The sequence below is a fragment of the Oncorhynchus nerka genome, linkage group LG13 (genome assembly GCF_034236695.1).
Source record: "Oncorhynchus nerka isolate Pitt River linkage group LG13, Oner_Uvic_2.0, whole genome shotgun sequence".
Classification (NCBI taxonomy): Eukaryota; Metazoa; Chordata; class Actinopteri; order Salmoniformes; family Salmonidae; genus Oncorhynchus; species Oncorhynchus nerka.
The window spans coordinates 70,270,017-70,342,105 of NC_088408.1; the positions used below are offsets into that span (position 1 = coordinate 70,270,017).

Here is a 72,089-nt window from a genome sequence, read left to right on the forward strand (position 1 = left end):
ACACAGGGGCCCATCAGGGGTGCATGCTTAGTCCCCTCCTGTGCTCCCTGTTCACCAATGACTGCGTGGTCATGCACGACTCCAACACCATCCTTAAGTTTGCCGAAGACACAACAGTGGTAGTCCGTCCCGATCACCTACAACAACGAGACAGCCTATAGGGAGGAGGTCAGAGACCTGGCAGTGTGGTGCCAGGACAACAACCTCTCCCTCAACTTGAGCAAGACAAAAGAGCTGATCATGGGCTATAAGAAAAGGAGGGCCGAACACGCCCCCATTCACATCAACGGGGTTGTAGTGGAGCAGGTTGAAAGCTTCAAGTTACTTGGTGTCGACATCACTAAGGACCTATCATTGCTATCAGTCCAAACACACCAACAGTCGTTAAGAGGGCATGACAATGCCTATTCCCCCTCAGGAGGCTGAAAAGATTTGGTATGGGACCTCAGGTCCTTAAAAAGTTATACAGCTGCACCATTGAGAGCATCCTGACCGGTTGAATCACCGCCTGGTATGGCAACTGCCCGGCATCTGACAGCAAGGAGCTACAGAGGGTAGTGCGCACGGCCCAATACATAACTGGGGCTTCCTGCAATCCAGGACCTCTACACCAGGCATCTAAAATTCTCAAAGACTCCAGCCACCCAAATCATAGACCATTCTCTCTGCTACCACACAGCAAACAGCACTAGAGCAACAGGTCTGGGACCAAAAGGCTCCATAGTGGTTTCTATACCCAAGCCATAAGACTGCTGAGCAGTTAATAAAATGGATACCCAGACTATTTGCATTGACCCTCATGTTTCTTATTTTTTTAACTGACTCTTGCACAGGCTTGATGTAATGTGCCAGTCAAAAGTTTGGACACACCTACTCATTAAAGGGTTTTTCTTTATTTTTTACAATTTTCTACATTGTAGAATAATAATGAAGATATCCAAACTATGAAATAACACATATCATGTAGCAACCAAAAAAGTGTTAAATCAAATCAAATGTATTTATATAGCCCTTCGTACATCAGCTGATATCTCAAAGTGCTGTACAGAAACCCAGCCTAAAACCCCAAACAGCAAGCAATGCAGGTGTAGAAACACGGTGGCTAGGAAAAACTCCCTAGAAAGGCCAAAACCTAGGAAGAAACCTAGAGAGGAACCAGGCTATGTGGGGTGGCCAGTCCTCTTCTGGCTGTGCCGGGTGGAGATTATAACAGAACATGGCCAAGATGTTCAAATGTTCATAAATGACCAGCAGGGTCGAATAATAATAAGGCAGAACAGTTGAAACTGGAGCAGCAGCACGGCCAGGTGGACTGGGGACAGCAAGGAGTCATCATGTCAGGTAGTCCTGGGGCATGGTCCTAGGGCTCAGGTCCTCCGAGAGAGAGAAAGAAAGAGAGAAAGAGAGAATTAGAAAATGCACACTTAAATTCACAGAGGACACCGAATAGGACAGGGGAAGTACTCCAGATATAACAAAATGACCCTAGCCCCCCGACACATAAACTACTGCAGCATAAATACTGGAGGCTGAGACAGGAGGGGTCAGGAGACAATGTGGCCCCATCCGAGGACACCCCCGGACAGGGCCAAACAGGAAGGATATAACCCCACCCACTTTGCCAAAGCACAGTCCCCACACCACTAGAGGGATATCTTCAACCACTAACTTACCATCCTGAGACAAGGCTGAGTATAGCCCACAAAGATCTCCGCCATGGCACAACCCAAGGGGGGGCGCCAACCCAGACAGGATTACCACATCAGTGAATCAACCCACTCAGGTGACGCACCCCTTCCAGGGACGGCATGAGAGAGCCCCAGTAAGCCAGTGACTCAGCCCCTGTAATAGGGTTAGAGGCAGAGATTCCCAGTGGAAAGAGGGGAACCGGCCAGGCAGAGACAGCAAGGGCGGTTCGTTGCTCCAGAGCCTTTCCGTTCACCTTCCCACTCCTGGGCCAGACTACACTCAATCATATGACCCACTGAAGAGATGAGTCCTCAGTAAAGACTTAAAGGTTGAGACCGAGTTTGCGTCTCTGATATGGGTAGGCAGACCGTTCCATAAAAATGGAGCTCTATAGGAGAAAGCCCTGCCTCCAGCTGTTTGCTTAGAAATTCTAGGGACAATTAGGAGGCCTGCGTCTTGTGACCATAGCGTACGTGTAGGTATGTACGGCAGGACCAAATCAGAGAGATAGGTAGGAGCAAGCCCATGTAATGCTTTGTAGGTTAGCAGTAAAACCTTGAAATCAGCCCTTGCTTTGACAGGAAGCCAGTGTAGGGAGGCTAGCACTGGAGTAATATGATCAAATTTTTTGGTTCTAGTCAGGATTCTAGCAGCCGTATTTAGCACTAACTGAAGTTTATTTAGTGCTTTATCTGGGTAGCCGGAAAGTAGAGCATTGCAGTAGTCTAACCTAGAAGTGACAAAAGCATGGATTAATTTTTCTGCATCATTTTTGGACAGAAAGTTTCTGATTTTTGCAATGTTACGTAGATGGAAAAAAGCTGTCCTTGAAATGGTCTTGATATGTTCTTCAAAAGAGAGATCAGGGTCCAGAGTAACACCGAGGTCCTTCACAGTTTTATTTGAGACGACTGTACAACCATTAAGATTAATTGTCAGATTCAACAGAAGATCTCTTTGTTTCTTGGGACCTAGAACAAGCATCTCTGTTTTGTCCGAATTTAAAAGTAGAAAGTTTGCAGCATATCAAAGTTTAAACATATCAACATTTATTTTATATTTGAGATTCTTCAAATTAGTCAGCCTTTTGCCTTGATGACAGCTTTACACACTCTTTTTATTCGCTCAACCAGCTTCATGACGTAGTCACCTGGAATGCATTTCAATTAACAGGTGTGCCTTGTTAAATGTTAATTTGTGGATTTTTTTTTCCTTCTTCATGTGTTTGAGCCAATCAGTTGTGTTGTGACAAGGTAGGGTGGTATACAGAAGATAGCCCTATTTGGTAAAAGACCAAGTCCATATTATGGCAAGAACAGCTCAAATAAGCAACGAGAACCGACAGTCCATCATTATTTTAAGACATGAAGGTCATTCAATACAGAACATTTCAAGAACTTTGAAAGTTTCTTCAAGTGCAGTCGCAAAAACCATCAAGCACTATGATGGAACTGGCTCTCATGAGGACCGCCACAAGAAAGGAAGACCCAGAGTTACCTCTGCTGCAGAGTATAAGTTAATTAGAGTTAACTGCACCTCAGATTGCAGCCCAAATAAATGCTTCACAGAGTTCAAGTAACAGACACACCTTGACATCAACTGTTCAGAGGAGACTTTGTGAATCAGGCCTTCATAGTTTAATTGCTCCAATGAAACCACTACTAAAGGACACCAATAAGAAGAAGAGACTTGCTTGGGCCAAGAAACACAAGCAATTGACATTAGACCAGTGGAAATCTGTCCAAATTGGAGATATTTAATTCCAACCGCTACGTCTTTGTGAGACACAGAGTAGGTAAACAGATGATCTTCGCATGTGAGGATTACACCGTAAAGCACAGAGGAGGAAGTGTGATGGTGTGGGGTGTGTTTTGCTGGTAACACTGTCTGTGATTTATTTCAAATTCAAGGCACACTTTACCAGCATGGCTACCACAGCATTCTGCAGCGATATGCCACTCCATCTGGTTTGCGCTTAGTGGGACAATCATTTGTTTTCAACAGGACAGTGACCCAAAACACACCCCCTGGCTGTGTAAGGGCTATTTGACCAAGACGGAGAATGATGGAGTGCTGCATCAGATTATCTGTTCTCCACAATCACCCGACCTCAACCCAATTGAGATGGTTTGGGAGGAGTTGGACTGTAGAGTGAAGGAAAAGCAGCCAACAAGTGCTCAGCATATGTGGGAACTCCTTCAAAACTGTTGGAAAAGTATTCCCCGTGAAGCTGGTTCAGAGAATGCCAAAAGTGTGCAAAACTGTCATCAAGGCAAAGGATGGCTATTTGAAGAATCTCAAATCTCAAATATATTTTGATTTGTTTAACACTTTTTTGGTTACTATGTGATTCCATATGTGTCATTTCATAGTTTTGATTTCTACACTATTATTCTACAATGTAGAACATAGTAAAAAATAAAGTCTCAAACCACAAACTTACAACCCCCCAACACACATACATGCATATTGACACCACCCACACCCATTCCCATTCCTTCACATTCTTCACATATGCAGCTGCTACTTTCTGTTTATTATCTATGCATAGTCACTTTACCCTTACCTACATGTACATATTACCTCAATTACCTTGGCTAAGCTACCACTGCACATTGACTCGGTACTGGTACCCCTTGTATATAGCCTAATTATTGTTATTTTAATGTGATACTATTTCTCCATTAGTTTAGCAAATTTTTCTTACTAACTTTTAAAAAACTCTGCATTGTTAGTTAAGGGCTCGTAAGTAAGCATTTAACATAAAAGTCTACACTTGTTGTATTTGGCACGTGACAAATGCACATGTATTTTATTTTATTTTAATTTGAGGTTTAAAAAGGCTTGATTTTCCCTTTCGAAAAATGTATCAACCCCCACCAAAATTTCCATAAATTATAATCCACATAATAATTCATATTTTCTGTTGCTGCAGCCTGCAGGATTATTTTCCTTCTGTAGCAAACTGGCTCAAAATAAATTCCTATATCTGTGACTTCCAAGCAACAGGTCTCAAATTTCAATCATACAGGCTTGTATGATTTGGGGTAGACACACTTCTACTAAAAAGGGTGAGGTTGAACATTGTCTGTTTCAGATTGCTCTACTACCATGTACTGAACAGATGGTGTGTGATAAGGGGACCACAACCCTGCTAATCTACACACCCACCCCTAGGCACCCACCCTCGGTGAGGAATACACCCTACTTTACTATTTGATGGGATTACAGCACTATGGCCCAGCCCAGTCAAAATATACATTTACTACCAAACACTGGTATTGAATAGCACCACAATCCACCAAAACAAATTATTTTTAAAAATCGAACAAACCAGAGTGGGATAAATCTGTTTACTTTCTTAATTCAGTTTACCTTATGCAATATGACATACAGTATGCAGTGCCATATGCATTTAACATCATATGTAGGACTACCATTGACAAATAAAGCTCATAGAAAAAAAGGCTTGGAAAAAGGCTACATCACTTTCATCATGACATACATAGTAGGAGTTTAATGTGCATCAGCCTAGCCTGTTTCCACTCCTTGTAGGCTTCTCCATGCTAGCAGCACTCAGCTCATGTTGATGATATTTTGAGTGATTCCTCATGCCACATGCTGTATTATATTGGCAATTTAGGTTGTTTTAATAAGGGTAAACATGTATTACTTTTGAAATAGACAGGAATCAATTACCTTTGTGACCCCTTTGTCCATATTATGGTTAATGAGGGAGTTATTTAAGCTGCCCAGGGTTGAACCAGTCAATGGCCCATCACTTCATTGGGTGAAAGGAGGGAGGAGCACCTTTCTCAAAATGAACAGTAATCGGCAGGGCTCGGTCATGTTGTCAAAAAGCAGTAGCATGATGCATCTTCCAGAAACATACAACTTTTCCATAAAACAATTGTAATAAGTTTCACTGGGAAGGCAGATAAATCGTTTTTTTTATAAAGCAATCACATTTGCATGGGAAAACACAGAATCCTACTAATCCCACGTGTTCAACTACGTCATTTTTGTTTTGAGCAGACTTCTCTGTTTGACAGAGCGGAGTACCTGACTCACGTCTGGGAGGTAGCCCGGTTCCAAATCGAATGCGAACAAATTTCCGCCGGTGCAACACGAGCGCCCGGATGAAATTAATCGAACCCCCTCATTGAAAAGCGCTGTCAATTCTGTAAACAGGCTAGCACTAGTGGGCTACTTTTCATTGGACAATTCCGGCTGTTGGTTCCGCCTCATTTTCGATTTTCTGGATGTTCATTGCTCAAACTAGACAGCTATCGTGTATTATTCTGACGTCATCTAGGCGCTGGAACTGGTTGATAATGTTGTGGTTGTCCATGCCGCCGATTCAGTGCTTGTTTGTAAAGATCTCCTTTTGATCAGTCTCCCCCGCATGGAGTTGCGTGCTGACCCGGTGGTGGCAACCTTGGACATGTCGGAGATTAAGGGTAAAGATGGGGAGCCTTCGGAAGGCGACGGTGACTACGAGAGTTTGCCAGCGCATGCCTCATTGACAATCCACATGACAGCAGGAGCCGTGGCTGGAATACTGGAGCACACGGTGATGTACCCCGTGGACTCTGTCAAGGTAGGCTTGCTAGCCCATCAACCAAGTGATGGGCTCAGTAACACTTTTCATTCGTATCATTATGCATTTCTGCTTTCCAACTCATCAGCACGCAGGGGAGGAAATAACCTTACCAGTTTAAATGTGTAAACGCTAGGTAGTTGGCTAGCTAGCTAGACGCTAGCGATAATTAGCCAGCTACTAGCCAGCCAACTTACGCGTTATGAGACATGCCTTAGCATAGCAAGACACTCGCTCGCATATGTGAAATTCTCCCGGTCTTCCTGAAAGTACTCACCCTGTTAATGAAACATCATGCAATTGAACGTTTCCAGTATTTAACCGCACGCTTAGCTACAGCTGCTAACCAGCTAAGTTAGCTAGCTTGTTTGCTAAAACTTTAACATCCAACTACCTTCAAGTTCATTGTGAAGCATGGACATGTAGACATAGCTATCTGACATTACACACTCAGTGCCCATTTGTTCTATACCATTCTTTATCTTACCCACATCTGAACTTATTAAACTGGTTGTCAGACAATTGAGGCAAACAGGTGAAGGTCACATGGCTGTGTGCCAGGTTACAGCTGTCAAATGTGCTCAAATTTAGGTAACATTGTGGTCAACTGTAGCTAGTGGTTATTGTAAAATATACTAAACCAAATCATTTATTTATGGACTAGTCAAAGTTTATAGGCTTCTAGGTAACCTATAGTATAAGAGGACATACAAGTAATGAGTAATTGGCTTTGAACTCTGTACCCCGCTATGCCCCCTCATTGCATACCAGTAGTTATTTCCCAGATCATTTCATGAAGTTCATTCATACATTTTTATTTAAGTACATTGCATGTACATTTGAAACATGTTTAACTTGACAAATCAATAGAGAACACTGACTACCTACAGAGAGTAAAGCTTGTGGCAAAAAAAGGCATAGGCTACATGGTCCAACATTTTTAATCAGTCAGACCATCAGAATGAGATGATCGGATATGGAGCCAAATTAGCCCATGTCTCTTCAACAGGGTTACACAAGCCATTGTCGCCACTTCCTCCTCTGTAACGGCAAGAATCTGTAGTTGGACCTTTCATGCTGCCCATCTTACAACGTAAGGTTTTAGAGCCAGACTTTACACATCTAGTCAACACAGCCAAACCTAGCCACAGTGTTTCATTAACTCCGCTGCTGGGCTGTTCCACCAATTAGGTGCCCTTGAGCACTAACTTGGTGAGAAAGTTATATTTCACCTAATTTTAACATTCTATCATAAAGAGCACATGTTCAATTAAAAAAAATGTTTTCCCCTTGAGACAAAAAAATAAGACTTAAGTGCGAAATAAAGTGACAGGGTTGACCTATCACGGGGGAATGGAAGCTTGTGTGAAACAGGGAGTGGCAATTGAATGCAAGCTTCACAAAACATTTTACACGGTTAAAACATTTGTAGCCTGTCTATGGGTAATAGGGTTGATGTGTTATGCTCGACCCGCTCAGTGTTCCACCACAAAACACCAGAAAATGTAGTAAAAGAGTAGAAGCAGCTCACCTGCTTTTACACTATTATTTGGCTATTCAATGTTTCTTTTAGAATTTCATTTTTCAAAAGAAATAGTTTCACCATGTTAAAATGTGTTCAGTTCACATAACAGGATTGACCTTCAAATAGAGTACAGTTTTTTTTTTTTTTACCTTAAAAGTAATATTCAGAAATCACTGTCAAAGCAACAATATTAACGAGGGCTTTACAATAATGTTGAAGTGCGTTAATCTTCTTAGAAGTCAGAGGATGCACAGAGGGACATGTCAGAATGCTGCATTTTGGCACTTTAGAAAGTCTTACTCCCCTTAAAATTAAATATTGGTGCACAATTTATACTTAACGTATGAAATGGATGCAAAAGGCACTCATTTTGTGGACGACCCTGCTATGAACTTATTTTTTTTATGGAGGAATGGTTTAGAGTTAAGTAGATATACTATAGGCCTACTTCTAGTAACTATACGTCCCTCTGTGCCACTACTAGAAGTGTTATCTTCATGTCCCAATGGGCGTAAGCATTTGGAATCAGTCAGAAAAAGGGTGTGTGCACCGTCTTTCTCTTATACAGCTGATTAGCAAACTGCCATACAGCCTCTGCAAGCCATGGGATTAACTCCTGAAATGCATTTACACTCATGCCATGCACACACATTTAATCATTACTTTTCGTTTAAAAGAAACACAGAACACACTGACGTCCACAGCCACCAGTAGGTTCTGGTCTCCCAGTTCTATCACAGTAGGGTGACTTTAACCCCTACAGTGTGTGATGTTTCTCAGGCTTCTGAAGTTAGCTTGCTACTGATGAGCCCCTCCCCGCTGAAGAGTTAAAGCAGTGGTGGCACACAGAAACAGAGATTCCCTGCCCCATGTCTACACTACAACCTCCATTCATTGTCATGGAAGAGTGGGGGGAAAAACAGTACTTCTTATGCTGGCCATAGAACCTTAATGAATTCTGCTGTTGCCAGCCCTGCTTTTCTCTCCAGCCCAAAACAAGCAGGATGAGCTGGTGCGATTTTTCCACTCCAGTACCCAATGGCTCCCCTTCCTCCTCGCCAGTTGGAAGGGTGCCATTAATGTTAAAACTGAAAGAGTTTTTGAACCAAAATCTTCTGTAAGAAATACAGTTACTGAAACGATTTATTTGAGTTGATCAGGTGGCTGTATTGGAGATGGGAGTTGGGGTATACTTGTGTTATAATGGCTTCAGAGTTATCCTAGCTCTAGATATTTACTCTATATATATACTAGATATTTACTCTATATATTTACTAATAGTTTTATTACTGTCATCACCAAAACGTCTTATTTTGAGAAATGTACTGCTTCCTCTCATGAAGTAGTTCTTAAAGGTCCAATGCAGCTGTTTTAAATATCAAATCATTTCTAGTAAAAAAAAAGGTACCTTACTGCGATTTGTTTTCAATTAAAATGTTAAAACCACATCGCTTCTTGGTGAAGAGAAATTCTCGCTTGAGAAATTGATCTAGGACTGAGTGAGGTGCCTCATTGGACGAGACTAATGGGAGGGATATGTAACCTGAAGTAGCTGTTATTGGCAGAGAGGTTTGGAACCCACTTTGTTATTGGTCTATTAACTTATATTGTCAGGCAGACCAAAACACCATCCCACCAAAGCAGGCTGAAATTTCCAGTAGCCTTTTCAAACCGCTCTTACACTAAAAGGCCATTGTCATTTTCACAATTTCAGTATTATTCCAACCTCAGTGTGGAAATGTATATAAAACACAGGAAAATCACATCTTTGACTGCTCTGTGCCTTTTAAGCCCATCAGGAATGCATTTCCTGGTAGTAAACTGAGATCAGTGGCAGTAGAATGCAAACAAATGACTCATTGTGTGCCATGCAGCAGATTTATTTATCCTAATTATTACGTTGTTGGAGATTTTACATTACTTAATTGTCGGACAAGGTGAGGAAATTAACCAAATGAAGTAAGGTCTACAAGTTTGTCTAATATTCAATCAATAGGTTTGTTTCCTGGTTCTTTGGCACGGCATGGCACAGCCAAAAAGAGTAGCCATTTGAATGGCCAGAGGCATTGTACCGTCACTGTGATAAACGCCAACTGGGATAAAGCTAGCTCTGTTTTGTCAAGTTGCCTAATGATTACAGACAGAGGCAGGCAAAGTCGCTCTCTCTGTAAGGCTGAGGCCAGAAGAACTTAATGAGCATAGAGTATCAAAAAATAGTAAGATGTTTGACAGCAGTCTCATTCTGTACTCTTTTCTTCTCATCTTTGCTCAATTTCTTTTTAGAAACATTTTGCTTCAGTGGTGCTTAAGGGGGACTCTTATCACTTAAAGTAGGATCTGACAGGGGGTGGCCAGAACCTGGGCAGAGGTCCAACATGTATCAGTATTACAGCTTTGAGCCCCCTTCCCACCTTCCGTCTGCAGGTGTATCTCATTCTCCACACATATCAACTGCTTGTGTATTGGTTTTTTCTTCTCCCCTTTAGAGCTCAACTACTGTAGCACTCCTGCAGGAATGTGATTATATTATTAAAGTAAATAGTATTAAATATAAATGTATAGACCTTCAAAATTGTATATTTGTCTGTAATACAGTACATCATGCACCCTAACTGATATCACGCAGAGATAATCCTGTGAAGCTGTCCTGTGTGGTGGTTTCTCTAGAGCAAAGCTGCTAAGTAGATGGAATTACTTGGATGTGGAGGCTGAGATAATAACATAATGGGGAGGTAAGCTACAGACATGCAGTCGGCTTGCTGCTGGTAACTAAGGGCTGAATCCTAACTCACTCAAGGATTAGGCCTACATTGTTAAATTGTGAGCCAGGTTTTCCTGAGTAGAGCCTTTTTTGTTTACAAAAGTACTCTCACTAGGCTAACTCATTTGTCCCCTTGTGACAATATCTCTCTGTTCTCCCAGGCGTCGATCAGATGTGGAAAAAAAGTTAATACAAAAACCTGAACAGTTGAGGACCAAAGCTGCTTGGAGTTGGAGTAGGATCAAAGTCCTAGTTCGGAATTGTTTGAGCAAATCGGCACGTACGCGTGTTTGATAAATGAAGGAAGGTCGTTGTTTCCAATTCAATTGTCTAATCTTGTCTCTGGCTAGTTGGTGTGCCTTGTTATGGTGGGTATACATTATTGCCATACATTTTGCCTAAGTAATAACAGTACTATATATATATATATATAGTACTATCTCAAACATTAGAAACACCTTCCTAATATTGAGTAGCGCCCCCTTTTGCCCTCTGAACAGCCTCAATTTGTCGGGGCATGACTCTACAAGGTGTCGAAAGCGTTCCACAGGGATGCTGGCCCATGTTGACTCCAATGCTTCCCACAGTTGTCAAGTTGGCTGGATGTCCTTTGGGTGATGAACCATTCTTGATTCACACGGGAAACTGTTGAGCGTGGAAAAACTCAGCAGCATTGCAGTTCTATACACAAACTGGTGTGCTTGACACCTACTACCATACTCTGTTCAAAGGCACTTAAATATTTTGTCTTGCCCATTCACCCTCTGAATGGCAAACATGCACAATCCATGTTTCAAGGCTTAAAAATCCTTCAACTATTCTCCTCCCCTTCATCTACACAGATTGAAGTGGACTTAACAAGTGACATCAATAAGGGATCATAGCTTTCATCTGGATTCACCTGGTCAGTCTTTCATTGAACGAGCAGGTGTTAATGTTTTGTATAGACTACAGATAAGACATTGGATTCACCCTTTCAAAGATGCGTTGAGAGAAATGAGTAATGTCACCTATGAGTAAAAGATGACTACAGAAGCAGTCTTGAAGGCACATACAGAAATCATTGTCTCCTTGAGGTAGAGCTCAACAACGTCTGTGATAAGTGTAGAGTTTCTGTTCAGTTTGACAAACTCAAAGTTTTATGAATCCCTCAAGCCTCCAGATGTATCTGAAGGAAATGTAATTTATATTTTATTGTTGGGGGGTGGAAGGAAACAAGGCAATAATCTAAGAAAGATAAAAATGGCATGTCTTTTGGGCTGCACTACATTTTGGGCTAAATAAAAACATTGTTTGTGCTGTCCAAATAACTTGGCGTGTCAGGGTATAACAAGGAACTGACACAGCCCCCCACCCTAGGCCTGGGACAGACGCATCACTCAGAAAGGACATGAGTTCCGCCAAGAACAGATATCAAAAACATGGTGAGACCTCACAGGAGAAACAATTACCTCAGAAACAGACAGCCCAGGTGAGTGTGTAGGTTTGACTACAGTCTGTAGTTTAGCAGGTTGTACAGACTACTTCATGAGAAGCTAGGGTCTCTCACTTAAAATATCCCTCTTCTTTCTCTAGACCAGGATGCAAAGTTTGCAGCCAGATCCTAAGGCTCAGTACAGCAGCGTGTATGAGGCCCTAAGAAGGATCGTCCGGACAGAGGGTCTCCTCAGACCCCTGAGGGGCCTGAACATCACAATGCTGGGGGCCGGCCCTGCTCACGCCCTCTACTTTGCCTGCTACGAACATGTCAAGCGCACACTCAGCGAGGTCATTCAGAATGGAGGAAACAGCCACATAGCCAATGGTGCAGTACAGTTCTGTTTCCCTTGGAATTCTAACTCGCATTACATACTGACCACTGGAAGGTCAGGGAACATGGCACAGGAAGAAGTTAATTGTTTTGGTAGTTGTGCTGGCAGTTTTGATAAACTAACATTATAAACAATTGGCTTGGTTAGAACTGATGTATTATTACGTGAGGTATTGTATGTTGATGGGTGGTAACATGCCTGACTTTGACTGTCTTTGTTCCATCTAGGACTGGCAGGCTGTGTGGCCACTGTGCTGCATGACGCAGTCATGAACCCAGCTGAAGGTAAGGCTTTGAAAGGGTGCTTTGGGTTTTTTGTGACTTTTTCAATTAGAAATCAAGATGGTAACAAACCGTTCTAGCTGGGGGGGGTTATACAGTATATCAACCCCCTTCTCTTTGTTCCCCTGTCTGTGTGGTGGTGCTGTCCTTCATGGTGTCTTAGTGGTGAAACAGCGGATGCAGATGTACAACTCTCCCTACCGGAACCTGTTGGACTGCGTTGGGACTATACAGCGCACTGAGGGGCTCGCAGCCTTCTACCGCAGCTACAGCACACAGCTGGCCATGAACATTCCCTTCCAGGCTGTCCACTTCATGACATATGAGCTGATGCAGGAGCGGCTAAACCCCCACAGACAGTACCACCCCGGCAGCCACGTGTTGTCTGGGGCTGCGGCAGGGGCCGTATCTGCAGCCATAACCACCCCGCTGGACGTGTGTAAGACCCTGCTCAACACACAGGAGAACGTAGCGCTCAGCTCCATACACATCAGTGGTCACCTCACAGGCATGGCCAACGCCTTCAGGACAGTGTATCGCCTCGGTGGCACGGCTGCCTTTTTCAAAGGGATCCAGGCCCGGGTCATATACCAGATGCCCTCCACTGCCATCGCCTGGTCAGTCTATGAGTTCTTTAAGTATGTCCTGACCAAGCAGCAGATGGAGCGAGAGGCTGGGCCAGCTGGCCCAGTCTGAGGAAGGGCTGTGGACACCGCAATGTGACCACACCTGTACAAGAGGCTCCTGGTTCTCCTGTGGGATCAATGCAAAAAGCCTCATGGTGACATCGTGTTCATAATTTATATCTGTGTGTGCTTTTGTATAATAACTCAAAGGGAAGTCACTGCAGTGGAGGAAGTTTGAAAGACTTGCTGTGGTAGACCGTGGCACTCCTTACCCTTCACTTTCCTACCCAGCAAGCCCTTCCATTGTGCACTGTCATTCATTAGAGGAGTGGAGGCTGTTACAGGAACTGCACAGAGATGTATACAGAGAAAAGGTCATCTTCATATGGCAACAGGCCCTTTTCCCAAATCACCCGTTCACTAAGCACACAACACTACCAACTTCATCTATCACTATCTGGTGACAGTATTTTCATGATTATGTTGGGTTACATTCATACAGTATGTTTGTAGATCTGATATGGGAACTTTTTATTTATTTGATTTGCTTACCATGGCTTGCATTTTATGGATTTGGAAGATACACATAGTTGTTTGCTTGTTTTATTTCCTTGTGTATTTATAAAGGACTGTTTTATTGAACACATTCCTGAGTTTCGCTGCACAGTAGACACAATTGCGCTTTCAAAGTGCCTCTTTAGCATTGAAGGCAGCCACGACTTTAAAGTGTTTTGTGTTGTCCATGTCCTTAATAGAAATGGATTGGTTCAGTCACCATTAACATAATCGTTGTTTGCCATTGAAATGTAGATTAAATCGTATGATCTTTATATGTTACCTTTTCATCAATCATAGCAAGAAATCACTCGTTAAAACCAAATGTACTGAAATAGGACCATGTTATTTTTCCTTGGCCAGAAGGTTGGCATCATACAATGTGCCTATAATCTGAGCTAGCCTAAACCTTTCAAGATGAGGGCCTGTTTTCTATTCTGTGTTGGAAATGCAGTTCTAAGGGTTAAATTTCCTTTTGGCTGAACCACTAAATGTTGTGCTGGGTTTTTTAACTTTAGATAGGTCTTCATTCTAACCTCTGCGCCAGTCAAAGTCTGCAGTAGTTTAGTAGTTCAGTTTCAGTAGTTTATTTTGACCACCCAGTGACGTGAGTATTGCCTCCCTTTCCTGAGAGGTTACTGGAATCCCTCTCAATAATAAAGGTGTATTAGGCCATAACGGCCCAAATATTAGCCTTGTTTGAGCACAGTAGTATGCTCTGGACTCTCACCAATGTGAGTGTTCGAGTGTATTATATAACAATCTATGTTGCAGAGAAGAGGCAGTGTTTTATATATTTTAGTGAGTGATTGTTTCCCAGGAGGCATTTCATGATGCTGGTCCTCAGGTGAACCAAACCTCAGCATCAAACCTGTAAGAGGCTGGTGGCATGGACCGCCTCATCTCTGCATTCAGACACATCTGTGATGTTCATATTTAGCTTTGGAGTAAAATATCATGCTTGTAATAATGTACTTAGTTTATATCTCTAAAATTATTTTATGTGTGATGAGCAGATTTGACAGATTCTCAAACTACTACAAAACAAATAAAACATTCAATGTTAGACAGCAGAATTTGGAATGAGTACCACTGCAGCCCATGGCAGTTAATCGGGCGAATCCTTTAAGCATTGGGTACAGTCTGTGACAATGGGCCCATTACTAATGGGTTACCAGATCAGCTGGTTGGCACGCTCTATTTATTAGACTCTTTTTTTTTTTTTTTTTTGGCCCATTTTAGTCACTTCCTGTGCTCTCCCTGCTCTCTTCCCAGCCTCTTGGCTCTGAGTTTTCCGCTCAGAAGGCAGACATTCCTCCACATATTGCTGTAATCCACAGAGCTGCAAGATTTGTTTGTTTGCTTTTAATTAAATGTTGTTGGGTTTGTTCACCAGTGAAGTACAGCTGGTTCTATGAGATCTCCAAAGGTCCCAGTCCCTCAAATATAGGTTTATTCCTTGTTAAAGTTCCCAAAGATATGTATTGTATGATTTCCTATTTGCAAACCTGTAGTGGTGAACATACCTGTAAAATACAAGCATCATCTGCAAACAAAAAAAGCTTTAGCTTCTTATTCTTTGGACCTCTTTAGTTGAGCTAGTCATATAGCTGTCCTTATGATGTTTCAAAAGTCACTTTGTGCCTCAACATTTTCACAAGAGGTAGAGATGAGGTTAATTCATTTGATGTTTCTGGCATATTGTTCATTACTATTTCTGAAAAAGGGGAACTCCAGACAACTGTAATGTATGTTACTTACTATACAAATGCCAACATGCCATTTTTGTTCTATGCATTTCATTCAATTTTAATGAATCTTATGTTTTAAGAAATGCTGGTCATACAGTTGATGGAATTAATTCCATTAAGAATCACTCGCCAGATATTACAAACAATACTGCTCCTATGCATTAATGTTGAGTAGAACTGACCTTTTTAAGAAACTTGGAGATCGAAATGGATAGTTACATGGACTGGATGATAATCAAATGTTTAAAATGGTCATTAGACTAATCTGGTTCAGGTATTTAGTCTTGCTTTAGCTTCTGAATCATTTTTGATAAAGTATCCACAGAACACAGGTCTTGTTTTGCTCAGACACATTACATTAGCCCAAGAGATCTAAGGAAAAATAAGTCTTAAACCCATGCTTATTGTCTAGCTTGTGTAACTTAACTGTGAGATCATTTCAATATAATGTACTTTTAATTATTATGTATGCCCCATGAATAAGAGTGATTGTGTTAATGGAGATTTGGTGAATTTATATCTTATCTAGGGATGTTCATCATGTTACATCTTTGCTGCTTTTTTGCGCACAAAACACCGGGGGAAACTGGGAAGATTTATGACAAGAGTGCCATCTACAGCACAAGAATGTTAAATGACTGTGGTAATGCTGCTACAGTGTATATAACACTGGAGCTGAAATAAAAATGCAGGTGATAAATGATATGTGCACTGGACTCTATTATTATTATTGTTAAACAATGTGATTTAATGGAGTGTCACTGAGGGCTCTCAGTCTTAAAGTATGTGGAAAGACCAGTCTGTACCTTGAGCTTTATGACTTTAGAACCAATAGAGGGCACTATAGTTCATAATGGATTGTCACCTCAAAGCACACTGCTCACATGTGTTGTTGGAGTTGTAGCCAGGTGTCTTTCTGGAAATGATGTGTGGTTATGGTGAGAGTTAGGGAATTTTTACAATGTTTAATTGTTGCATTTGATAAGGTATAATATTGACATATGCCTTAATAATTTTGAAATCACGGGCTTGTTGATTGTGGTTATTATGTGGTCATATAAGATGTATATAAAATTGTGTTTGTGGATAAATGCCAGATTCCTTTTAAGAAGGTTTTTGTGCTGAAGACCAATGCGCTACATCAAAAATCCTATGACAGTTTGACAAGGCTACTTCCTGGAAAATGCAGTATCACTTTTATAGTGTATTGTGTTGCATCATTGTATAACAGCATACATTTATAACATTAACTACAATGCTATGAATGTAATCACTAACCACTCACACAATATGAGGACAGGGCATAAAATCCATGACAACCATCTGACGAGTCGGATGCAAGAGTATATCTGCTGATGGGAGAAAAAAAGGAGCTGTGCTGGTGCCATGGTACGTACATCAGGGATCCAGTTTCACCGCTGTCCAGGGAATCTTCCCTTGTGCAACGATCAGGGCTGATTTAAACCACTTTCAGCTCCAGCAAATTTGTTAGCCAGTCACGGCATATTAGAGCACTGACAATGCCTGTCTTTGTAGTGGAGTTCGGTTTTTCCCTGTCTTTAAAGGAAGTAATCTCTTTGTTTTCCAAAGTATGAGTGGGTACCATGAAGAGCAGCATGATGGTGTCACGACCACACTATGTGCTGAATCTTAAGGGCCAATCAGATTCACAGGGAGATAGACTGTTGAAGCACAGAGCTAAACAGGAAAAGTGCAGGATTTAACATTTTTTAAAAACATTTTCATTCTGTCTATTTGTTTCTGTTCAGACATTAGGGGCACATTTCCATGAACTCTCACTTCACTTTTGTCATTATAGATATACAGTGGGGAGAACATGTATTTGATAACCTGCAAAATCAGCAGTGTTTCTTACTTACAAAGCATGTAGAGGTCTGTAATTTTTATCATAGGTACACTTCAACTATGAGAGACGGAATCCAAAACAAAATCCAGAAAATCACGTATGATTTTTAAGTAATTAATTTGCATTATATTGCATGACATAAGTATTTGATCACCAACCAACCAGTAAGAATTCCGGCTCTCATAGACCTATTAGTTTTTCTTTAAGAATCCCTCCTGTTCTCCACTCATTACCTGTATTAACTGCACCTGTTTGAACTCGTTACCTGTATAAAATACACCTGTCCCCACACTCACTCAAACAGACTCCAACCTCTCCACAATGGCCAAGACCAGAGAGCTGTGTAAGGACAATTGTAGACCGGCACAAGGCTGGGATGGGCTACAGGACAATAGGCAAGCAGCTTGGTGAGAAGGCAACAACTGTTGGCGCAATTATTACAAAATGGAAGAAGTTCAAGATGATGGTCAATCACCCTCAGTCTGGGGCTCCATGCAAGATCTAACCTCGTGGGGCATCAATGATCATGAGGAAGGTGAGGGATCAGCCCAGAACTACATGGCAGGACCTGGTCAATGACCTGAAGAGAGCTGGGACCACAGTCTCAAAGAAAACCATTAGTAACACACTACGCCGTCATGGATTAAAATCCTGCAGCGCACGCAAGGTCACCCTGCTCAAGCCAGCGCATGTCCAGGCCCGTCTGAAGTTTGCCAATGACCATATGCATGATCCAGAGGAGGAATGGGAGAAGGTCATGTGGTCTGATGAGACAAAAATAGAGCTTTTTGGTCTAAACTCCACTCACCATGTTTGGAGGAAGAAGGATGAGTACAACCCCAAGAACACCATCCCAACCGTGAAGCATGGAGGTGGAAACATCATTCTTTGGGGATGATTTTCTGCAAAGGGGACAGGACGACTGCACCGTATTGAGGGGAGGATGGATGGGGCCATGTATTGCGAGATCTTGGCCAACAACCTCCTTCCCTCAGTAAGAGCATTGAAGATGGGTCGTGGCTGGGTCTTCCAGCATGACAACGACCTGAAACACACAGACAGGGCAACTAAGGAGTGGCTCCGTAAGAAGAATCTCAAGGTCCTGAAGTGGCCTATCCAGTCTCCAGATCTGAACCCAATAGAGAATCTTTGGAGGGAGCTGAAAGTCCGTATTGCCCAGCGAAAGCCCCAAAACCTGAAGGATCTGGAGACGGTCTGTATGGAGGAGTTTGCCAAAATCCCTGCTGCAGTGTGTGCAAACCTGGTCAAGAACTACAGGAAACGTATGATCTCTGTTTGTAATTACAAAGGTTTCTGTACCAAATATTAAGTTCTGCTTTTCTGATGTATCAAATACTTATGTCATGCATTAAAATGCTAATTAATCACTTAAAAATCATACAATGTGATTTTCTGGATTTTTTTTGTCTCTCACAGTTGAAGTGTACCTATGATAAAAAGTACAGACCTCTACATGCTTTGTAAGTAGGAAAACCTGCAAAATCGGTAGTGTATCAAATACTTGTTCTCCCCACTGTACTTCAAAGCAACATTTATTTCCTCATTATTGATATCACAGGAATGAGTATTAAAATTATATGGTGTCCCTCTGTTCCCATGCAGATCCTCTTTCTACAGTATGGCAACTATGTAGTCATGGTATGCTTTGGTGGCTCCATGTTACGATGGGGGCTTATGAGCCTCTGCGTGGGAAGGTGAATTGGGACCTCCCTCTTTTCAACCCCTCATCTTTGATTTTGGGAAAGACTGTTTGTAGCGGTGGCGGAGAGACACTCCCTCTGTCTGAGCATAAAGAAATACAATGTGGAGGAAGAGAGACAGGGAGGAGGTTCTTTTACTCTACTGTGTTTGTAAATCAATGTACCATGTCCCTCACAGCTCCTGGAAGTGCAGGCTACACAATAGCACATGGGGTTATTATAGTTCTAACCTTCAGCTATGGCCGTCAACAAGCTCCTTTATCTTGATGGGCATGTTCTTTTACACCATGTTGCCAGAGACACACTGAGAGATACTGTCAGATTTCTAATTCGTCAAAACAGATGATATCTCCTCTTCACTACCTGTGTCCTCCAAGGGCCTTGTTCACAAAATATAGCTTGCTAGAGATGAATGGGGATGTAGTCATCCTTTTTACAGTTATTCTTTCATTTAGAACATCTGTTTAGATTTCACTTCACACTCGCATAATAATGAGAAACCATAAGCCAGCAGCACCGGTACAGTGCAACTTATTGTTAGACTATGAAACATGCATAGTGAAACTACACTGAACAAAAATATAAACGCAACATTCAATCATTTCTAAGATTTTACTGAATGACAGTTCATATAAGGAAATTAGTTAATTGAAATAAATTCATTAGGCCCTAATCTAAGGATTTCACATACGTAACTGGGAATACGAATATGCATCTGTTGGTCACAGATACAGTTGAAGTCAGCAGTTTATGTACACCTTAGCCAAATACATTTAAACTCAGTTTTTCACAATTCTTGACATTTAATAATAGTAAAAAATCCCTGTCTTAGGTCAGTTAGGATCTCCACTTTATTTTAAGAATGTAAAATGTCAGAATAATAGTAGAAAGTGATTTATTTCAGCTTTTATTTATTTCATCACATTCCCAGTGGGTCAGAAGTTTACATACAGTTAACTAGTATTTGGTAGCATTGCCTTTAAATTGTTTAACTTGGGTCAACCATTTTGGGTAGCCTTCCACAAGCTTCCCACAATAAGTTGGGTGAATATTAGCCCATTCCTCCTGACAGAGCTGGTGTAACTGAGTCAGGTTTGTAGACCTTGCTCGCACACGCTTTTTCAGTTCTGCCCACAAATTGTCTATGGGATTGAGGTCAGGGCTTTGTGATGGCCACTCCAATAACTTGACTTTGTTGTCCTTAAGCCATTTTGCCAAACCTTTGGAAGTATGCTTTGGATCATTGTCCATTTGGAAGACCCATTTCCGACCAAGCTTTAACTTCCTGACTGATGTCTTGAGATGTTGCTTCAATATATCCACATAATTGTATTGCCTCATGATGCCATCTATTTTGTGAAGTGCACCAGTCCCTCCTGCAGCAAAGCACCCCCACAACATGATGCCCCCCCCCCCCCCCCTGTGCTCCACGGTTGGGTTGGTGTTCTTCAGCTTGCAAGCCTCCCCTTTTTTCCTCCAAAGATAACGATGGTCATTATGTCCAAACAGTTCTACTTTTGTTTCATCAGACCAGAGGACATTTCTCCAAAAAGTATTACCTTTGTCCCCATGTTCAGTTGCAAACTGTAGTCTGGCTTTATGGCAGTTTTGGAGCAGTGGCTTCTTCTTTGCTGAGCGGTCTTTCAGGTTATGTCAGTATAGGACTCGTTTTACTGTGGATATAGATACTTTTGTACCCGTTTCCTCCAGCATCTTCACAAGGTCCTTTGCTGTTGTTCTGGGATTGATTTGCACTTTTCACACCAAAGTACGTTCATCTCTAGGAGACAGAACACGTTTCCTTCCTGAGCGGTATGACGGCTGCATTGTCCCATGGTGTTTATACTTGCGTACTATTGTTTGTACAGATGAACGTGGTACCTTCAGGCGTTTGGAAATTGCTCCAAAGGATGAACCAGAATTCTTCTTCTGAGGTCTTGGCTGATTTCTTTTGATTTTCCCATGATGTCAAGCAAAGAGGCACTGAGTTTGAAGGTAGGCCTTGAAATACATCCACAGGTACACCTCCAATTGACTCAAATGATGTGAATTAGCCTATCAGAAGCTTCCAAAGCCATGACATAATTTTCTGGAATTTTCCAAGCTGTTAAAGGCACAGTCAACTTAGTGTATGTAAACTTCTAACCCACTGGAATTGTGATGCAGTGAATTATAAGTGAAATAATATATCTGAAAACAATTGTTGGAAAAAAATACCCTGATCAGGATGACTAGATGATGCAGATTATGTTCCCTGAGACAGTTTCTGACTTCGGTTGTGCAAAACCCACAGTTTCATCAGCTGTCCAGGTCACTGGTCTCAGATGATCCCGCAGGTGAAGAAGCCGGATGTTGAGGTCCTGGGCTGGCGTGATTACACGTGGTCTGTGGTTGTGAGGCTGGCTGGACGTTCTGCCAAATTCTCTAAAACAACGTTGGAGGTGGCTTATGGTAGAGAAATTAACATTAAATTATCTGGCAACAGCTCTGGTGGACAATCATCATGCCAATTGCACGCTCCCTCAAAACTTCAGACATCTGTGGCATTGTGTGACAAAACTGCACATTTTAGAGTGGCCTTTTATTGTCCCCAACACAATGACATGCTGTTAAATCAGCTTCTTGATATGCCACACCTGTCAGGTGGATGGATTATCTTGGCAAAGGAGAAATGCTCACTAACAGGGATGTAAACAAATTTGTGCACAACACGGAATAAGCTTTTTGTGCATATGGAAAATGTTTGGTTTCTTTTATTTCAACTCATGAAACATGTTACCAACACCTTACATGTTGCGTTTATATTTTTATTCAATGTAACCATGTAAGTATTACACTTTTTATAACTGTACAGTTACACATTATTTGTAAACAGGTTACTATTTGTTATTATTCATTTTATAGGGATATGATCCCTATATTTGATATTGGAGTTACCAGTTAAATAACACTGTATGTAACATGTTGGGTACGTTGCCTGAGGAGGATCCCTAAGCTCAGTGAGTTAGTTATCGGTCTCAAACAGGTTATTGGCATGGCCTCGTCAAATCTCCAGATAAAGGCTTTGGTTATCTGAACTCGATCAGACCTCTGTCGACACTGGAGTTGTGCAACTGTAAACATACCCTTCCTCATACAGCCCCAGACCATGTCATCTTATCAGCAATGTTTGGATGATGTTGTCCTCATTTCTTTTTCTGTTTATCTGGCTACTCTTATAGCTAAAACTTCACTTTGTTGCTGTGTTCCTCACAATTTATTTGTTTTAGTGGGGGATTATTTTTCAAATAATTATTTCAATCTACAAGATATAACAGTGCATTCGGAAAGTATTCAGACCCCTTGACTTTTTCCACATATTCAAAAATGGACTAAATAAATAAAAGTCCTCATCAATCTAGACACAATAATGACAAAGCGAAAATAGGTTTTTAGAAATATTTGCTAAATATTTACATAAGTATTCAGTCCCTTTGCTATGAGACTCGAAATTGAGCTCGGGTGCATCCTGTTTCCATTGATCATCTTTGAGATGTTTCTCCTACTTGATTGGAGTCCACCTGTGTTAAATTCAATTGATTAGACATGATTTGGAAAGGCCCACACCTGTCTATATAAGGTCCCACATTTGACTGTGCATGTCAGAGCAAAAACCAAGCCATGAGGTCAAAGGAATTGTCTAGAGACAGGAATCTGTCAATGGACCTATCTAGGTAAGCGTACCAAATAAATGTATTCAGCGTTGAAGGTCCTCAAGAACACAGTGTCCTCCATTATTCTTAAATGGAAGAATTTTGGAACAACCAAGACTCTTCCTAGAGCTGGCCACCCGGCCAAACTGAGCAATCTGGAGAGAAGGGCCTTTGTCAGGAAGGTGACCAAGAACCCAATGATCACTGACAGAGCTCCAGAGTTCCTCTGTGGAGATTGGAGAACCTTCCAGAAGGACAACCATCTCTGCAGCACTCCACCAATCAGGCCTTTATGCTAGAGTGGCATAAACTCCTCAGTAAAAGGCACATGACAGCCCGCTTCAAGTTTGCCAAAAGGCACCTAAAGGACTCTCAGACCATGAGAAACAAGATTCTCTGGTCTGATGAAACAAAGATTGAACTCTTTGACCTGAATACCAAGCGTCTGGAAGAAACCTGGCACCATCCCTACGGTGACGCATGGTGGTGGCAGCATCATGCTGTGGGGATGTTTTTCAGCAGCAGGGACTGGGAGACTAATCAGGATCAAGGAAAAGATTAACAGAGCAAAGTGCAGAGAGATCCTTGATGAAAACCTGCTCTAGAGCGCTTAGGACCTCAGACTGTGGCGAAGTTTCACCTTCCAACAGGACAACAACCCGAAGCACACAGCCAAGACAACGCAGGAGTGGCTTTGGGACAAGTCTCTGAATGTCCTTGAGTGACCAAGCCAGAGCCCAGACTTGAACCTGATCGAACATCTCTGGAGAGACCCGAAAATAGCTGTGCAGCAACGCTCCCCATCCAACCTGACAGAACTTGAGAAGATCTGATCGCTTTTTTTCACACTTTTACAGTTAGTTTCATCAGCTGTTGTACATATGATACGAATCACACAGGAAAACAGAATTTTGACTACACTGGGACGATAAAAATGCATTGCACCCACTACCCTCTTTGTATCTGAGATCAAATCAAGACAGGCTCTGCTCGAGCAAGGGGGACCAGTGATTATCAGGGGAGGAGATCAGAGTGGGTCTGTGCTGCAGGTGAATGCTGCTTGGTCTGACTCAGCGTCATGGCCCATTGTTCCTGCCCTCACTCTGAGTGTCATGGATGAGAACTCATCTGTCCAGGAGAGCACCAGGAGAGGGGCTTCTGGAGAACAAAACCACCAACTCAAAACACGTCTGAGTCATGTACAATGAGTCACAAGAACAGGCCAATGACAATCAAGGTACATTGAGCTAAATTGAGATGGAGTAGTAGACAGCCCCTCCAGACACTGAGACCTCAGGCTTGGGAAAGCAGTGTCTCTGTCTCTGCTGATAAAAGCGAGCCCCTTGCCCTTTGGCAACATGCCTACAGGAGGCTATGTGATTGAGTGGGGAGAGGAGGCACCAAATACAAGCCATGGATTTCAGAGTTTGCTGGAAACAGTCAACTGGAGAGAGTACATTCCATGGCTACCACAGAGGTGAGTGGGTGGCATTCCATCTTTCACCATGATATCTTACTCTAGGCTACCCTTACGCCACCCTGCCTATCTCAATGAAAACATTGTCAGTACAGAGATTGCTATTATTAACTGGCTTGACATTACTGAGAAATACAGTTTGGGTGGCTCTGTTTTACACATAACCACATGCTAGTGGCAAGGACAATAGTGATATCTTGTGTATCAATTTGACGTCAGGACAGGACAACAATAATGTCTGAGAGAGACAGATCTAGACAAGACATTTCCTAGATAGATGTTGTTGTTTTTTATGCTGAAGGTATGGCTACCTACAGTACCTGTATCTCCTGTTCCTGTTCCATCATCAAATATGTTATAAGTGTTTATTACTGATTTATAAAATATAAACAAAAACTAACTATAGTAGCCTACTTATAAAGCATTTGCAAAACCTTCATAAACCATTACAAAAATGCACCTTAAAATGTTACCAAAGTATCACCACAATTACGTGTAAGATTGCCTGGCTGCCATGCGAGAGTCACATGCTGAACTCAACAACCATTTACTTGTGGGCATTCTACCAATAGTGTTAGTCCCATATTTGATCCTGAAGGATACACTAACTTTGATTTCCCCCATAGCTCCATGTGTCCATCCCTTGCCTGTCTCACATCCCTTGCCTGTCTCAAGTGTGATTGTGGGGGAAACCATTTCACATTTCACGTAGTCACCACAATGAGGAACTGCCTTCAGTATAGGTCAATTAACTAAGGTCGATTTCCGAGCCCGCGAGGAGATCTAATTTGCATAATACAAACATCCCCATAAAAATCTATCAGTTTAATCTAGAGATTTTTTTTTTCTTTCATGGGATGTGTCTCAATCAACCGCATCCTCTTATGTAACACTTCCACATTTGTGGTGAAAGGTGACAGAGCTAGAGTGGAATTTGTCAGAAGGTGAGACATCCGGAAAATTGGTCTTCTTACAAAATTGTCTGTAGTGTCCGAACTATTATGAAATCTCTATGGAAAGATGAGACTCTCACGAACAAATAAATGTCTGTTGTTTTGCTCTAGGAAGCCCACTCCTCTGAAGGTCCCCCAGTACCAGTTGACAAAATGAATGGAATTGTATATATAGACAATGTTTAGTGCCAAATAAAAAGGGTTAAATACATGTAAAAAAAAAAAATTATAGTAAAGTTTCCTGATCTTTCTTATACTGCTCAGATATAGGACAGTCACTTCATAACAAACTTCCTTTAGATTTTTTTTGGGGGGGGACTATCAGTTGTTCCATGTAGTGAATCTGTTATTCAATGCGTTTGTATGGGCTAATAGAAAATATTTTTTCATCAAATACATGTTTTGTATATTTTTTTGATACTTCAAGGGGTCTTAATTAAAAATCAATCAGCTAAATGATCCTTGGTATGACCTTCTTAAAACAATCCCATATAGCTATGTACAGGTTCCCAAACTGGGGTACGCGCAATGCCGTCGGGGGTACGCCAAATAAAAACGAGATTCACATTAAAAAAATATATAAAAAGCTTGCATGATGACGAGTTTCTCCCACAACTGGCCTATCTGGGTGATGTCTTTTCACGCCCGAATGATCTGAATCTAGGATTACAAGGACTCTCCACGACTATATTCAATGTGCGGGAAAACATTGAGGCTATGATTAAGAAGTTGGAGCTCTTCTCTGTCTGCATTAACAAGGACAACACACAGGTCTTTCCGTCATTGTATGATTTATTTGTGTGGAAATGAACTCAAGCTTACGGACAATGTCAAATGTAGTATATCGAAGCACCTGAGTGAGTTGGGTGCGCAATTACGCAGGTACGTTCCCGAAATGGATGACACAAACAACTGGATTTGTTATACCTTTCATGCCCTGACTCCAGTCCACTTACCGATATCGGAACAAGACAGCCATCAAAATTGCAACAAGCGGTTCTGTGAAAATGGAATTTAATCAGAAGCCACTGTCAGATTTCTGGATTGGGCTGCGCTCCAAGTATCCTGCCTTGGCAAATCGCGCTGTTAAGACACTGATGCCCTTTGCAACCACGTACCTATGTGAGAGTGGATTCTCGGCCCTCTCTAAGCATGAAAACTAAATACAGGCACAGACTGCTTGTGGAAAATGATTTAAGACTGAGACTCTCTCCAATACAGCCGAACATTGCAGAGTTATGTGTGTCCTTTCAAGCATACCCTTCTCATTAACCTGTGGTGAGTTATTCACAATTTTTGACGAACACATACGGTTTTATATGTAAGATGGTTAAATAAAGAGCAAAACTATTGATTATTATTATATTATTATCTGTGCCCTGGTCCTATAAGAGCTCTTTGTTACTTCCCACGAGCCGGGTTGTGACAAAAACTCACACTCATTCTTATGTTTAATAAATATATCGTATAGTGTGTGTGTGGCAGGCTTACAATGATGGCAAAAAACAACATTTGAGAGTGCACTGACCCTGGTGCTAGATGGGGTAAGCAGCTGGAGGTTGAATGTTTGAAGGGGTACGGGACTTTAAAAAGTTTGGGAACCACTGGCTTAGTAGAACCCCTCCCCGGCTCAGACAGGGTTTAGACTCTAGGTTTTTTTTAAAGACAAGTTGATGTCGAATCAAATCTCAGTTTAAATTGATGGATAGGGGCTATTTATCTGTTAAAGAAGACAAGCATTGTTGTTTAGAGAAGGACCTCATCACTCAGGTTTTCCAGCCAAACCCTTATCTGCTCATGCAATTTGCTAGTATTATCAGAGTTTAACTACAGGTACAACCATTGTTTTCCTCGAGCAACAGTTTCTGTAGACCCTATTTCAAGCATTCATTCCTGCATGTAAGTATATACATTCAGTTTAAAGCGACACTTATGGCTCGCACAGGGAGAGGTGTTTGTCAAGAAATGGCTAAATAACTGTTGAGTCATACCTTATTTCCACAACCAGCCATGGCCGAGTACATAGTGTTCTTTATCTTAATCAACTCAGAGCTCAGAATAGTGCCATTTATGCTTGCTCAGCTGTAACTCAGCAAAATGGAAAGAGTAAACTTGAGTAAACACTGTTTCATTTTTAATAACCATAACTATACTACTCCCTAAATGAAATGGTGAGCTGCATGGGTACTGACAAATTTAGCACGACTTCCATTACTACAGCTGGCAAAACTTTTCATAGACCTTGACACTGCAATATCATTTGAGTTACTTAGTCTCAACTTCAAATCAGTCACTCTTTATTTTCTGGCAACATACATTTTCAGGAAAAAACAAATAAATAACTATTTTTGCTGTGATAACATACTTATAGAGGTATAGGCTACGAATAAAAAAGAATGACAGCTGACAGTTTATGACATAGGTAGGTTACAATGTATAGCCATAGAAAAGTAGATCAAATACCTATGTTACATAATTAGCTTAACATGCTCCCTCATAAGGAATAGTGACCATATTGACATTAATATTATCCAGTAGATTTAATGTTCACCACAGAGTTGGCCTCCATGTGCGATTAAAGTCATACACATATGGTCGGAATTGATATGTTTTGTACAACGTGGTGAGAAGTGATGCTCTGACTAAATCGTCCTCTGTATTTAGTCCTTCTGACTTTTGAAATAAATCCTTACAGTACTCCGTAGCTTGCTGCTTGCGTTTGGTTTTGTATCTTCTGTTCTGAAACCAGATTTTAATTTGCGTCTCCGTCAGTCTCAACGTGTTAGCAAGATTGGCTCTTTCAGGAGCGGACAGGTACTTCTGGTGGTTAAATTTAGTCTCCAGTTCTAGCACTTGCAGATGCGAAAAGGCAGCGCGCGAGCGTTTCTGTTTTCCCGCTGATGTAAAACTTTTCATAGCATCTGGGGTGCTGGAACTAGAGCTGGCAATGGAATCTGTAAAAGAAAGTAATGATTAGCCCGTTTGTGGTCAAAATTTGACAATTGACAGGTGAGCTGCCTACTCCACAGGTTCATATATCGAATATTACATTTTATAAATGTGTATGATTCCAGGGAATCTGGCACACCCCCGTCAAAATATAAATTTGCCTATAGGCCTACACTTTCTTTAAGTTGCCTAAATAAGATTCCAATGTGCTCACCTTTCCGCGCTCCAAATGCGGTGTACTTTGCGCAAAGTTCCGCGGTCTGTGATACCTGATCGTGCTGTTGGTTATTCCATTGAGCGCATCCCTCCTTAGACTTGTGTGAAGAAGAGCACCTTACGTTTAGCCGTGTCTTTTCTTTAATGGACAAGATGTCCTCGATGAAAAATGAAGTTAGTGGCTTGACAGTCTCCGACATTTCTGCAGTTAGTAATCCAATTTATTTGCCAACGAATGTAGACTAAGGCTTGAAAGAAGCGCGCAAGCCAAGTACGGAATGTTGTCCCGGACACTGGGCTGACTCATATCTTACTGGCGCCTCAATTTATACTAATACTGTAGTGGTCATGACAGCAGCGAGGCGGGTCATCTCGTCGAATCAAATGCATCTCTGTCACATAGCAAATTATTAGAATTGCATGAATTAGTTAAATTAATAAGTTGCACAATTTTCTCTACGCCTCAATGTCAAATGTGTAGAACTGCAGAAAACTTCACAAATGTAAAGTACCAGTCAAAAGTTTGGACACACCTTCTCATTCAAGAGTTTCTTTATTTTTACTATTTTCTCCATTGTAGAATAGTAGTGAAGACATCAAAACTATGAAATGACACAGATGGAATAATGTAGTAACCAAAAAAGTGTTAAACAAGTCAAAATATATGTTATATTTGAGATTCTTCAAAGTAGCCACCCTTTGCCTTAATGACAGCTTTGCACACTCTTGGCATTTTCTCAACCAGCTTCACCTGGAAAGGTTTTCCAACAGTCTTGAAGGAGTTCCCACTTATGCTGAGCACTTGTTGGCTGCTTTTCCTTCACTCTGCAGTCCAACTCATCCCAAACCATCTCAATTGGGTTGAGGTCGGGTGATTGTGGAGGCCAGGTCATCTGATGCAGCACTCCATCACTCTCCTTTTTGGTCAAATAGACCTTCCACAGCCTGGAGGTGTGTTGGTTCATTTTCCTGTTAGAAAAAAATGATAGTCCCACTAAGCGCAAACCAGATGGGATGGCGTATCACTGCAGAATGCTGTGGTAGCCATGCTGGTTAACTGTACTTTGAATTCTAAATAAATCACAGACAGTGTCACCAGCAAATCAAATGTCAATTGCTCGTGTTTCTTGGCCCAAGCAAGTCTCTTCTTCTTATTTGTGTCCTTTAGTGATTTCTTTGCAGCAATTCGACCATGAAGGCCTGATTCACACAGTCTCCTCTGAACAGTTGATGTTGGGATGTGTTTGTTACTTGAACTCTGTGAAGCATTTATTTGGGCTGCAATTTCTGAGGCTGGAAACTCTAATGAACATATCCTCTGCAGCAGAGGTAACTATTCCTTTCCTGTGGTGGTGCTCGTGAGAGCTAATTTCATCATAGAGCTTGAGGGTTTTTGTGACTGCACTTGAAGAAACTTTAAAAGTTTTGGATTGACTGACCTTCATGTCTTAAAGTAACGATGGACTGTCATGTCTCTTTGCTTATTTGAGCTGTTTTTGCAATAATATGGACTTGGTCTTTTACCAAATAGGGCTTTATTCTGTATACCAACCCTACCTTGTCACAACACAACTGATTGGCTCAAACACATTAAGAAGGAAAGAAATTCAACAAATTAACTTTTAACAAGGCACACCTGTTAATTGAAATGCATTCCTGGTGACTATCTCATGAAGCTGGTTGAGAGAATGCCAAGAGTGTGCAAAGCTGTCATCAAGGCAAGGAGTGGCTACTTTGAAGAATCTCAAATCTAAAATATATTTGGATTTGTTTAACACTTGTTTGGTTACCACATGATTCAATATGTGTTATGTCATAGTTTTGATGTCTTCACTATTATTCTACAATGTAGAAAATAGTAAAAATGAACAAAAACCCTTGAATGAGTATGTCCAAACTTTTGACTGAAACTGCATCTCTTCCCCATTGCAAAATGAGTAGAATTGCTTTTAAGGTGTTATAAAATTGCTAAATGTTTTCTCTGCCCCATGACAAAATGTGTAGAACTGCAGAAAAATTGCTTTAAAATGGCAACATTTTCTCTATGCCCCATTGCAAAATGTGTATAATTACAGGAAATTAACTTTAAAAAGTACATTTTTCTCTCCTCAGACCAGAGGGGGGCCACTAAAAGATTCGACCTGCTTGAGCCGGCCCTGTGTTGATGTAATTAGATTTTATTTTAGTCATTTAGCAGACAATCTTATCCGGAACAGTTAGGGTTAAGTGCCTTGCTCAAAGGCACAGACAGATTTTCACCTAGTCAGCTCGGGGATTCGACTTTTCGCTTACTGGCCCAGCACTCTTAACTGCTAGGCTACCTGCCACCCATATGACCTAGATGACTAATGATAGGGACAAACCTGCTGTGCTCAATTACATTGTTTTATTACTTTAAGATCTCTTTATGTCATGCCAGTTCATATATGTGACATGTGTGACTAAAATGAACCATTCTATAAATAATATAGCATGGATGAAATTATTTATATTTATTTGTTAGTACAAGAAATTCAATGTACAACTGTATTTACCAGTGTCTCCCTGATCTTTAGAAATCTTTAGAAATGGCAGGATTAATGACTAAAATATTACTGTTCAATAGTGGAAATACTATTGTGATGTGATCAGATAGGACTTGGAAGATCTGGGGATGTGGCCCTTTGTCTTGTGCCCGTTATTTCAGCTGTGAGATGTATTATTGAGAGATTTATTACTAAGTGTTTGTAACAGGATAGTCATATTCATTACTGCCATGGCCTGGGTTAAAGGCCCCTGTTACCTCAGGTCTAGGGGAGTAAGTGACCCTTGTGTCTTCGCCTGCAGTGGGCTGCTAGTGCCAGGGAGGGGTCAGGGTGTGTGGCCAGCCGTCTTGGAGTGGGTAATGTGTTCAGCAGATTTAGGCCGGCTCCTTAACCAACAAATACATTGTTCAACGGCTGTTTGTTTGTTGTGCTCTACCATTTTCTGCCTGACCTCTGCCTGGGAAAGGGGGGTGTTGCAGTGGCACTAGTCCTCTGAGAATTGAGACTCTGTTTGTAATAACAATAATCTAGGGATGACAAACAGATCCGTTTTCCTCCACATGCCCTCTGCCCTCGCCTATTACCCCCACCAGCTTCCCTTGACATCTCTCTTCCCTACCACACCACACCATGGAAAGCTACTCATTCTACGTTCAATTTTACTTTCCCTTTTTTTTTATTACACTGCAGGTCAAATGCAAATAACATGTTTGTTTTAGAGATGTACTTCAATTTATTGTCAATTCATTATACCCCCAGTTTAGTTTATTCCCCGTGTTTTATATGACTGGATTGGATCTCAACAGAAGTCAGGTTGATTTGAGTTACCTTTCTAAGTAGATCATGTAGCCTAGTACTTTAAGTAGAAAAACTTTACCAGTGCATGGATATTTTAGGGTCCAACTTAATTTCAAACATGAGTTGCTTTCATGTAAACATTGTATTAAGATGTTTTGTTTGATAAGGTTCACCTTGAATTCTTTCTCTGTCTGCCTCTCTCCCCCAGATCCCTCTGTGAGTAAGTTTCACTGTAGGATGTATCTTCTCACAGTGTCTTTATCCCGTGTGTACGTCTTTGAGTCTCTTTCCTGTTTAATGTTTTCCCCCGATGCCTATCTTAATTGTAAATGCACAAACCCTGTTTATCCAGTATCCTGGCTATGTCATCCTCTACCCTGACTATTAAACAAGCTGAGTAATTAAGATTGCATTTCTCATATCATGTGGACACTGGTCTCTGTCTCTCCTATAGACCACCATTGTGTGCCTAAAGTTCATAGGATGGTGCAGATATGTAGTAGCTTTCACTTGGCTGGCCCCACCAGATGTTGGCTTTTTAGAATCTGACCCTTTAGCCTAGGAAGGCATTAGTCTTCCACCCTACATAATAACATGTTACAGTCTGTTGTTTTGTTTCCACCCAGTCAGGAAGTCTTGGTTTGGACTATCAGGCTTCTGTTTTTATTCAGTACCTCAGTGCTATGTTCCTGACTGAGTTGAGGAATAGTTGAATATGAAACCAAATTGATGTGGATATTTTGCACATTTTTACTTATTATCAAATATTTGTATAATTAACCCAAGATGGACCAAAGCCTGTTGTTTCCAATGGGAGCAAATTAATCCTAGTGGGCCGAACAAGCAAGGAGGTGAGCAGAGCCAAGCATGAGCTAGTGAGATCCTATTAGCGTGTTCTAGCATTTATTATCATATTTCCGTTAGGGCACTGAAGTGTGTGTGTGTGCAATAACTCAATTCGCCCTTGAATTCTTCTAAACAATGCGATTTTTGACAACTTTGGAAAAGGGTCAAGCCTACAAAATGCAGTCCACTCTGTTTGTTACAGAATCTAGTTTTAGAAACAGAAAACTTTATGTAGAGCAAATGTTTCATTGATGAGAAAATTAGAAGAATGTCAGCCAAAAACATTTCTCCATTTTCTCCCACTGCTGGCCACTGGGCTTCTTCTCATCACCATATTTGGTAGTGAGTGGAAACTACAACCGGATGCTTCACATTTATACATCCGGTGAAATACTGTGTCTGGCTTATTGTTCTCTCTTTGTTATTAGTAGGCCTACAGTATCAATTGTATTTTGTGTAATTCATACTGTTTGTCATGAATACATTACACATTTAATGTACAAATCACTTTTCTCTACTTTTTGCCTCAATACAGCACCGTCAAAAGTTGTCCAGATGTTCCATGTTTCATTATGCAACCCTTATTGAAAGGAGTCTGGCTAACACCTACTGTATCATGAAGTGGAGATGCCCTCTATTGGTGCAAATGCAGCACAGCAAAGGATCCAATACGTATCTCTCACTTGGCACATAGCCTATATGGTCTAAAGGAGTGTGTAAAGAAAAAAGGGCCATGTACAGTACAACATAAATGTTGCAGGAGGCAGGCAGGGTCAGGTGCAGAAGTTGTGATTTTATTTACAGATGACAATAGGGATCCAGATGTTCAATTTACAAAGTAATCAAATGTCATATTTACATTAGGCTCCATTGTAAGCCTATAATAATAGTCTACAGCCTGACGCTCGGTCCGGACATTAATAGACGTGGCTTGTGGTACAGGTATTGAGCGCATAAGGACCTTATCTTTCATATCAGCGAGAAATAATAATAATAAAAAAGGTTAAATTGATACCATTTTTAGGGTTAGGGTTCCCACACAGCCATATTTCCAATATAAAATGTTAGGCTATAGGACGAAAAGAAAAGCAAACAAAACAATAGGCTCGAGATTCACAAAAAGTGTGATATAGCCTTCTGCTATTTCCAAAGTTCTAGCTGATTTAACTTACTGAAGGAGGTATTTGTGGTTCACCTGACATATTTCAAACAGTACAAAATCTTGCAACTCTCGCTTCCTCAACTTTACATGGATACCCTGACCTGCCATGTGTTGAAGAAGCACCAGGCAAGCATGTCTCTCCACTCGTGCCCTCTCCAAACTCCCAACAATTGAGAGCATTGAAAATGCATGAGGTTTTCACAAGTTAAACTAGATTTGTTACATTTATATTGCATATTATCTAACAACAATTAGTTACACCATTCCCTTACCGTTTATTGCAACATTTTATACATTTGTTACATTTTGGTATGATATAGCTTTCCAAAACTCTAGATGGCATTCTGCCTTCTCCCTAAAGTTTTCAGCCATTAGCTTCATCCACGACTGGCTCATGTGATCTACAATCCTAAACTGCATTTTAACATTTAGAAATGCCAATAATCATCGCTTGCGAAACAGTTCTCGAAGCCTATGGCCTGTATCTTTCATCATCGAGAAGGAATCCTTTAAAAAAAACTTACCTTAGCAGTTTTGCACAGATCCATACAGCTATGGATGCCCACATCTGATGAAACTACACTTCAGCTACACTTCCCGAGTTACGCTTAAACACAGGTGTTCGGAGCTTGTTATATAGCTAATTAGCACAGGTGGTCGCCTGTCTTCCTGTTTTCCATAAACAAGAGCTGTAACATGGTGATATGGCAATGTGGGAACACAAACCCTAACCCTATAAAAGGTGTGTAGTATTTTAACCTTTTTTTAAAAATGCATTATTTATAGCTTGCTGTATTGAAAGATATGTTCCTCATGTTTCCAAAACCTGTCACGACTTCCGCCGAATCGGTCCCTCTCCTTGTTCGGGCGGCGGCCGAAGTCACCGGCCTTCTAGCCATCGCCGATCCACTTTTTATTTTCCATTTGTTTTGTCCTTGTTTTACACACCTGGTTTCAATCCCCCAATTACTTGTTCATTGTTTAACCCTCTGTTCCCCCATATGTGTTTGTGAGTGATTGTTTATTGTATTGCAGTCTGTTATTGTGGCCTTGGATTTATTTGACGTGTATTGTGATTATTGTTGAGTAAAATTGCGTACATTACTCATATCTGCTGTCCTGCGCCTGAGTCATCTACACCAGCTACACACAGACCCATTACAAAACCGTACCGATGCGTGTAAGAGCAAGCGCTGTGGCTCTTAACACAATTCCTCAGGCCAGAAGATACATACTATCGTCAATAGGCGCTAAAAGTAGATCGAATCTATGTATACTGTGAAGGGTAATTTAGGCCTACCAAATATATGCATCTGTTCTTTCTTTTCAAGAATCAATCCAGTAATAATCTACACATAGCAAAAGGTCAATTGAAACCGATCATCACTGCACTGTTGTCATAATTTATGTACCGTAATATGTTATGAGTCTTGTTACAGTGAGAAATGTAAAAAAGGAGACATTTAATGATAGTTGGAGTAAGACACCCAGGCTTAAAAGGATTTTCACACTTACAACAAGTGTTGTGGCCTTTTTGTTGTGTAGTAGCATTTTGTTGCTGTTTTCCTTGCAATTGTGTCATAAAAGTGGGGTCATGTAATTCTGAGGAAATTGGTTATCTCTATTTAGGATAAATGTTATGATTACTGCTGTATTTAAAAAATATATTTATTTCACCTTTATTTAACCAGCTAGGCAAGTTGAGAACAAGTTCTCATTTACAATTGCGACCTGGCCAAGATAAAGCAAAGCAGTTCAACACATACAACAACACAGAGTTACACATGGAGTAAAACAAACATACAGTCAATAATACAATAGAAAAATAAGTCTATATACAATGTGAGCAAATGAGGTGAGATAAGGCAACAACAAAAAAAGGCCATGGTGGCGAAGTAAATACAATATTGCAAGTAAAACACTGGAATGGTAGATTTGCAGTGGAAGAATGTGCAAAGTAGAAATAGAAATAATGGGGTGCAAAGGAGCAAAATAAATAAATACAGTAGGGGAAGAGGTCGTTGTTTGGGCTAAATTATAGATGGGCTATGTACAGGTGCAGTAATCTGTGAGCTGCTCTGACAGCTGGTGCTTAAAGCTAGTGAGGGAGATGTGTTTCCAGTTTCAGGGATTTTTGTAGTTCGTTCCAGTCAAGTAGTTGAGAAAATATTATTTCAGATGTTGTTTATTTAGTAGATAGAGAATGAATACACCTGCTCTCCTGCCTGTCTGTCAGTGATATTTTGTGTGTCAACGGCTAATTTGTGTTGGCTTAGAGTCTGACATAGCTGACAGTTATGATTTTAGGAGGAAAGCCGTCTATCCCTGTAGGCTTTGAACATTGTCTTCAGCCAGTCAGGCTTTTGGTTCTGCCTGTTTATATTGTGTGTGTCTGTAGAGATACAGTATGATGGTCTCGCCAGCAGAGGGGGCTCCAAGGCCATATTATGTTTTTAAAACGTTCAACTCCCCAGGCAAAAAGGTAATCAGTCACTGCGTGTACGTATATACTGTAGACGGGAGTGAACATGGGGATCGATATGGATTACGCCTGGTTGGTTGTCATCTTGAAATTAGTTGCAGTGTTATGGCAGAAGGCTCCATTGCAAATATATTAGGTTGATTTGTACACTAAACCAAAGGAGGCTGGTGGGAGGAGCTATAGGAGGAGGGCTCATTGTAATGGCTGGAACGGAATTAATGGAATGACGTCAAACATCCTGTTTCCATATGATTGATGTGTTTGATACCGTACCATTTATTCCATTCCAGCCATTACGATGAGCCTGTCCTCCTATAGCTCCTCCCACCAGCCTCCTCTGCACTCTGCAACGTTCTAACCTGAATTATCTTTCACATGCAATTTTGTTGGTATCTTTTACTGTTTTCTTATTGTAGCTAGATGGACAGGAAATCTGAAATGTACTATGCCTACTGTTTGGTAAATGTTTGAGAAATGTAGAAAAACACAGCCACAATATAGGGATATAGGTGGAAGTAAAGGAGGACAGAAATGTAATATCTTTCCAGATTTTTTTTATCCCTGACTAAATAGACTTTGGCTATTTACTGACTTACTGACTGACTTACTTAGGCCATAGTAAGTAAGTAAGTCAAAAGCCTTTGGTGGGCTGCCTGTATCACATCCTCATGGTGTGAATGTAGTCATCCTCATGAATGAACAGTGGTGTCTGTATCAAGCCATTTCCAATGTCCACATTCCATAGCGTTGCATTGTTCTGTGTATATCTTTCATACTTTTATCCCAATAACAGATAACATTGAGATGGCATGCCTCTGTTTCAATTACATCTCTGGTCACGAACACTGTTGACATAGTTTTACAACTGTTATTCTATTCAACATAATTTTAATCCTATGACACAGATTTCAGTCATTGGTGGAATAGATGGAAGAGTATTGATTAAATAGAGAGAACTCCCAAGTTATTTTCTAACTGTTTTCACAACAGCATCAAACAACTTATCAATACAAACAGCACACGAATGAGTTGTTTAAAGTTGTTGAGAATGTTGTCTTTCCAGTATTTCAGTAAGCTGCAGCACATCCTAGCCAGGGGACAAAAGAGTGTTTATGGATGGTAGACAGTTGAGTGATGTGTCTGGAGTAAGAACATGTCCATCTGCAGATGTTTAGATCTAGGCCATGAGGGGGAAGTGCTTATGTCCTGGTTTGATTTGGACAAACTGTTCTAAACATCGCTTGACAAACTGTTCTAAACATCGCTTGACAAACTGTACTAAACATTGCTTGACAAACTGTACTAAACATTGCTTGACAAACTGTACTAAACATTGCTTGACAAACTGTACTAAACATTGCTTGACAAACTGTTCTAAACATCGCTTGACAAACTGTTCTAAACATCGCTTGACAAACTGTTCTAAACATCGCTTGATATCACAGATGAAGATCATTTAAAGCAGGGATCATCAATTAGATTCGGTTGCGGGATCATTTTTTCTCGAGAGGATGGTTTATAGACTGCAAATTGACTCCATGAAGCCCAAACAGATATAATATTTGACTAAAACATAATAATTTCATACTTTGCTTTCATTTGAATACGATCATACAGTATGTCTCTCTATTATGTGTAGGAATACTTGGGAAACGGTTTCCAAAGTTAAAATCACTTGAAGCTGATTTCCTAGTGTTTTTACAGTCTTTTATCTCCAACTATACAGTTTTTCTTATTTAACACACACACACACACACACACACACACACACACACACACACACACACACACACACACACACATATATATATATATATATATATATATATATATATATATATATACAATATATATTCCTGCAATTATACACATTTTGCAATGGGGCATAGAGAAAATGTTGCCGTTTTAAAGCAATTTTTCTGCTGTTCTACACATTTTGTCATGGCGCAGAGCAAACATTTAGCAATTTTATAACACCTTTAATGCAATTCTACTCATTTTGCAATGGGGAAGAGATGCAGTTTCAGTCAAAAGTTTGGACGTACTCATTCAAGGGTTTTTGTTCATTTTTTCTATTTTCTACATTGTAGAATAATAGTGAAGACAACACTATGAAATAACACATATGGAATCATGTGGTAAACAAAAAAGTGTTAAACAAATCCAAATATATCTTAGATTTGAGATTCTTCGAAGTAGCCACCCTTAGCCTTGATGACAGCTTTGCACACTCTTGTTATTCTCTCAACCAGCTTCATGAGGTAGTCACCAGTAATGCATTTCAATTAACAGGTGTGCCTTATTAAAAGTTAATTTGTGGAATTTCTTTCTTTCATAATGTGTTTGAGTCAATCAGTTGTGTTGTGATAAGGTAGGGTGGTAAAAGAGAAGAAAGCCCTATTTGGTAAAAGACCAAGTCCATATTATTACAAGAATAGCTCAAATAAGCAAAGAGTAACAACAATCCATCATTGCTTTAAGACATGAAGGTCAATCAATCCGGAAAATGTCAAGAACTTTGAAAGTGCAGTCGCAAAAACCATCAAGAGCAATGATTAAACTGGCTCTCATGAAGACCGCCACAGGAAAGAAAGACCCAGAGTTACCTCTGCTGCAGAGGATAGTTAATTAGAGTTAACTGCACCTCAGCTTGCAGCCCAAATAAATGCTTCACAGAGTTCAAGTAACAGACACACCTCAACATCAACTGTTTAGAGGAGACTGCGTGAATCAGGCCTTCATGTCCGAATTTCGGCAAAGAAACCACTACTAAAGGACACCAATAAGAAGAAGAGACTTGCTTAAACCAAGAAATACGAGCAATGGACATTCGACCAGTAGAAATCTGTCCTTTGGTCTGATGAGTCCAAATTTGAGATTTTTGGTTCCAACTGCTGTGTCTGCATTCTGCAGTGATACGCCATCCCATCTGGTTTGCGCTTAGTGGGAGTATAATTCGTTTTTCAACAGGACAATGACCCAACACAACTCCAGCCTGTGTAGGGGCTATTTGACCAAAAAGGAGAGTGATGGAGTGCTGCATCAGATGACCTGGCCTCCACAATCACCCAACCTCAACCCAATTGAGATGGTTTGGGATGAGTTGGTCCGCAGAGTGAAGGAAAAGCAGCCAACAAGTGCTCCGCATATGTGGGAACTCCTTCAAGACAGTTGGAAAAGCATTCCAGGTGACTACCTCATGAAGCTGGTTGAGAGAATGCCAAGAGTGTGCAAAGCTGTCGTCAAGGCAAGGGTGGCAACTTTGAAGAATCTAAAATCTTAAATATTTTTTTATTTGCTTAACACTTTTTAGGTTACTACAATATTCCATCTGTGTTATTTCCTAGTTTTGATGTCTTCACTTTTATTCTACAATGTAAAAAATAGTACAAATAAAGAAAAACCCTTGAAGGAGTAGGTTTGTCCAAACTTATGACTGGTATTGTATACAATAATTATAATTGTTTTGCAAAATTCTGCCCACGGACTGCCAGTTGGGGATCTAGATTTAAAGGGATAGTTCACCCAAATTTACAGTCCATGCTTTGGTGAAGTTTCCATGTCACTGTTTCCACCTGCTAATGTTTTAGCATTTTAGGCACAAATTTCATTCAAGGCATGAGACCGATAATAGCATTTTTCACGCATCATGTCCAGATAATCCGAAAGTATGTCAAATGTATTGTGAAGCTCAACAAAATCTCTTATAGATGTTTGGAACGTGATGCGCGAAAAATGCTAATATCGGTCCCATGACTTGAATGGGATTTTTACCACAAATGCTAAAACGTTAGCATGTAGAAACGGTGCCAGGGAAATTCAACTAAACCATGGATTGCTGTTTTACCTTGTCCATAGATTTCTATTCTAGTTGAAAACCATGTTAACGCATTGAACAGCTTAAAAAACATGTCTGGCTTTAAACTCAAATTCTTATTGGTGTGTGGATGCATTATGTATTAATAGGTCATGTATTAAAAATGGTTGACCAATTCTTGACGATTTGTACTTTTATTTTTTTGTTCTACTAGATTGTCAACATTCTAGATTGTAAGTACATACTCAGGTCACGACACACATTCTATGTTGTGCCTTTCTTAGACACATATACATTATGTCCTATGTGGTATTTACATTCTTGAACTGACTGATCATGTGTTCTTTGAGATTACCTCAGGTTGATGACTCATACATTTCACTGTCTGATATCTTTGATGTAAAGACTGGGTGGCAGAGTTGAATCTGTAAATCCCAGTGACTACACCACTGTATGGTGTTTTCCCTGGCTGAAGCGTTTTGCTCCAGTCCAGTACAAAAGGATCTCTGTGACAGCATGGCTCACATTTTTGATCAGTGTGTAATGCCCTCACCTTATCAAAGTAAATGTGTTTTGTGTCCATTCAGTTAGAACAAGTTATTTTCATGGAGTTTGAATCATTTAGATTACAGCATACTGGTAACTAGTCTTCAATTCCAAAACAAGCACCTCAATATAAATGACATTACTTCAGTGCAAATTGGTTATCTGATTTGTAATCAACATTGTGAAAAAAAATCCATTCATTTCAATCCTCAAACGGGTGGACTTCTCTGTGATGACTACAGATCAGAGATGGTTACAGCATCTACCATTTATAGTCTGCTCTATTCTGTCCGTGATGTAAGCCCTAAGCCAGCTGATGAGCCCTGGTCTTTGAAAAGGGTATGTAATGCATCCCCATTCTCTGAGTCTCATCTCGCCCTTAACAAAGTGCCAACCTTATTCCATCTCCTCCTCAAACTGAGCTTCCGACACACACATCTTATCTGATATTCTCAAGAGGTCTTGGTCTCCACTCTGTCTGCTGCTAAATTCTGCTCTGAGACACTCTCTCCCTTATCTCAGCTCTGATGTGCCTCAGCTCACCACTATATCTTCCCCACGGGGCTAAGGCAGGCAGCCACACAGGGAATCCACATTCACAGGTTGGCTACCAAATAAAATAACAATTTTAATTTGTTTAACTAGGCAAGTGAGTTAAGAACAAATTGCTGGGCCAATTGTGCACCGCCCTATGGAACTCCCGATGCAGTGCCTTAGAGCTGTGCCACTCAGGATCCCTGAATTATTAAATTGATGACACATAAATCGACCAACAAATAATTTTTACATTTCATAAAAATATAATTATAGAGCTGTAATTGGATTTTAGGTAAGCAGAATATGAATACATAAGAAACAATGCAGTAGGCTATATATCGTTTTATCATGAAATCTGTTATTTTCAAGTCTTGACTTGAATGTGCAAATTTGGTGCACTTTAGGCTACATTCACTGATAGTTATCTAAACTGTGCAATCCAGTTAGCACAAGTGGTGTTAGTATCTCCCTCCTATCGAAGGCTGACAGGTTAGATTGGAAGCTGTTTCCCTATTTGATTGAAAGTTAAGAGGAAAAGAGCCACTGTGTCTACGAGTTTGTTTACCTTTTCCCAAGGTCCATGACAGGACAGGCTCCTCGTCCTTATCGCGTGTGGCATTGTTCAGCGGCTTTGTCGACGGAACAATAATGACCATTTGGGTTGATAGCATTAAGATTGTGGAACCATTTAAATCGTTGGGCTTATGCCAGGTCATATGTCAATATAGAGATATCTTTAGCAACAATTTATATGGTCTAACAATATAAAACGAATATTTGAAAAACATGAACATGCTATTTTACACTGCTATCAGTGAGGAAAAGTGAGCTTTGTTTTTTTATTCTGTTTTCAGGGTAAAGAAAACAACTTAATTCGTTAAGTGGAAAAAAATACAGCAGTAGCGTGTTGATTGTAATTGTCGTTAATTGGATGAGCAATTAGTCCTACCTCATTACAAATAGGCTATTTTAAGAAGCCCAATCTCAATTTGTGACGAGTATAGATTTAGGCTATTAATTGTCAACGTCAACTCAAGTCATACTCAAATTCGTAAATTAAATTCAGGCTCAACGATGAAAACCCTTTAATGGTTTCATAAAAAGATCAACGAACTTTATGCTTCTAATAGAGCAACGTTATAGCCGATTTGTTTTGGACCATTTATCCCCTGCACAGAGCGACCCCAAACATTTATTATCAATTTGGCCGTATAGTAATAATAATAAAACTATAATTGTATTATAAGACAAATAATACAATTATAATGCAATTTATAATACAACGTATAATACAATTAGTATTCCCATTAGGCCTTGACTGTTGATGTTGTTTTAAAAAATCATTTGAATCGTTTGTGTTATTTGTTGTAGATGTAGTTGTAGGTCTAATACAAGTCTAAATATAATCTGATTGGGTTGCAGAGAGAGGATGGCGTGATCTCACAGCACAATAACATATTACATCAAGGTTTATTGTCATGTACAAAAATACCATGTCTTGAACAAAGTCCGTTAGAGCAATATTATCAACTTAGTTAAATAGCTAAACAAAACTAAATAGTTAAACAAGAAATTATAGTAGACCAATACACATAGTTAGAATAAAACACATATAGTCCAATATAAACGTGGTAAACAGTATATGCCTACACTTGGATTTGCCTATTGGCCTATTCGTTGATGTTTTCAACAAGTAACCTTGCAGCTGCATAGCCAAACCTAAACAAAAACCTAAACGAAAAAAACTTGATGAGAGTTGGGTGGTTGTTTTGGAATAGTTTCTCACCACGCTCTTATCCCCGGTAAAGTTGCCTGAAAGTGTCCTTGTTGGAATGGCCCCTCTACATTTTCCATGAGGTTCATGTCAACTATATGGTTGTTGGACATTTGCGTGGCACTTGGTATGGATGGCATACTCGGATAACTGCAACCATGTGAGTTATTACCATATATGGTGTTGTAAGAGCCAATTGTCACGTTGTATGGCGCTAAATGAGGTCCTCCCATGCACGGTTTGCCATCTCGAACCAACACGGGCACTGCCACCCTTCGTGGTAGAGGCGGGTATCCAGCCAATTCCAGAGACTTGTCTTGTCTTTGCCGCTTGCACTTGTACCTCCTGTTTTGAAACCAGATTTTGACTTGAGTAGAAGTCAGCTTTAGAATATTGGCGAGGTGGTCCCTCTCTGGTGCAGAAAGGTACCTCTGCTGTTTGAAGCGCCGTTCCAGCTCAAAAACCTGCGTTTGGGAAAATAGCACGCGTGGTTTTCTGCGCAATCTTTGCTTTGGCTTGCCTGAATAGGTATTGTCATTTTTCCCATCACAACCCATCGAATCGTCAAGAAGCATACCTGCAATAATTAGAAATAGCAATGTTAGACACATTCCTTCATTGGAAAACTGCCTAGTTAAAAACTTCCCACTGAGCACAGACGTCAGTTCACCTTCAAGTTCTGATTTACATTTGGTGGAGTGGTCAGCTAACGTGAAATTAACAAACACATTCACCATGTCATTGGATTTAGGTTAAAAGTTGGGCAAAAAAATAGGAAATTACCTTACATTGATGACTTCTTGCAAATCCAATCAGTTTTCCACGTTGATTCAACCTCATCCCATTGTTTTGGGGGGGTTGAAATTACGTGGAAACAACGTTGATTCACCCAGTTTTTGCACAGTGGGTTAGGCCTACTTCAATTGAAATTGCTGCGTCACATGGATTAACTGCATTACGCATTATGCATATCAGCAATGTCACAATATAAAGCTCACACGGAGATTAATTTAAATGTGGCGAGAAGGTCAATTCATGACCATTTACTAGCCTTTATTTTCTCCTATAGGTAGGCCTCGCCATTGCCATTTATTTATATTTGTAAAACATTGTCAAAATAGGAGGTTTAGCTAGTTTATATTGAAAAAATGTAATTTTGTGCATGCCTATTAAAATGGCAATCAGCAGTAGAAACAATGGTTAACAAGATGCGGGATGAGGCTGTAGAAATGTAACCATTCTCAAATTCATAGACAGAGCTATGGATGTAAGGACTGACAATCCATGAAATAAACATTACAGTTTTAACAATGTTTTGAGGCTATATAGTGTTTGCTTACATTTACTTTGTTTAGAGACATTGGAGTAAAACAAGTTTATATGTTTGGTTCTGATAGGGTACGACAGTTGAACCAAACTCATGAGGCACCAATATGTTATATTCTTCAATAATCAATGGGTACATATCATTCATTTATAAGTACAGAAATTAATGTAGCAACTGCTCATTGCCCCTTTAAAAAATGTTAATAATATTGCTCATGAAAATAGATTTTGGTGGGGCATGAGGTTGAGAGACAGGCTGTCATGCAGCATCAAGAGGCAGGATTGGGGCCAATTCCATAAAGCTTCATTCAGGGTGTACTTCAGTTTGTTTCAAAATAATTCATGATTATAAAAAAATAAAAAAACATTTTAATTCAGTTCTTGTATTGACAGAGCCCAATCGAATATTTTTTTCTGAAATATCTGTCATTGGATGTCAGCGCTGCATGTTTTAACGACATCGTTTTAATTTACCTGGGTCCCCATTTGTCTCCTCCTCAGCCGCTGAACTACAACTGCCCCTCAGGATGTCAATGTCCTCCGAACTCAGGGTGCATTTCATCTGTGTTGCTCCCGAGAAGCACGACTTATCCTGACTGTCAAGTAAGTCGAGGCTCCGAAGTGCACTGTGCATGCGCTGCAGAGACATCTGGGCGTCTTGATCTGGATAGAAGAAACCTTGGTGGGGGTGATGTTGCTGCTCCATCTTTAGAATATCCTTCACCGAGAATGGCGTTGAAGTCACTGGACTGGGAAGCATCACTAGTTTATACAGAGGATTCTTTTTAAGACAGACAAATGTGTAACTGCACAGTTTCAGCGTGGTCAAGTGAAATCAATCATACAACAGATATTAGCGATGCTCTCCAAATGTTCTTCAATAGGGATGTAATAATTCCTTAGATCTAGGTGAGTTGATAAGCACTGTCTGAAAGTCAACCTGGTCTCACTATCGTGTGTAGTATCATCAGGGCATACCTTTCAGCACTCCAAGAAACCGTCTCCAAACTGCCAATAGCCAAGTGTGTGATGCGCCTGTCTCATGCACTTTAACCACTCCTTTATCTCATCTTACACGGTGACACGAGACATCTCACTTTAACTGGGTAAGGATGGACAGAATGGGGGTGGGGTGCCAGGATGGGAAGTTATTACACCTACATTTTCTCCTAGCTATTGAAGATGATGATGACGAAGAAGAATGTTTGGCTGTTGGACACTCTTAGATAAAAAGGTTCCGGATATAATCAAAAAAGGGTTATATTGCTTTCTTCATATATGGCACCCCTAAAGGTTCTATATATAACCCTTTTGTAGGGTTCTTTGATCAGAACCCTAGGGATTCTTCTTCACTGAACCAACATTGGTTCCATATCGGGTTCTATATGCAATGTCGGCTCTATATAGAACCTGTAAGGCTTCCGCATGCTTCGGATCGGCTGGTGTCTAGCTGAACTCGGCTAGGCGAACCGAACAAGTGTGGTCGCATACTCCCTTATAAGACCTTCGCTAGAAAATTTAGAAAAAGTGGCAATAGTAGACTACTGTTTGTCCCATCTTGAGACACCATAGCCAGTATGCACTTCCTCAAAATAGTCAGAATTAATCTAACATAACTCAAGAAATCTGTCATTGATTTTGACGCTTTTGCTAACGAGATGCGTAATTTTCCATAAAAATTAAGATGTTTGGTGCAGTATTTTTTAAGTGAAAAAACAGGAATAGTCTATTGTTGAATAACAACAAACTCTTCATTGAATAATCTCTACTGTTGACCAATAACCGACGAAGGGCGTAGACTTAAGCACCAGAACTTCTGCTTGCCTTGAGAAAACTTTTATTGTGCAAAAACCCTTGCCGAAGGCCAAAACGAACAAAAACGTCACAAAATGTAGTCATAATATATGCATTAACTGACCCGAACTGTTTCGGATGGGAAGCATGCTGAATGAAGCCTTTAGGGGTGCCATATATGAAGCAAGACAAGCATATAACAATTGTTTTCTAAGAGTGTATGATATAGACATCATAACTGAGATTATTGCAGAGGAGTTTAGGCTGATTGCGTTTTAAAACGAGTTTAGGATTTGAAGCAGATGTGCTTCTAATAGCAGCCGCAGCAAACTAAATTCAACTCGTGGCTGCAATAACTATCCATAACCAGATGGACTGCATGATGCCAAACCAGTGGCTCTCTATTCATGAGCTTCTGTTGAGACAGGGTAGGTTACTCAATTGTTGTTCAGGTCTTCATGGTTGAGTGATCTTGCCCGGCAAGGTGGATGTCGCTCAGGTTTACACTGATGCTGACTTCCAACGACCTATTAGTATGCTTAGGCCACAACAAACAGTAACATTACACCTAATGTTGTGGAAGTGGAGAGGCCGCGGCGCCAACCTGCAATGCTTGGCTAATGCTGAGACGCGCCGGAAGGGAAAAGAGAGACCAGGGTTTAACATTAATGAGCTCGTCTACTGCCCCAATGTAATAGACAGGTTAGGGTCTCAATTCAATTTCCATCTCATCTAATGCAGGGAAAGGGAAAAGTACATAATAAAGACATTCATATATTTTAGCCGAATTCGTGAATGGGATATAAATTAGTTGTTCACAACGTCCAGAAGCTTTGCAATACCTCCTAAAATGTTCCTAAATTAAGAAGAGCTTGCACATATGAGATCTTATGATTTTAAACCAAACTTTCCGTTTAAGTCCAACAAGAGGAATTCAAATAGGGTACCAGCAGTAGCATAGATGCATAGCCAACAACTGCACACGTTTCTTTCATTTATTTATCAGTTATGACAATCGAAATCGTCAGTCATAAAATCGAAATGCTTACAGTATATTCAGAGTAAATAATTACTTATAATTTGTGCATACTTTCTTCCAATCCATTCAACCCAATCTATTTCTCGACAATTTATCAAACGTAATAAATTGTTCCATGTAGGCCTTCCTGACCTTTATCAAAACAAGTTGGAAATGACTAGTACAAATAATCGAAAATACTACTTCATATGGTATGGATAGGGATTCCTAGGGATTCTCCTTCACTGATTGGTTCCATATCGGGTTCTATATGCAACACTCATGATTCCTGCTGGGGCGACAGGTAGTCCAGTGGTTAGAGCGCTGGGCCAGTAACCTGAAAGGTTGCTAGATCGAATCCCCGAGCTGACAAGGTAAAAATCTGTCGTTGTACCCACTGTTCCTAGGCTGTCATTCTAAATATAAATTTGTTCTTAACTGACTGACTTCTTAACTGACTTGCCTTAAGGTTGAACACGATTTTATTAATACAATATAGAATTCGACCCAAGTCAAAGAATATTAGAATGGTCGTGAAATATATGTGACCAATGCTTTTTTGTTGTCAATATTTTTAGACGATTTGTAGTGGTATCAGAAAATATTAATTTAACTGTTTTAAATCAGATTTATTGACCAGCTGCACCAGTTTATCAAAACTCTCAATTCCTGTTTACTTGCAGGATTGTCTCCTCGTTTCACGCATCAGTGTCTTTTCTAAGAGGAATATAAACCTGTCAATGCATGTTTGAAATAAATGTCTGCGTGATCGAAGCACCGTGTGTTTTAAGGGAACTTTAAAAATTCACCTGTCATTCACCTCAGATTTTAGGATAATTTTTCTATAACAAGAATACAATATGAAAAAGTGTAACCAACTTTATTATGAGGCACAGGGCTGGGGCATAATTGTGATGACACATTTTCGGGGGTGGATCATTTTAAATGAATGATATATACCCATTGATTCTTGTGGAATAGAACTTATAAATGCTGCATGAGCTTAGTTCTACTATCATACCCCATCAGAAGCCAAAATAGAAGACTGTTTTACTCCATTGTTTATAAACAATGTAATTGTAACCAAACACATGTTAAAAGTATTATTTTAATGTCATGGTCTGTCAGTCCTTGCATCCATAGCTCAGTCTATGAGTCTGAGAGTGGTACATTTCTCCAACCCTATCCCTCCCTCATCTGCTTACCAAACACAGTGGTGGGGTGTTCACTTTGTTATTGTTTGAACTGTAGACTGTCCTTTTAAATTTAAAATAGCTGAATTCAAAATGAGGCATTCATAAATCAAATAACAAAATCCCCTTTTCTATTTAACCAATACAATTAGGTAAAAAGGTTTGTTTGACAAAAGTTGTTTATTTGGAAGATTATGGCACATTTCACATAATACGCTGTAACTAGTAACAAGCAAGCAAAAACTTCAAAGCTCCTATACTGCAATTCATGTAGCAACTCTATAGGCATACATTTCAGCTGGGAATGGTTTGGAATGTTTCGAAGGTAGAAGGTGTCCAGTTTGATGACTAAATGACTTAATGACACCCCACCTGTGTTCTGTGAACGCTTGGAGCTGATTAGCCTACAGAAGGCAGTGCTCTCTGAGTCTCTGCAGCTCCTCTTCTCTTACAGCACAGCCTCCCCTCTTAATCCCATCAATTGTCCCATCACTGTAACATAAGAAGCCAGTTAAGTAACGTTTACCACAAAATACCCTAATTAATCATACTCCAAAATAGGGAGATGATAGCAGCTGAAAGGAGAGCTCGACTCATCCTCCATTGACTTAAGCAGAATCCCCTCTCTCATGACCAATTTGTCACCAAAGATCTTCATCAAAATGTTACGTGAGATTCCCAAGAATGACTATTGGCACAGCTTACAGTAGGGCTTCTGACGTTTACTATGACAGGCTGTGACTCTCAGACTAATAGTTTAGGGCTGGTTAGTCTGGGTGTGTTGGATGGACCTCTGCTCTGTGAGATGGTGCAAAGGTCTACTTTTGGTGTGGAGGTGGAAATTATTAATTTGCCAGTAGCAGACCAAGCTATACTCTTCTTGCTCCTCACAGGTGTTATGTTACGTACAACGCTTGTGTTTTCCCCTTATTGTCTCAGGTTGAGTCTTGTACTGGAGGCAGGAATTAGCGATTTCCACTAGATGGGCCAGCTGCAAAGTCAAAATTGTCTATATTGTAAAAAAAAATGGTGTTAATGTTATGGTTAGGGTTAGGCATTAGGTTTAGCAGTGTGGTTAAGGTTATCTTTAAAATCAGATTGTATGACTCTGTGGCTGTGTGAGCTAGTGACCACTCTGCAGAGCTGCCTCCAGAACAAGAATCATGACAAAAACGCTAACCTGCATTATTTTCACAACTTCTTTATAAAGAAGTTAAAGAAGTTAGAGGGTTTGGATTAGATTCATTTGTTGGAATATGTATACATGGTATATCTTTAGTTTCGGTGTCTCACAGACCTCTTTGAGACTTCCCTGGAGAGGAATATCATTGTAGCATTGGGAGATGGGGGAGGGGACAGAAGATACAGAGATCTGCTTCTCGTCAAGGAAACAGCCACTCTTCTCCATTGCTGCTAGGCAGAGGTCTCAACAGGCGCCAGCCCCAAACCTCCTTTAGTGCTGTCACTCACCGTGGATCCCTTTCCCTTGTAGGGTTCCTCCTGCACTCAGTGCACTGTATATATACCACACGCTCTGCACCTGAGATGCGTCTGTCACTGGCCCCCTACACTGGCAGCCAGCCCTTATGGAGATTTATATCTGTATCTGGTCTGCAAACATAGGCTGCATTCACACAGGCAGTCCAATTCTGATATTCTTTTCACTAATTGTTATTTTGACCAATCAGATCATCTCTGAAAAATATCTGATGTGGTTAGTCAAAATACCAATGAGCGGAAAAAACATCAGAATTGGGCTGCATGTGTAAACGCAGCCATAGAAGCTTAAATGGGGTGCAATTTATATGGCCATGCTTCTCTGTGCTCCAACATCAGATCTTCTCAATGTGTCTCAATAGCACTTCTTTTGATATCGATGTGTTAAGAATGTTGTGTTCATTTGATTAACCTCCATACTACATTTATGAAACATATCTTTATGGTACATCAATTACGAGGTAGTTATTGAGAATGTACATGGTGAAATGGTAATTACACGTTAATAACCCAATAGTAGCACCACAAGACACCATTTGGTACCAGATAGTTACCAGTTGTGTAGATTTATTTGAAGTATAACAGAAAGTATTTGTTATCAAACCTTTTCCTTTTAGACACTAATGGAAACAGTTGGATACATTATTAATTGTGCAACCACTAGATGTCTCTGCAAGACTGGCCTAATATGAACTATGTCTCCAAATTCTCTTGAGAGTACAGCAGTCCTATACCTACAGGATAATAAAGGAAACACTTGAGTAAATGAGGGATACAAAGTGAGGGATACAGGTGTGGTTCCTGAGTTAATTAAGCAATTAACATCCCATCATGCTTAGGGTCATGCAATGTATATAAAAAAAATCAGTTTCCCATTATTTAGAAGAAGAGAAGAAGAGATCTCAGTGACTTTGAAAGTGACGACTCAAAGGAGCATAGTGGGTTTAAAATTGTGATCTCAACCCAATTGAACACTTATGGGAGATTATTGAGTGGCGCCTGAGACAGCGTTTTCCACCACCAGCAACAAAACACCATATGATGGAATTTCTCGTGGAAGAATGGTGTCTCATCTCTCCAATAGGGTTACAGACACCAACATAATCTATGCAGGGGAGCATTGAATCTGTTCTGGAAGCTGGTGGTGGCCCATCGGCCTATTAAGACACTTTATGTTGGTGCTTCCTTTATTTTGGCAGTTACCTGCATGTCAAATATCTTTTTGATTTAGCTTGACTGATGTGCAGAGTGGGCACAATTTGCAATTTGGGACTTCAACATGATTCGATGGTTAATTGTGTACAGGCAAGCTAAATCAAGCACACCTTAAAACTTCTTAGGGCTAGGGCGCGCAATTCAAATAAATAATCATAAATATTATGGATTTTAAACATTTTTGTACTAATAAGTGTCTTATATCGTCTGAAAGCTTAAATTATTGTTAATCTGACTGCACTGCCCGATGTACAGTAGCTATTTCAGCGAAAACATGCCATGCGATTGTTTGAGGACGGCGCCCCACATCAAAATATTTTTCCCCCGGCACAGGTTTCATACATTCACATATAACGATTAAATATTCACTTACTTTTTGAAAATCTTCCTCTGATTTGTCATCGAAAGGGTCCCAGCTATAACATGTAGTGTCGTTTTGTTAGATAAAATCCTTCTTTATATCCCAAAAAGTCAGTTTAGTGTTCGCCATCGATTTGAGTAATCCACTCATTCAACATGCAGAGAAAGGAATCCGAAAATCTACCCCTAAACTTTATGTCAAAAGTCATAATACATTTCTATTTACTCCTCAGATACCCTAAAATGTAATCAAACTATAATATTTATTTCAGAAAGAAGTATGTATGGAAACCAATTTTAGCATGTGCGTAATGTCTTCATGGTGCCCACAAAAACTAATTTCCAGAATGTGTCCCTCTACTAAAACTGATATTTCTTATTAGTTTTTGAAGTTACAATCCTGAAACCTTGAACAACAACTGCTGACACCCCGTGGAAGCCATAGGAATTGCATCCAGAAAGATAATTTTCAACATGACCTTTCTCTTGCATTTCTAAGAGGATGGTCTCTCTCAAAAATAATTATGGGTTGTGTTATGGGTTTTCTTTGGATATTATCCTACCTTATCTATTGTGTTATATTCTCCTACATTATTTTAACATTTCTACAAACTTCAAAGTGTTTTCTTTCCAATGGTACCAATTATATGCATATCCTGGCTTCAGGGCCTGACCTAAAGGCAGTTTACTTTGGGCATGTCATTCAGACAGAAAGTGGAGAAAAAAGGGGCCTAGCCCTAAGAAGTTTTAAAGTATTTGGTAGTATTTGATATCAGAAAATAATTAAAGTAAGCACGAAAGTGATTTTCCATAACTGCATGCACAAGAGGAGGCTGGTGAAAGGAGCTATGGGAGAGTGGGCTCAATGTAATGGCTGGAATGGAATTAATGGAACAGAGTCAAACATGTGGTTTCCATATGTTTGATGTGCTTGATACCTTTCCATTTATTCCATTCAAGCCATTACAATGAGCCCGTCCTCCTATAGCTCCTCCTACTACCCTCCTCTAGCATGTACTATACTAGCCCCTTTTACAGTATGTTATTCCACTGGTAGTGCCCTGGTACAAGGTCTCAAGCAAGGCTTGGAAAACATCCCCATCTGGTGGTAGTGGTGAGACATCTGGCAGGTTCTACAGTTTTGTGTGGATGTAGACCTAAAAGACCTGGTCTTTCCCAATTTATCTTTCCCAATTTAAATCAACTGGATATTGTAGTTACTAAGCCAGCTGATTTTGATAATGGCTATGTCTGAATAAAACCTTGGGAATGCTGATAGTAATGTAGATGGATCCATGGTAACAGACCGTGTTAGTTCACTCCATTGTTGTTAACCAAGGTAGGTTGTGCTTTACTGAAACCCAGAATATTCAAGAGCCTGCTGGTGTGGTACAGAGAGGGTACACAAATAGGCTATTGTTAATATATTATATTGAAACCTTGAGTTCATTTTCAAACTTAAAGGTATATGGGTGAAATCGTTTGATAGATTAGGATGTGCTATATGTATTGTAATAAGAATGACTATATAGTGCAGATTATGAAGACAATGAAATTACACTTCAATGTTTGAAGGGAAACTGATTGGAATTCATCGATGTGTTCGATTACATCGACATCCTCATTCCTCTGAGAGAGAGGCCAAGGGCACAATTCATTCAAACCCTTTATAAATACAGTGTTTTGCAAAAGTATTCACCACCCGTGGCATTTTTCCTATCTTGTTGCATTACGTGGTTGAATTAATTAGGACCCAAGTTTGTTGTATGGCATGTATGATTACTTAACTATAGCACACTGTTCTCCATCCGCTTTTTCTTCATCTATCTTTAGTTAAATTCAATCTCATTTCCCCAGTCAAATGAAGGGATTGTGGAGAGATTGCCTGTTGGATATAATCCTCCACTGCTCTTCTCAGTCACACTCCATTTCACTGCACATCTGATTTGTCACGCTGCCGATGAATATGTCAAGTTTTATGGGAAGAGAAAGACCTAATGAATATCTAATGCAGAGGGAGAAGCAGGATCTGCTTACCGCATTGATAATAGTGCAATGATCTTATCACATTGTTGACAGACTGTGTACAGATATTTTGGAGACATGCTGGCCAGCCTAATGATGTTAATGAAGAGTAATTACATGTAGTTCTTCCAAGATAGATTATAATTAATCTGCCACATTTCAGAACATCAAATCCGTGAGAATAAATTGGAAGGGTTGCAAGAGGGTTGAGCTAGATGATCTGGGACCTTCATCCATCATCTGTTTAAAGGCATGGTACAATAGGCCTCTAAGAAGACTTGCTTTTCTGTTTATGGCTTTGTCAAGCAAGTGCAGAATGCCCACTCATCTCACATGTTGAGTAAGGTGTGCAGAGCACCTCTAGACAAAATACATGTTCTTTATGTCCACTGTGTATTTTTCTCCAGTGAAGAGGATGCCCCCCTGTGGTCAGATGCAACCACACCAGTAAATCTCGGCTTTGATTGTCTCCTCACAAACGCACGACGAGTTATCATAAATGACAAATAGAGAAGTACATTTTTGTTGCACTTGGATTCCTTTAAGGATATTTAAATGCCCAATGTAGTCAAAAACTAGATTGTCTTGAGTTTTACATCATATTGAAGAATAGCTGATGTAACTAACACTGTACATTTAGGAAAACATTTCCTGATAGTTGCTTGTTGAAAATGCAATCTACACAGTACCTTCTAATCAGCAGGTTTGCGTGAGTGGTAGTTTTAGCTTTCAATGGTGACATCACCATGTGGTACATTGGTTAATAGACCAATTACAAAGAGAGTTCCAAATCTCTCTGCCAATAATAGCTCAAACACACTGGTACGATTGTCAAACTTTTGCCTGCCGACAGTACTTAGCACCTCTGAACAGTGTCGGCAGTCCATCTCTTTTGTGTTCACACAGCAAAGACCTTGAAGTCATCAGCCACTCAGCCTTGTTAAAATACTCCAAACCAGAAGTTTGCAGTTAGAGTGCAGTATATCTGCAGATCAACTGCAGTACACTGCAGTTATTATGCAATTACTGCATTCAAAATACCACAGTTGACAGCATTTACTACACTTTTACTGCAGTTTCAAAACTGCAATCTTTTTTTGTAAGGGCAGTTGCGTTGTTTGGCAGTGCATGTATGTCTGTGTCGCTTTATGGTATTGTCAATGCTATCTAGCTGCGCTCATGTTTTAAATTTAAAACCTCTTAAGGATCATTTAGTGTTGTGTGTATCGTGCTGCACTTGCCACCCCATTTGTGTCATGTGAAGTGTGCGTGACTGCTTTGCTCAGTTAGCAAGCTAACAAAATAATCATTCTTCATGCACAAAACTCTGTAGTTAGACATGAAAGATGTAGACTTACTCTAGAAAAAAATATGTATTGCTTTAGTTAGAACAATTCTGATAAAAAGGGTGTGGATTAGACTGTAAAAAGTTCCCCTATTTTTTCCTTTTTCTTGTCACTCCTGTCGGCTCCCCGATGTGGAGATTAATGCTCTCTGATTGGCTCAAAGGCAAGTTGTTGGCCACTGAGGAGCATTGCGATTAGTAGAAACGTCAGGTTCATTGGTACCAAGTCGGTACGCAGCAGGCGTCTTTTGCTCTAGCAATAGAAGGAACGGCCTCCTACTCTGAAAAGTACCTATCAGCAGTCAGATTCTCCAAGCAAAATTCTTGCTTGAGAAATATTTTTTTCCTAAAAGCAATTTTTTGTAAATTTTAATGGAAATCTATTACAGTAAGGTACTTAATTGTTGCCCAGAATTGTTTCCATATTGATATTCAAAAACGGGAAGTCTTCCGACTAGCTTGAAAAGGCAGTACCGTGCAGTATCGAAGAGCCCTCACTGCTGCTCGATCATCCTATTTTTCCAACTTAATTGAGGAAAATAAGAACAATCCGAAATTAATTTTTGATAGTGTCGCAAAGCTAACTAAAAAGCAGCATTCCCCAAGTGGGAAAGCAAATTACGGATTCCTCTTTAAATCTGCGTATTCCTTCAATGCTCAGCTGTCCTGAGTCTGCACAACTCTGGCAGGACCTAGGATCAAGAGAGACACTCAAGTGTTTTAGTACTATATCTCTTGACACAATGATGAAAATAATCATGGCCTCTAAACCATCAAGCTGCATACTGAACCCTATTCCAACTAAACTACTGAAAGAGCTGCTTCCTGTGCTTGGCCCTCCTGTGTTGAACATAATAAACGGCTCTCTATCCACCGGATGTGTACCAAACTCACTAAAAGTGGCAGTAATAAAGCCTCTCTTGAAAAAGCCAAACCTTGACCCAGAAAATATAAAAAACTATTGGCCTATATCGAATCTTCCATTCCTCTCAAAAATTTTAGAAAAAGCTGTTGCACAGCAACTCACTGCCTTCCTGAAGACAAACAATGAATACGAAATGCTTCAGTCTGGTTTTAGACCCCATCATAGCACTGAGACTGCATTTGTGAAGGTGGCAAATGACCTTTTAATGGCATCAGACCGAGGCTCTGCATCTGTCCTCGTGCTCCTAGACCTTAGTGCTGCTTTTGATACCATCGATCACCACATTCTTTTGGAGAGATTGGAAACTAGAATTGGTCTACACGGACAAGTTCTGGCCTGATTTAGACCTTATCTGTCGGAAAGATATCAGTTTGTCTCTGTGAATGGTTTGTCCTCTGACAAATCAACTGTACATTTCGGTGTTCCTCAAGGTTCCGTTTTAGGACCACTATTGTTTTCACTATATATTTTATCTGTTGGGGATGTCATTCGAAAACATAATGTTAACTTTCACTGCTATGCGGATGACACACAGCTGTACATTTCAATAAAACATGGGGAAGCCCCAAAATTGCTCTCGCTAGAAGCCTGTGTTTCAGACATAAGGAAGTGGATGGCTGCAAACTTTATACTTTTAAACTCGGACAAAACAGAGATGCTTGTTCTAGGTCCCAAGGATCAAAGCGATCTTCTGTTTAATCTGACAATTAATCCTGTTGGTTGTACAGTCGTCTCAAATAAATCTGTGAAGGACCTTTGCGTTACTCTGTACCCTGATCTCTCTTTTGACGAACATATCAAGACTGTTTCAAGGACAGATTTACGTAACATTGCAATAATCAGAAACTTTCTGTTCAAAAATGATACAGAAAAATGAATCCATGCTTTTGTTACTTCTAGGTTAGACTACTGCAATGCTCTACTTTCCGGCTACCCGGATAAAGCACTAAATAAACTTCAGTTAGTGCTAAATACGCTGCTAGAATCCTGACTAGAACCAAACATTTTGATCATATTACTCCAGTGCTAGCCTCCCTACACTGGCTTCCTGTTAAGGCAAGGGCTGATTTCAAGGTTTTACTGCTAACCTACAAAGCATTACATGGGCTTGCTCCTACCTATCTTTCTGATTTGGTCCTGCTGTACATACCCACATGTACGTTACGGTCACAAGACGCAGGCCTCCTAATTGTCCCTAGAATTTCTAAGCAAACAGCTGGAGGCAGGGCTTTCTCCTATAGAGCTCCATTTTTATGGAATGATCTGCCTACCCATGTGAGAGACACAGACTCGGTCTCAACCTTTAAGTCTTTACTGAAGACTCATCTCTTCAGTGGGTCATATGATTGAGTGTAGTCTGGCCCAGGAGTGTGAAGGTGAACGGAAAGGCACTGGAGCAACGAACTGCCCTTGCTGTCTCTGCCTGGCCGGTTCCCCTATCTCCACTGGGATTCTCTGCCTCTAACCCTATTACAGGGGCTGAGTCACTGGCTTACTGGGGCTCTCTCATGCCGTCCCTGGAAGGGGTGCGTCACCTGAGTGGGTTGATTCACTGATGTGGTCATCCTGTCTGGGTTGGCGCCCCCCCTTGGGTTGTGCCATGGCGGAGATCTTTGTGGGCTATACTCAGCCTTGTCTAAGGATGGTAAGTTGGTGGTTGAAGATATCCCTCTAGTGGTGTGGGGGCTGTGCTTTGGCAAAGTGGGTGGGGTTATATCCTTCCTGTTTGACCCTGTCCGGGGGTGTCCTCGGATGGGGCCACAGTGTCTCCTGACCCCTCCTGTCTCAGCCTCCAGTATTTATGCTGCAGTAGTTTATGTGTCGGGGGGCTAGGGTCAGTTTGTTATATCTGGAGTACTTCTCCTGTCCTATTCGGTGTCCTGTGTGAATCTAAGTGTTCGTTCTCTAATTCTCTCCTTCTCTCTTTCTTTCTCTCTCTCGGAGGACCTGAGCCCTAGGACCATGCCCCAGGACTACCTGACATGATGACTCCTTGCTGTCCCCAGTCCACCTGGCCGTGCTGCTAATCCAGTTTCAACTGTTCTGCCTGTGATTATTATTATTTTGCCATGTTGGTCATTTATGAACATTTGAACATCTTGGCCATGTTCTGTTATAATCTCCACCCGGCACAGCCAGAAGAGGACTGGCCACCCCACATAGCCTGGTTCCTCTCTAGGTTTCTTCCTAGGTTTTGGCCTTTCTAGGGAGTTTTTCCTAGCCACCGTGCTTCTACACCTGCATTGCTTGCTGTTTGGGTTTTTAGGCTGGGTTTCTGTACAGCACTTTGAGATATCAGCTGATGTACGAAGGGCTATATAAAGCATTGTAGTAGTCAAACCTAGAAGGGACAATAGCATGGATAAATTTTTCTGCATCATTTTTGGACAGAAAGTTTCTTATTTTTGCAATGTTACGTAGATGGAAAAAAGCTGTCCTTGAAATAGTCTTGATATGTTCTTCAAAAGAGAGATCAGGGTCCAGAGTAACGCCGAGGTCCTTCACAGTTTTATTTGAGACGACTGTACAACCATTAAGATTAATTGTCAGATTCAACAGAAGATCTCTTTGTTTCTTGGGACCTAGAACAAGCATCTCTGTTTTGTCCGAGTTTAAAAGTAGAAAGTTTGCAGCCATCCACTTCCTTATGTCTGAAACACATGCTTCTAGCAAGGGAAATTTTGGGGCTTCACCATGTTTCATTGAAATGTACAGCTGTGTGTCATCCGCATAGCAGTGAAAGTTAACATTATGTTTTCGAATAACATCCCCAAGAGGTAAAATATATAGTGAAAACAAAAGTGGTCCTAAAACGGAACCTTGAGGAACACCGAAATTTACAGTTAATTTGTCAGAGGACAAACCATTCACAGAGACAAACTGATATCTTTCCGACAGATAAGATCTAAACCAGGCCAGAACTTGTCAACTGTTCTGTCTGCGGCTATGGAATCCTGACCTGTTCACTGGACGTGCTACCTGTCCCAGACCTGCTGTTTTCAACTCTCTAGAGACAGCAGGAGTGGTAGAGGTACTCTTAATGATCGGCTATGAAAAGCCAACTGACATTTACTCCTGAGGTGCTGACTTGCTGCACCCTCGACAACTACTGTGATTATTATTATTTGACCATGCTGGTCATTTATGAACATTTGAACATCTTGGCCATGTTCTGTTATAATCTCCACCCAGCACAGCCAGAAGAGGACTGGCCACCCCTCATAGCCTGGTTCCTCTCTAGGTTTCTTCCTAGGGTTCGGCCTTTCTAGGGAGTTTTCCTAGGTTTTAGGCTGGGTTTCTGTACAGCACTTTGAGATATCAGCTGATGTACGAAGGGCTATATAAATACATTTGATTTGATTTGATATTAAAATGGCTGAATTGGGTCTTTAAACATCTATACTTGTAGTAAAAGAGGCTAGTGCTCTGCACTGTGCAAGAGAATGGGCTGATGACTTCCATGCGAGTGCCTCTTTAAAAGCAGAACATGTTGGAATCACTCTATGGAGAGAAGCTGCATCACCTATTCCTTGGGACTGGAGTGCTGCTGATGAGAAAGCTCTTCAGGACTCTTCCAAATTGGCATGAAATGATATCTGCCTCTGACTGAGATAGCGGTCATGCAGCCACTTGCGTACCGCTCTCTCTTTTCCTGGGGCACTCCAATGATACAGGCACTTTGCAGTTTCAGCTCGTTTGTGCTCAAGTTTAAGAAAGTTCATTTTCATAAGGACATGCTCTATTTGTCCTTGTTTTCTACTTCATGGGTCCTAGCAGATTTGTCACTTCCAGAAAGCACTGAGGATATATGGCTGGCTTGTGTAATATTCTATGGTATTGGTAGCAAGCTTCCCTATTCTGAATCAGACTGGAGATTAATATTGGCCATTGTGATATGCACATCTACTCTCAAGTGATGGAACTGCTTGTAATATCATCAGACAAATAACAACTCATTACAGTACAATTATTCATAGATATTCACTGCTAATAATTGCACTTCTTTTTCAGATTTGAAGTTTAGATGTACAGTATGTGTTAGCAGAACAAAGTTTACATGTTAGTAAAATGAACGCAGTCAACACATTTGATACCATATGCCAGATATGATAATAGTTTATTTCTAATCAGCAAAGACACACAGATGATACATTTGTATCTTTCATAAGTTTCAGCACAGAGAAAAACCCCATACATATCTACAGTATGGGTATATATGTAGATGAGTATGTATTAAAGTGCAAGTGATTTACAAGGATCAATCATGCTTAACATACAGTAGCTACTGTATTAGGAACTTCAGCAAGCAATCTCCTCAAATGTCTTACTGATTCATTTCATCTACGAATTTGAAAGTAAAGTAACTGTCACTACGATTAAGATGTAATTCTTATTAATCACCCCAGTAGTTTTAATTCTGGCACAAGTATACATATACTGTATTTATATTGAGTTCAAGTCTTGAGAAGAACGAGCACCATGAAGTTCCAGAGTTCAGGGAGCCCAGTCCCCAACCTGCCCTAAACGTATAGTGTATCAAAAGAAACTGCTGCTGATGATTTCACTATGGATAAATTTAGCTATAGATCTAGCTAATAATGCAGTAGGCCTACCACCCAAAATTCACCCTAATCTTGATTTGCAACAAATAGCGTAGCCCTTTCCTGCAGTCAAATGACCAACTGGCTGGAATTAGTGGCCTCATGGGTGGAATTATTCATATTTTTCATAATTCATAAACATGTATTTTTTTAACGCATAAAATCCGGTGTTTCTTTGCAAAAGGTTTTGTTATATTTCAGTGTTCTGTGATGTATACAAGGTGTAATATTGGGATGCAAACTCAAAATGGAATACATTTCAACTCTATATCTTACACGGTACAGGTGTCTTCATTTATCAAGCCCATAACCACGTGTGTGAGGTGTATACTTTTGTTTCAAAGGGTGCGTTAGTAAATCCACTCCGGCTATCTACGCCGATTTCCGGGCACTCTCGTCTGAGTGTGCAAAAGCACAGAATAACTGAGCAATTTATGACTGGTGTCAGTAAATGTTAGCAAAAAACGTAATTAAATTGTTGCCAGCAGCACAATTAGTCAACAACACTCTACATAACATGAAAACCAGCTCTGCTGGGGCGAGTAAAATGGTCAGAGTGAGGTGTTCTGTCATTTGTGTCTGGAAGTAGCTAGCAAGCAAGCAAACTTCAGCCAGTTAGCTTGGGTGCTTAAGTGCAGTTGTGAGGTCAGGAAGCTTGGATCAACCCGACTCCTCGGCCAGAGCGTGCAGTATGTGCTCTGAAAAAGCTATGAATTTACAAACGCCCAGAGCACCATTGGTACTTCAGAGTGAATTTATGAACACACCTAAAATAGATTTGTTGACCCTGATTTAGCCCACTGCAGTAAAAGGCTAATGAACAAAACATGTCTTGAAATAACAAAATATGACTTGTAAGTCTGTTAATTTAATTTAATTCTCAGACTTTCATACACCACCTTTAAATGAAACACACATTCTAAAATACGTTAATGAACCATCTAGGTTTGGGCACATCCTCATCAGAACAGACATTCAATATAAGATACATTCTCTGAAGTTACCCAGAACTTGGATGTATAAGCATAGTCTCAAGGGAGAGGAAATAAACAGAACACCATTGGCATATATTCACTGCAAGCAACATTCAAAGAAATGTACAAATTCCAGAAGAAGTGCCAAACTAAATGTAAATGGTAAAATGCAAGTTTACAGATTGATGCCAGGTTCTGTGAATGGGTTTTTTACCAAAGATATCCAAGTAAATGTTTTAGGGGAAATTATAATCCGTCATACAAGGGAGCAAGCTATGCTTTAGCAGCAACTGTTCTGGATTTGTCCAGCTATTACAGACACAGAGATATTAACAGTACAGAAAGGACCCATCACAAGTGTTGAACGATTCAGTGGCCCTTTAGTGGTCATAAGAGATGCAAAGTGCACATGTAACATAAGTAATACAGTCTTAACATTTGTGAGGGATTTTTTTTCCTTACTTTTTTATTTTGAATATACACAATATTGCTACTAAAAGCAAGATATTATATCCCAAGAAAAATACTAAACAAAAAAACAATACAGAGACCACAGCAACAAAGTCGGCAACAGAAAGGGGGAGTCCAGGGGCACGTTGTCTGCTACTTCACTATAAGTATGGGAGCAAATAAGCTGCTGCCACATATATTCAGCATCAGCTGGCTTTGTTTGTGACAAAAGGGCGTGTTTGGGTGTTACTGTGAATCCTCCATATGAGAGATTATTGCATAGGTTTGTGAGTTCTTAACATTTCAAATGATTTTGTATTGTAAAACCATCACATCTCTTTAATGATCTTTCCCCCTATTGTACGTCTCCCTCAGCCAGGCATGTGCACTGTGAGAATACACTGCTCAACATCTTATGAATTAATCTCCCCCTGTTGTACGTCTCTCTCAGCCAGGCATGTGAGAATACACTGCTCAACATCTTATGAATTAATCTCCCCCTGAGAATACACTGTGAGAATACAACATCTTATGAATTAATCTCCCCTGTTGTACGTCTCTCTCAGCCAGGCATGTGCACTGTGAGAATACACTGCTCAACATCTTATGAATTAATCTCCCCCTGTTGTACGTCTCTCAGCAGCCAGGCATGTGCACTGTGAGAATACACTGCTCAACATCTTATGAATTAATCTCCCCCTGTTGTACGTCTCTCTCAGCCAGGCATGTGCACTGTGAGAATACACTGCTCAACATCTTATGAATTAATCTCCCCCTGTTGTACGTCTCTCTCAGCCAGGCATGTGCACTGTGAGAATACACTGCTCAACATCTTATGAATTAATCTCCCCCTGTTGTACGTCTCTCTCAGCCAGGCATGTGCACTGTGAGAATACACTGCTCAACATCTTATGAATTAATCTCCCCCTGTTGTACGTCTCTCTCAGCCAGGCATGTGCACTGTGAGAATACACTGCTCAACATCTTATGAATTAATCTCCCCCTGTTGAAGCACTAATGGAGTTATGTCACTAGGGTAAGCTTTCTGAGAGATACATTATTTTGCATGATGTTAAGAATAGATTCAGCAAATGCTTTGCAGTTCCGTCTTCAAGTTTAGCTGTTTGTTAAATGTACAATGAATGGCTTGACCACAATTTCTCTCTACCATTATAACATTATTAACTGGGTTTGGAAAATAAACACAAAGTCCCCTTGCAACAGTACATAAGTGACAATGTTGTTCCCCTATGTCCAGCACAGAGTCATACCATGAGTCCTATTCAGTCAACAGAGGGGAAAGTGTGGAGAGTGGCAGATACTATAGTATTTGATCATGAGCCCCCATTGAAATAGGAGCCATGACCAAACTGCACATTAAAATTGTATATCTGTAACTAAAACTACAGCAACATCATAAAATAACAAGTTAAATATAGTAGGAAAATAAATATCAATGTTATACCAACAAGGCTTTTAAATAGTCATTATCAACACTGGAAGTCAGTGTGTATGATCCAACCCCTCCGTGTCATATTCACCAGGGAGAATATTGTTCATCAGTCCAAGGGGGTGACCTCTATCAATCTCAGGGGGTCACCTGCTCATAAGTTACACTGCTGGTCCGTACTTATTGTGAACTGAGTGTTTCAGGACAGAACATATGTAGTTGTATCTAAACAATGCTACATTCTCTGGTATTTGGCGTTAGCTAAACACCTTCCACCACATTTAAGTCTGGTTTGAATAACATTTTGGGTGGTTTCAAGTTATTTGGTCGGTCTAAAGTAGCTTCCTGCGCAAAGTTGATTAGGATTGCTCTCATCTGAGGGACACGCCTCTCTCACAGAGCTAGCTGTGGCCATCTGAGACTAATAATTAATAAATAAATAAATCCTGTTTGTGTCAGTGACTACATGACACTGATTTATATAGCACACTCATTTGACTAATCTCATAATATAGAAATATCTCACATAAACTGTATGAAACGTCTATTAATAATGATCTATTGATGAAGATATTGTTGACTTATCAATTGATATTCTACTAATGGATGCACATTTGAATATTGCAACAAATTATTTGGGAACACTTGTGCTCTATAGATATGAACCATACCTGCAGGTTTATGCTTGAAATCCTAGACAGAAAACTTAGAGGGACATCATCCTCACTAGGCTCTCAGATGATACTTGGCTCTCAGATGATACTATATCAAGTATGGGAAGTGAACAGGAATGAACAGGGCCAAGTTGTGGTGCTACAATAACAACATGTTCAATGAACAAACAGTGTGAGTGATAAGAGTTAGGAAATAGTTTAGGGGAGGGGATCCTCTCAAACCTAAGGTACCTCACACAACAACTCAAACTTTGATGTTAAACATACTTGAAACACATTGGCTATTCTCTTAGAGGTGCATGTTATTTTCCAGTCTGGAGAGGAATGATTCTTAAATACCCAAGTGAAGAGACCACTGTTAGCTTGTTTATGTTTTTGAGGGGTGTGTGTGTAGTTTCCGGATCTGAGTGAGAGTTAGGAGCTGTCACCAGTGGCACGCTTCTTGCCTAAATGGCTGGCAGAGTCTCTGTTGCGTAGACCAGGCTGGATCTTATACATGTGTGGACCCATGGACCACTGCAAGCTCCCACGGCCCTCCACTCCAGTTGGAATGGCAGCAGCAATAGCAGCAGCAGCCGAGGGGCAGGGCTTGTTCTGCAGCAGCTGGAAGAGAATAGTCATCTCTGGGCCGAGCCTGGACACCATACTGGCCCTCACCAGGTCCACAGTCTCCTCATCACAGTCCATCAGGCTCTGGAGGAGCTTACCGTAAAACCTACAAGAGGATGCAGCATGCATTTTTGTTGCTGTACAATTTCAAAGAATGTTTTGGGAGCCCATTGAAATGTATTTGCTTCAATAGAGTGAGTGTATCAAATGGATAGCTTTTGTTGTACTAAGATGAAGTTAAACAGAAATGGAAGCCCTTTGACCCACGTTTTCTAGGAACTCACCTGTTGGGGAAGTGGCTTGGGAGCTGTGCCACCTCTCCAATGGCATCTGGGTTGATGTGGGCGATAGTGCAGATATCTAGCTTGCTGTAGCACTCCTCCTGAACCTCTGAGATCATTCTTTGGAAGGTGGAGCAGCGGCGGATGGTGAGGAACACCTTGGAGGTGATGCCGTTGGCAATGCACTTGAGGCTCTCTTTAACAAAGGCTTTGCCCTGCACAAAACCACATATCATAGTCATACCACAGAACATGACTCAACTTCAGTTAACAGGTTCAATCTACTGCAACATATTGTGTCAGATTTGAAGAGAGGAAGAATGATCATACCTGAGTGTCAAATTTAGCTGCACTGTAGAGAAAGGACTTGCAGATGTCGTGCATGCCATCTGTGTCACACGTGGAGTTCTCCAGGCAGGCGAAAGCTCCACAGCCTACTTGGAGGGCACTGTTCAGACAGCGTGCCACATCAGCTGTAGACAGAGGGAAGGGATCATTAGCAGGGGGCAGGCTACCATGTACCTCTCAACAAGAATTGAAAGATAAGTCTGTATTGGTTGTGAACCAAACAAGGAAGTGATCTGATGAGAATTTACATGCATAGTTGATTCTATGCCGATATCATCAATATTCAGACAAATTACAACTTGACTGGTCACTGGACACGTCAAACCCTTTAAAACTGGGAGACAATTTAGGATAATTACATTTCCTCTTCCTGGGAAAGAATTTTATGGATATTCCAGCATGTTGGTTCTTGGAACAGCCTTGTGACCAACTACACCACAAATACCCAAAGGTCTCTTATGGAGTCATGGCATGTCACACCCACACACACTGGTGCGAGTGTTGCTTATTCAGGATCAGGTTCTGCTGACTTTCACTTTTGGCGCCAGACCCTTTGTTTCCATTACCCTCATATGTGACAAGGCAATAATATTATGCTCAATTGGACGGTGTGCCAAACCACCTCTGACACTCATCACCATGAACTGTGCACACTTAACAGTACAGTCAAGTACCCTGCCCACCATGGGTCACTGCCCCATTCCTCAGAAATAGATCTAATGTGCATGTGTCACATTAATATAGCCTCAGACTTAATATTAAAGAGCAAGCTGATATACACAGCTGTGTAAACTACTCTGACAAGGCAAAGATTTAAAGTATCCAGAAAACCCCCAAATGTCTTCCAATGAGTACCTCTAATGTCCATTTAGTAAGACTGGGACAAGTTCATGGTAAGCATACAGCAATTGTGACAATGAGCTGATGTACTGTATCACAAATGGATGCACTCTCATTCATTGAACCTTTTGGGTCCAGCCGAGCCCACACTAATTAACTAGCAAATCAGCAATGAATCGCTATGGCTGTCAAGCAGATAAGTGATCTCTAAGTGGTACAACACTAATCACTAATCAAACTGTCCCTCCACCGTGTTTCTCTCAGGTCGTTAGATAATGTCTACATTCTGTGGATGTACGCATAGAAATATAGAAATGGTATTTCTAAAGATGCACACCCCCTCTGTATCTCTTATTGGTAGGACCAAGGAGGCCAATGCTGCAGATACTTAGTCTGATGTAACCTCTGCATTGGTTTAAATAACAAATAAGGGCTTAATGATCACACCTAGATAACACCTCATATATTCCCTTATCTCCTAATTTAGGCCTTTCACTGCTCTGCTCATTTTATGGGACTGTTAATACAACTGCCTTTCTGAGAATGTAGGCTATAGAAAAACATCTCATATACACATTTTTGGAAAGAGTGCATGAGCACTTATTCCATCAACTAATTTACCGGTTAACAGAATACATGGTGGCAGACAGCCCCCTGTAATGTAGACCTAGACCATTCATTTGGATTTTTTTTTTATTGCTATACAATATCATCACTTTTAAGGGGCTGTATTAGTTGAAATACTATGAGCAGTTTCAGTTGGCAAGCCATTGAAAAGGGACTTAAAGGGAGCCTACTGAATGAGCAAGCTGGACTTCACCTAGTAAATGTAAATCCAGGAGACTCCATTTTGGATGATACAGTATGTTACGAATTACAATTCATATGATATGTTACGAATTGTAATTTGTGCAATATGTTACAAATTTGAAAAACATATAATATTTGATGAATTTCAATTTGTTGTGGCTAACCTTAGATATGTGGCTAGGTGGCTAATGCTAACATTTGCTAAGTGGCTAACATTAGCTAGGCTAGGGGTTAGGGTTAGTGGTTTTGTTAATTCGGATCCCCATTAGCTTTAGTAGAAGCAGCAGCTACTCTTCCTGCAACCCACAAAAAAACATGACAAGTAAAAAAACACTGATACACCGATAAACAAGGACAGTCACACAAATGTAAAATGCAATGATGCAACAATACAACTAAAAACGAATATAAACAATACAACTAAGAATCTGACTGTTAGAGTGTGTCTGCTTGTGTGTGTCCCTTCACAGTCCCCGCCGTTCCATGAGTTATTTAATCTGTTTTTAAAAGGAAATGTTGCTGTTTGCTTTACTATTGGAGATGGAGAGATCCATGCAATCATGGTTCTGTATAAAACTATGCGTTGCCGTGAATTCGTTTTGAACTTAGGGACTGTGAATAGACCCCTGGTGGCATGTCTTGTGGGGTATGTATGGGTATCCAGTTAAATAAAGATTAAATAAATAAAATAAATGTATGGGTGTCTGAGCTGAATGTTATTTGATTATGCAGACAATCTAGAATTTTCATCACAGTAATATTTATCATAAAAACTAGACAATATGCAGTACATTTCTTGTCAACCCTCAATCAGGGAAGACTGACATGCATGTTGTTGATGTTAGTTCTGCATGTGCAGTTAAGGGCAAGGTGTGCTGCTCTGTTAGGAACAGTTAGCTAACCCTAACCTTAACCCGTTAACCTAACATAATAAGTAGTTGCAAAGTAGTAAGTAGTTGCTAATTAGCTAAAGTTGTCCGTGATGAGATTCAAACACACAACCGTTGGGTTGTTGGAAGTTTGCATTATATGCCAACCGATCCACCCTGACAAGCGACCCTACTTTTGTTTTTGCCTTAAGTAACCTTCCTTGTTATATCATAAATAAGGGTCCTGGATTTACATTTACTATGTTATATCTAGTCTGAGACCAGACTGGAATGAGTGGGTGGGGACGAGCATCATGCCCAGTGGTGACACGTCATTCAGGGCAGGTTTGAGCCCCACCTGTTTAGCTAAATCAATTTTTAAAAATGGCCTGTTTTGCCTGGTATTTTGGCATTAATACATGTCATGTATCAGTTTGCAAACAATGTAAAAAACAAAAAACATAATTGACTTAATAAAGCCACGTACAAACATGGTCTTTTTTTTGCTTTCTTGAGTAAGGCACCTCCAAAATGCAGGTGTTTCAGCCTAGCTCAGTGCTTTCTGTGTAGGTGGGGCAGCTTGCGGACAATACGGAGCGTAGGGGTTGGTAATGTTCTCTAGTTGCGCCGTGATTGGCTCAGTGTTCTGTCACTCATGGGGACACTATGTCACCGCAGAATCTACGGGTAGAGCTAAAACAAATGTAGGCCCCTTGTGTGCTGCCCTAGACTAACATTAGAAATGCCCATCCAAGAAGGCTCAATGTCATTGGCCACAGATAAAATGACATCAAACCACATTATATCTTCCTTAGCTTTGATTGGACTGATCATGTCAACATCATACTTTCAAAATCTTAGCTAGCAAGCTAGACAAGCAGTCATGTTTCAAGTCAGCAATCTACTGGCAAATCCTTTTAATTTCTTGTCATATGAAGATAAATTATAGATAAAATGTATCAGTGCTCATTGGCCATAAACATTGCACAAGTTGGAAAATCGCAAATTCAACAATTAGTGTTAATGCGCCACTGCAGCCCCGGGTTCGATTACAGGCTGTTTGCCCCACCAAGATTTACATGCTAAAATCGCGACTGATCATGCCACACTGTGCTTCTTTGAGTCTGGATAGAACACCTGGTCAATGGCCAACATTCCTTCCTCGAAGAAATGAACGTCTCCACATAGAGAAGATATAGGCCTCTAGTGGCCAAACGGACGTTTTAGCATGGGCAGCGCCATTGAGTGCTTCCATTTTAATGTAGTCAAGGATGGCTACAGGCTGCCACTTTTTATTTTAGGAACTCAGTCGGTGTCTCAACTTACCGTTGAGAGTTAGAATAGTAAAATATACAGTTCGAAATTTGGTTGTGAATCAACAGTTCTTCTCTTGTTTAGTCAGTCAGTTAGCTATGTCAGCTAACATTTTTTATTGGTAAATGAGTCTGAACTTGTAGTAATATTGACCGAATACCGACTGCACACGAAGGGCATGTGCCCAGGGGTCCTGACCTTCAGGTGGCCCACATTGATTTTGTTAGTCACGCTCACTCAAAATGTGTAGAATTGCAGGAAATTATCTTTAAAACTGCCAACATTTCTATCCACCCCATGGCTAAATGAGTAGAATTTCTGGAATTTAGATTTTTTTTATGCTAAAGTGTTTAGGGCCCCCAAAAGGCTAGAGACGGCCCTGAATGTAGTCAACTGGGTGTGACTTCCAACTTCATTGGCTGATCCCTCCAAATCTCGCTTAGGGCCCCCAAAAGTAGAGAGCCAGCCCTTAATGTAGTCAACTGGGTGGGACTTCCAACTTCATTGGTTGATCTTTCCATTAGGAGGTGGACAACTTCAAAATGGAGATTGTCTCAATGGCACTGCCCATGCTGTCACGGATGCTACAATGGCACAGATACAAAAATGAGTACTCTATCTATCTCTATGTGTTTCCGCCCTCTTTGCTTTCACTTTGATAGGCCTATCCCCTTCAAGTTTGTTCTGGCATTAGGTGCTTCATTCATCCAGTCAAGACCGTAGCCAGTAGCCACAGGTGGGTGCAGTAGTCGTATTTATTTATCCTACAGCAATAGTATCTTCACTTTACACTGGTGACTGCTTTGAAGAATACCAATACATTTCAAATGTGATGGGTCCATAGTTGTTTCCAAACACTTGCAAATAATTTATTTTGTGGTAAAAAAAAAAAATGTCTTCAACGGTGCGTAAAGCAACATTGCAGGTAGACTAATGTATGACATATGTAACACTGAAACGACATTACTTGTCGAGTATGTGACACAATCTATAAGAAGAACAAGTGTTTATAATACAGTAAAGGTAGTGACCAAATAACCATTGATCCACACGATACAAGTGGGCTCACCTGCATCAATGCATTTCCATATCTGTCCTAAAAGAAATATGAATCTCTCATGTTCTCTTCTCCGGTCACTCATCGGGTTTAACCAACCCACACGACCATTAATTCAAAGACATTTGTTCATAGACCATTTATTCAACAGCTGATGGTGGTATACAGCTTCCAAGCACAGGTGTCAGTCACTGCGAAACTCGCACTCATCTGTTGCCGGTAAAACACCGGTAACGGCGAGTAACCTATCCTTGTTCGAGCTATTCATTATTCTGTCGATCAAGGCGTTCGTTCACTTGGAAACAGAGCTGCATATCATGAAATCGCAAACATTTCCCCCCCATACTGTGCAGTGCATACAAGGTAATATAGGATTAAAAAATATATATGTGCATGAGAACACCGCATCCGCTCAAAAATATGTAATATTGTAAAAGAGACTGTTTGTTACTTACAAGGGGTATTTGCTGAAAAGCGGGCTCTTCTGGGTGAATACGACTCGTTCTGATCCAGTTCATATGCAGATGCAATCAGCACCATTAGAAGAAAAAGTCCGGTCCTCAAAGGCATTATTCAATAATCACTGATGATCTAACAAAATACAAATAGTGTTTCTTGCTTGTCTGATATATAGTTCATACAGCTCTGAAGATGTACAGTGCCGTGTTTTCAACAATGTAATTCTATTAGGTTACTAAGTAGGCTACCATCTACACAATGCGGCTTCCATGGACCGTACACTGATTTCTTTTGACGAGCATGACAGATAGAGCGCTGGTCTGCATGGGTTTATATCGGACTGCGCACATTACAAGTCTCCTGGCTAGCCCAATCAAAACACAGCATCCACGACCACGCTTTCTCTCTCCACTACCATGCTTTCTCTCTCCCGTCGCCTAATTGAGTGATCATTTTACTGTAGCCTACATTGAAATTCAACTCATGTTGTCTTGGGCAGCCTATTACGCGACAATGATAGCCTACATACATTATTATTTGAGTTGATAAAACAATGAAGCTTTAGTGCCTCTTGTCATCTCAAGTCAAACTGAGTTCATTAGCCTGTTTATTCAGTCAAAATTGACATTCATTTGTTTTAATAGTCAATGTCTTTCCGTGTATCTGTTCTCTTCAACCAACCGTTGACTGGCATATTCACTTGATTGATTGTTAATTAAGTTTCTGTGCGCCATATGCAAACTTCAGTAAGAGTGAAATATATTTAATGTTACCTGATGTTACCTGAACCCATGCAAACCAATATCATATAGTCATTTTCTGCAATTTCCATTTGCTAAAATAGACAGGACAGATTGGTGGCAACATTGACACTGGGTAAGTTCTCGACAACCAATGGCATGGTCTAGTCCAATTTATGTCAACACGAATGTATCAATTGCATCTTGAAACAATGTTCAATTACTTTATTATGTTTATTTATTGCCTGCCGGAATGAATAGATGACATAATGTGTGTACGTTATACTGCTTAGGCTAATAGATGTGATTTAATAACCTGCGATTTTAGTCAAATGGATTGCGCGCTTTGTCGTACATAAATGTCTTAGAAAAAATATCAACTGAAGTTATTCAAATGATTAGACTTTTATCGCATTGGCATTTTGCTGAACCATGCTCAATAAATGATACCATTGTTGGTTTAACGGATAGAATGTATTTAACATTGAGATAAACTACCTCATTATTGACATAAAGTATGTTATGTATGGATAACCATCATTGTTGACGTATTCCCTGCTTCGCGGCATGCCGGTGAGAGACTTTGCCAGGCACGGATCCAAACGAGTTGGAGCTACATATGCCAAAGGGATGCCAATAAAGTGTCATCCATGTCTGAGCATAGTAACATCCTTGATCTATTCAAACATTAATCAATGGAAGGCAAACAAAGCCTAATAGAGACGTTTGGTTAACTGAATTCATGTACTTCAGTGTCAAATTGGTGATATTCCACATTACAGTGGCATTATGCCAAGGTGTAATGCTGGTATCTCCATGTCAGTACATCCATCCATCTACCCATTTGTAGATTTATGTATAGCCTATGCTACTCTACTAGAGTGACTTTGGTGTAAAGCCAATGTAATACCTGAGCTTGATCCTCACTTTCTGGTCTTGGAAGCCACTATGTGC

General features: G+C 40.4%; 4 protein-coding genes across 5 annotated transcripts; 1 reads left to right on the forward strand and 3 right to left on the reverse strand.

Moving 5' to 3' along the window:
• Positions 1 to 6,001: 6,001 nt before the first annotated feature.
• slc25a37 (solute carrier family 25 member 37) lies at positions 6,002 to 16,302 on the forward strand. 2 transcript variants are annotated; one of them, XM_065026631.1, is made up of 5 exons: positions 6,271 to 6,289; positions 11,935 to 12,046; positions 12,151 to 12,379; positions 12,614 to 12,670; positions 12,831 to 16,302. In XM_065026631.1, the coding sequence occupies exons 2-5, from the start codon at positions 11,966 to 11,968 to the stop codon at positions 13,361 to 13,363; spliced, it is 900 nt and encodes a 299-aa protein (XP_064882703.1). In that variant the 5' UTR covers positions 6,271 to 6,289; positions 11,935 to 11,965; the 3' UTR covers positions 13,364 to 16,302. The 2 variants fall into 2 exon arrangements, with proteins under 2 accessions (XP_029533865.1, XP_064882703.1); XM_029678005.2 differs by lacking the exon at positions 11,935 to 12,046 and having other exon boundaries at positions 6,002 to 6,289.
• An 11,287-nt stretch (positions 16,303 to 27,589) lies between these two features.
• On the reverse strand, positions 27,590 to 28,940 carry LOC115140574 (homeobox protein Nkx-3.1). The gene is made up of 2 exons (XM_029678913.2): positions 28,473 to 28,940; positions 27,590 to 28,263 (listed from the first exon to the last, which is right to left on the reverse strand). The coding sequence occupies exons 1-2, from the start codon at positions 28,672 to 28,674 to the stop codon at positions 27,857 to 27,859; spliced, it is 609 nt and encodes a 202-aa protein (XP_029534773.1). The 5' UTR covers positions 28,675 to 28,940; the 3' UTR covers positions 27,590 to 27,856.
• Positions 28,941 to 42,644: 13,704 nt separating this feature from the next.
• nkx2.7 (NK2 transcription factor related 7) lies at positions 42,645 to 45,364 on the reverse strand. The gene is made up of 2 exons (XM_029678914.1): positions 44,762 to 45,364; positions 42,645 to 43,538 (listed from the first exon to the last, which is right to left on the reverse strand). Exons 1-2 carry the CDS (start codon positions 45,045 to 45,047, stop codon positions 42,970 to 42,972), a joined length of 855 nt encoding a protein of 284 aa, XP_029534774.1. The 5' UTR covers positions 45,048 to 45,364; the 3' UTR covers positions 42,645 to 42,969.
• A 16,869-nt stretch (positions 45,365 to 62,233) lies between these two features.
• Positions 62,234 to 70,681, reverse strand: stc1 (stanniocalcin 1). The gene is made up of 4 exons (XM_029678915.2): positions 70,392 to 70,681; positions 65,029 to 65,171; positions 64,702 to 64,913; positions 62,234 to 64,523 (listed from the first exon to the last, which is right to left on the reverse strand). The coding sequence occupies exons 1-4, from the start codon at positions 70,504 to 70,506 to the stop codon at positions 64,223 to 64,225; spliced, it is 771 nt and encodes a 256-aa protein (XP_029534775.1). The 5' UTR covers positions 70,507 to 70,681; the 3' UTR covers positions 62,234 to 64,222.
• Between the last annotated feature and the right edge of the window lie 1,408 nt (positions 70,682 to 72,089).

Coding starts and splice junctions, on each gene's coding strand:
- slc25a37 (XM_029678005.2), top strand. CDS start 6,095: ATGGAGTTGCGTGCTGACCCGGTGGTGGCAACCTTGGACATGTCGGAG. Junction 12,380..12,613: donor AAACAGCCACATAGCCAATG/GTGCAGTACAGT, acceptor TGTTCCATCTAG/GACTGGCAGGCTGTGTGGCC. Junction 12,671..12,830: donor AGTCATGAACCCAGCTGAAG/GTAAGGCTTTGA, acceptor ATGGTGTCTTAG/TGGTGAAACAGCGGATGCAG.
- LOC115140574 (XM_029678913.2), bottom strand. CDS start 28,674: ATGTCGGAGACTGTCAAGCCACTAACTTCATTTTTCATCGAGGACATC. Junction 28,264..28,472: donor CGCATTTGGAGCGCGGAAAG/GTGAGCACATTG, acceptor TTTCTTTTACAG/ATTCCATTGCCAGCTCTAGT.
- nkx2.7 (XM_029678914.1), bottom strand. CDS start 45,047: ATGCTTCCCAGTCCAGTGACTTCAACGCCATTCTCGGTGAAGGATATT. Junction 43,539..44,761: donor GGAGACAAATGGGGACCCAG/GTAAATTAAAAC, acceptor TAATTATTGCAG/GTATGCTTCTTGACGATTCG.
- stc1 (XM_029678915.2), bottom strand. CDS start 70,506: ATGCCTTTGAGGACCGGACTTTTTCTTCTAATGGTGCTGATTGCATCT. Junction 65,172..70,391: donor CTTTTCAGCAAATACCCCTT/GTAAGTAACAAA, acceptor CTCTGTCTACAG/CTGATGTGGCACGCTGTCTG. Junction 64,524..64,701: donor CCAAGCCACTTCCCCAACAG/GTGAGTTCCTAG, acceptor ATCCTCTTGTAG/GTTTTACGGTAAGCTCCTCC.